The sequence below is a fragment of the Heterocephalus glaber genome, unplaced genomic scaffold (assembly GCF_053883595.1).
Source record: "Heterocephalus glaber isolate CG9 unplaced genomic scaffold, H.glaber_assembly_v1.0 deba00001613, whole genome shotgun sequence".
In the NCBI taxonomy this organism is placed as follows: Eukaryota; Metazoa; Chordata; class Mammalia; order Rodentia; family Bathyergidae; genus Heterocephalus; species Heterocephalus glaber.
In genome coordinates this window covers 6102274-6174362 of record NW_028258384.1, presented here as the reverse complement: position 1 = coordinate 6174362, position 72089 = coordinate 6102274, and the positions used below count along the sequence as shown (strand labels likewise).

General features: G+C 35.3%; 2 protein-coding genes and 2 pseudogenes across 2 annotated transcripts; 2 read left to right on the top strand and 2 right to left on the bottom strand.

Moving 5' to 3' along the window:
- Positions 1 to 4403: 4403 nt before the first annotated feature.
- Positions 4404 to 5421, bottom strand: LOC101710192 (protein cornichon homolog 1 pseudogene; annotated as a pseudogene).
- Positions 5422 to 12846: 7425 nt separating this feature from the next.
- On the top strand, positions 12847 to 13682 carry LOC101711153 (transcription factor BTF3 homolog 4-like). Its single transcript, XM_087196609.1, has 2 exons — positions 12847 to 12919; positions 13024 to 13682. Exons 1-2 carry the CDS (start codon positions 12866 to 12868, stop codon positions 13450 to 13452), a joined length of 483 nt encoding a protein of 160 aa, XP_087052735.1. The 5' UTR covers positions 12847 to 12865; the 3' UTR covers positions 13453 to 13682.
- An 8255-nt stretch (positions 13683 to 21937) lies between these two features.
- LOC101702874 (putative P2Y purinoceptor 10) lies at positions 21938 to 63559 on the bottom strand. Its single transcript, XM_021246506.2, has 2 exons — positions 63421 to 63559; positions 21938 to 23163 (listed from the first exon to the last, which is right to left on the bottom strand). The coding sequence occupies exon 2, from the start codon at positions 23112 to 23114 to the stop codon at positions 22071 to 22073; it is 1044 nt and encodes a 347-aa protein (XP_021102165.1). The 5' UTR covers positions 23115 to 23163; positions 63421 to 63559; the 3' UTR covers positions 21938 to 22070.
- A 3443-nt stretch (positions 63560 to 67002) lies between these two features.
- Positions 67003 to 68387, top strand: LOC101703235 (exosome complex component RRP43 pseudogene; annotated as a pseudogene).
- The last annotated feature ends 3702 nt before the right edge of the window (positions 68388 to 72089 follow it).

Here is a 72089-nt window from a genome sequence, read left to right as displayed (position 1 = left end):
CTTCCCTGTAATTCATGCTTCAAACGACTCCATCCCTATCACTCTGAGAGTATTGCTATATGTTGATGTAGAAATTCCTCACTTGCAAGATAAGAAGGGTGTACTGTCAAAAAAAAAAAACATTAACATTACCCACTAGAATATTTTGCTAAGAAAATCCCTGCCCTTTCTAGTTTGACAAAACCTTTTTTGTTTGGAAAGTCTCCAAAAGGAATAATTACGTTTGTCTTTAAAAGAAGCAATTGCCCTTTTCAGGAGTCAGTTCAAGCTGTCTAGTGGGAGTTGATTGTACATCTTACCCATTTTGACTCCAGGCCTTTCAAAAATACATTTCCCTACCATGAGTGCATAAATATTAATGAATACATTGTCCATCAGAGAGAGGTGTTAATGAGTGATGTTTTCTTATTATCAAATCCAAACAATCATTTTTATTTAAACCATGCCTTTGAGTGTAGTGAGTAATGCAAAGAAATAATGGAACCTTGTGATTCTTCTTTAAAAAAACTTACTGGCTCTGCAATCTCTTTGCACTTTCTCATAAATAAAAAAATAAAACACCTATGCCACAGCACCCTTAACATCCTTCTTATTCAATTTAAAAAGTTGTTGTCTACTAATTGTTCATGAATGGCTTTTCCTTTAAACAAAACTTAGAACATTATCCCTAAGTGAGTGACTAGTGAGGAAGAATAGGTGGTTAGAATTAATAAATCCTGCAACCTGTTTTCAAAGGATGTACATTGGGGATTTACAAAAATATAACAGCCACATTATTTTTTTTATTTGAGACAGTTTTTATTAAAGATACAAAAGCAAAATAAGCAGGCTCTAAGGAATAAAGTAGGCTACTTAAAGGTATTTTCTTTGGACAGTGGTACAGCACCATCAAGCTTAGATTTTAACAAACCAAGAGCACAGGTACTAACTACACTTTATGTTTCTCTTAGTAGTTTTAAGCTTTACCTAATCATCAATCCACTTAAGAAATTTGTCTGCTCCAGAATTCGTAAACATGACAACCAAAGAAATGTAAATATTTAGAAAAAAGCATTGGACAATAAAATTAACATATATGAGAAGCGATTCGCTCTTTTACATATAAAGATGCTCTCGACATCTTCTATCACATGCATTAGTAAAATTAACGTAGAACAAACCCTCGCTCCACTCCCACCTAGCAGTCATCTTAAATGGTAAAACTATTTTCCACAATAACCAGAGCAAGCAGCATTTATTTACTCCTTTCAGACACTTATTCTAGAGCTCTGAATTTTAGTCAAAGTAAAATTGTTATAAGAAAGCCAGTCAACATATTCAGAGACAGAATCACTGTGGAATATGAGCAGAGACCCATCTCCTAAATTGTATCCCTGGTACTGGAGACCTATACCTGCTGGTCTGGCTGCAGACAAATAACTGGGCTGAGCAAAAGAGCTTAAAATTGTTTGAGAATAACATTAGTAATTTCCAAAAAGTGTGAACATGAGTACTTTTATGAACAATATTAGACAATATTATCAATATTTTTCTTCCCCCTCTAAAATGAGCATTGTTTTCGAATATTTTTGTCATCACAATTTCTGACTTACAATTATACAGCGGATTACTGAGAGATGCATGTTTGTGGATGTTAAGTGATATAACTGGATTTTCACCTTTTAGTGCAGATCACTGTGTGGGCTTGATATAGCTTAGTACTGTGATAGATCCACACCTAAAATGCAAGGTCAGCCCAAGGGTAGAAAGATGCCTAGAAGTTGTCAGTTGCTCTGATGCAATAATATTCTCAGAATCCTATGGAGGCAAAGCCTTATATAAAGGAAAGTGTTTTGCCAGGTTCCAAGCATGTACAGCTTTACTTCCTTTCTATCCAAGTATTAGACCTTCAACATACATTGATTCTGGGAGCAAAGAGCTCTGTGTCAACTCTTAGCATGCGTAATGCTCAAGCTGAGAAACAGGGCACAGGGTTTCAGAAAGTCACACGCCACTGATCACCATGTACTGTGCTGCCTTGTGAGCAACCATTATCCAGGAACCTGAACCTGACTAGTTCATGGTTTAATAGGTGAAGATTCACTAATACTTTGCTGATATACAAATATATGTCAAAAGTGGATTATCTGGGCACTTCCTATACTTCCCTTTATGTTAAAACCAAACTTTAAACAAATAAACAGTTTGTCTGCACCTTAAGACCAAACCCCCCTCTACCCTGGAAAGGGGAGTGGGGAGTGTCAGAGCATTGTGACAACCATCAAATATCATCAATAACATTAACATACAGGTATTCAACAGTTTCTATGCCTACATCTATCTCCTCAGAACTAACCAGGCCTAATGCCATAATACAGTATTACTCTACAGAGTAACTGCTAGACAGACTACATTTACTATATAAGATTTAAAATGCTGGAGAATCTGTAGGATCCAACAAAATGTCGTTGGTACAGATACAAGTGGAGTGTGACGTTAGATCCAGTAAGACAGGCACAAAGGAGGGAAATGGTTTGTGAGAGCTGGAGAGCTCAAAGATGAAACGAAGCACATAACATCAAAAGTAACCATAACAAGGAAAGAGCTGCTTACACAAACAGCTGTCGCTGTGCCTTGAGCACCCACATAAGCTGGGAAAGATTAGAAACCCAGGCTAACTACACCTCAGCTGAACCTACAGGGCTAACAGAAGGCAGGCCAGTTCTATCCCCAACAGATTCACACGAGGAACAAATTAAATTCAAAGCAAAGAAAAGAGCCAGTGGAATATGGTCAGATGCAAATATTTTGTTTTGCTTCCTCCTGGTAAGTGGTCTAATTTCATAAAACACTGAAAAGCAAGAGTGGGTAAGCACAGTATGAAAGCATCCAGGTACTCAAATCTGATCTGGATCATTGCCAGGAGCTAACAGCCTACCAGTGAGATGGGTGAACCTGTTGGTGATCACTGGGAACTGAGGAACCAGCTAGGGATTACTTTTAGAAGCATGAGAATGTGGCTTCCAACTGATAAATGTTGAATTAATCCTGGAGAAGATTCTAGAATAGAGGAAAAGGATGTGTACTGACTTAGCACACTAGCACTTGCTAATAGAGCTAGTGTTCATGAAAATACTTTGACAGGATTACTACAGTGATAGTCCCAGGACACCTCTGTGGATGGTAGACTCGGTCAGGTCTCTCAGGACCAAAATTACCTGTGAACAAGGAAGGAAATGGGAGTGGCTGCAGATACAATGAGATGGATTAGAACTGACTGAATGCAAAGCATGATCTTCATGCCTAGCAAGTGCTCAATGAATAATTTACTGCACAACCTGAGGAAAAATCAGTTCCCCCACAGTTTCCCAGACTATAGATGACAAGGTCTTTCAAGCTCCGTGTAATGAAATGGTTTGACTCTTTTCCCTCTTCCAGCTTGACATTCTCTTCTTCAATGCACTCACCCCAATTACCCAATCCCAAAGCAAGAACAGCTCCTCTCCCAAAGGCGGGGAAGTCTGATTTCAAAGCATTTGTTCACTTGTAAAGAATAAAAAACAACTAACCCAACACCTTCTTAGAATAACATTCCCACAAACACATTTTTAAATTCCCTTGATCATTGTGGGGACTTTTATACATTTTTCTTCTTTGATCCTTTGCTGAAGAAACTTCTGAACCACTTACTATTGTCAATGACCTGGACTTCCTCACTGCTAATAATACACAGCATGCTCAGCAAACATGCATGCCATAATGTACCTGCCTCACTAGCATGAGCGAAAACTCAAATTCACAAGTCACTTTGCCTTAAAATCAGCTGTCAAAAAGGAAAACACTTTAAAAAAAAGAAAACAAAATTTAAAACATTTTACATGTCACCATCATTTTTTAACTGGTAAGGGAAATAATGGTGCTATGCCATCAACAGTTACCAATCTCCTTCAATGATAAGAGTATGAATTAAGGTGCTTGACATCTAAAAATCCTTTTTAGATCTGGACACGATAAAACCACAATGTAATAATTCTCTAAAAAGAAAAGCACGTAGTACCATGTCTTTATTGTGGATTAAAGTGTGCGAAATAGCTACATGTAATCTTTAAGACAAGGCAAAATGAGTCTTAATTTCAGAGTTTTATTGTATCACACTAAAGAAACAGCAGGATGGTTGTACAATTTTCTCTCTCATTTAGTTTTGAAAATCTAAAGTACTTGCAAATTTTTAAGAATACCTTTACTACTAGATTTCAACAGTAAGCGTATTATAACCAGATTCTTAGTAAGTAATGTCTTACAAATAAATAAAATAGCTTTAAATGCATTCTTCCCAAGTCAGCATATATTTTTATGTCATACTCATTTATGTTTAAGAATTAAAGCAAGTATATTACTCTGATGGAAACATGAAAAATCTCTCATTCATGCACTATACAGGGATAATATTCAAGTCAAAGGGGGAAAATCCCACTCTTCTTATTTTTGTAAATGTATCCAGATATAATCATCTACATGATAAATGAGGAAACCTATCAAGTTTCCTACGAGTTAGATATACATTTTCACTTCATCAGAAGCACCTGATTATCTATGGCTACTTTATAATAAGATGGCATTTCAATAAACCAAATGAGTCCTACAGGTTCCTATAAACAAAAGCTTCCTATGGACTAGGACAGTCGGTAATTAATGTGCTCTTTCAAAGGAGTTTGGCTGTTCCTTAAGGAGTACAAATTCCACCTGTCAACAGCAGAGATAATCATTTTATATTAATTTATATGTAATTCCACTTAAATTCTCTGTCCAAATATAACATGAAAAGTCTTTCCACAAGCAAAAAATGTGGAAACATTTAAAAATAGTCATTGTTTTAAAGTAACTGATCAGATCCTATGGGTTACTCCCAGAAACAGGACCTTGCTGTATGGAGTTCCTTCCTGTAGTGGCTTCCACATGTGCTTAACTAGACCCTTCTTCTGCGTTCTGTTCTAAGAGCTCACCAGAATATAAACCATGCCATATAGGTAGTAAAAAAAATGCTAGGAGGTAAAAAGCTAGTTTGCACCATCCTTCCTTCTGACAGTACGGTAGGATATCTGCATTAATGATAGTTGTGGGGTCGTAGAGTCCCGGTCTGCTGATCACCAGTCTACTTATGTACCTCTAGATATGGTATGCCAAGAGGAGCATATTGAGACCCAGGGTGAGCCACTCTGCTGCACAAAGAAACATGACACAGAAGAAAGCATGGATGAGGTACTTGGGGAGGACCAGAGGATTCAGGGTATTACACTGGTCTATAGGATTCTTGTAATCAGACTTCAGCTCATCAAATACTACAATGTGCCAGATGGTGAATAAGATGAGCGCGGCGGTGAGCAGCAGCGCCACCATGTAGCAGAAGGGTGTGAAAATGAATGCCATGGCTGGGGCGGAGTGGCGGGCGGGGGCACGGGTGCCAGCGAAGAAAGGCTACTTGGGGCCCGCTGGGTAAAAGCATTCACTTCCACCTAGCCGTGGCCACAACCGCCTCCACGGTGCCAGCCCCCACAGACACATTATTAAGGGCAGATAAGTGTTCTCTAGATCCAGATGTGTCAGAGATGGTCTTGGCATTTATACTGGGGCACATATCCAGTATAAATGAGGACATACTGTAGAAGTAGAATCCTCACAGTATGTGTGACCTCACTTTTTTTTCTTCTTTTCACAAAAGTAATACAAATTAGTAAATTAAATAATTCATTCAATTATTTAATCAGTAAACACTGAGCACCTAATATGTTCCAGGCATACAGCTAGACATGGGAGAAACAGTGGTGAGCAAAGAGATATGGTCCTTACTCACAGGAGATTACAAATAAGTGTGTATGGGGATGGGGAAGAGAAATAAAATAAATTTATATTTGATTGTAATTAAAATCATGCAAGTGATATGTAGGAAGTGTACAGCATTTTTTGAAGTACTAATCTAATTTAGAGGATCAAGGAAAGCCTTTGTGTTTAAGTCACTTCAAAACTGAATATGAGAATGACAATCAACCATGTGAAAATATGCAGGAAATGCATAAGAGGCGAGAGGTAGAAATACTACAAGGGCCTTAAGTTGGAAGCAGGCCTTGGAGATTCAAAGAAGTTCTGAAAAACAGTAGGCTAGGAAGGGAGGGTGATAGGAAATAAGTTCTGGATGCTAAATCATATAGAATCATTAACTGAAATAACCTCTGAAAAGTGAAATACGTCAGGCAGAGTAAGACAAATACCATTTGATATCACTCATATGTGGAATCTAAAAAAATTTGATATCATACAGGTTGAGCATAGAATAGTGGTTACTAGAAACTGGGAGAGTAGAGGAGAGAGGAGTTGGGGAGAGGTTGATCATAATATTAAAGCTAGATTAGAAGAATAAGTTCTGGGGTTCTATGGCATAGGAGTGTGGATATAGTTAACAATAATGAGTTGCATATCTAGAAATAGAAGAGAGGGTTTTGAATGCTCTCACTACAAGGAAATGATAAATGCTTAAGTGGATGGATTTGCTAATTACCCTTGGTTGATTATTACTTAATATATGAAAGTCAAAACATCACAATATACATAATAAGTATGTACAAATGTTATGTGTCAATTAAAAATTAAATTTTTAAAAAAAAAATTTGATCTGTATTATGAGTGTGTAAGAATCCACTAGCTACTTCTAAAGATAAGATTTACATGACCTAATTCATAGTTTTAGAAAAATAAAATATAGGGTCTCCATGAAGAATGGGTTTTAAGGGATAAAGGAATAATGATTCCATAATGGGTATATGGTAAAATAAAAAGGGGGGACTATAAAAATACAGGAAATTTTGTTTTTGTTTTAGGTAACCATTTTTATGATGGTGGTGCATTTTCTTTTCATTACTTATTAAATAAAAATGAGATTATAATGTGCAAATTGATTTGCAACACACCTTTTTCATTAATGTTTTGCAGACATTTCCAATAGAACCTTCTGGAAAGACAAATGGGAAAAGGAACACATTTCCTACTTCTAACTTTCAATGGACTTGGATCTATTCCCTATTTGGTCCTCCCTGGCAAAAATACTATTATCATTGTCTATGTTGGTCCACATGAAGAGAGGATGAATGAGGGGAGTTGGCTGCAGAGACAGTAGAAATAAAATGTGGTCTTTCAGCTTCACCTCTTAGAAATCTCACCCTTCTGTAGCTTTCACTCTCTACCCCAGAGACTTTGTGCCCTGCTGTTCCCCTATCTGACACATACTTGAATCAGTGTTCCTGGAGTTTGCTTAGAAAGTCTGTTATTAATTTTTAGAAATACTTAATGGCTAAACTAGAAAGGAATTCAGAGACAATGAAGTCCAATCTCATTTAAAATAAAAGAAATTGAGGTTGACAAAGGGCTAATGATTTGTGTCACATCCCAGCAAATGAGCAAAAGAATCTAGAATAGAATTTGATTCTCCTAATTCCCAAACCAGTGGTTTTTTTCTATAGTAGTAGCAATCTCTCTCCTATCAGCAAATTTGGCTACTAGCACATGTATAGTAGCAATAGAGTCAAAGCTACAGAGGATACAGACATAGGACATAACCTAGTCATGGAAGAATTAAAACAATTTAAGATCACATCTGGATCAAGATTAGTTTGGGCTCAAGCTTATTTTATAATTATCTCTGCACTTGATCTTAGCCAAAAGGCCAAGAAGCCATATTGTAAGGATCTCTGGTAACGGGTTTCTACTACTTTATTGTGTACCTTCTCAGATAACTTTTCCTTTCTCTTCTCTTCCCTTCCCTTTTCTTTCTTCCTTTCTTCATGCTTTCTCCTCCATGTGCCACCTTTCTATCCATGGTCAAGTCAAATTTTTATTGTATACTGAGTCAAAACAAGATGTGTATATATCTGCAACTTTTCTGGTAGTAGGGTTCAGAGATTTAGAAGAGTGTAAGTTACAATTTCTGTGGAAATGGTTGTCTTACTGAGGCTTCATATATATACATATATATATATATATATGATCAAGATTAAATATGTCCATAAGTCAACATCTGTTATGAGATATTGATAATTCTATTTTTATGCATGGAGCCTACATGTTCTGGGAGCCAACTCATATAAATGATTCTTTTGAATACTTACAGTTTTCTCTCATGACTCTACTCCATTTTGAGCCACTTCTTCTGATAGGTACCAATTTTCATTATTTCTCATTTTTCTCATGTACATTTTAAACCTGAATTTGTAACCCTTATGGGGAGGAGGGCCTCAATAGGAGGCATTTATGCCATACTCTACCACCATTCTCATATCCCAACCTTTAAGTTTATCTACAGATGTATGAAATGCAGTGTTAGAATCATATAAAAAGGATATAATGACAAGCATACTCCTTAGTAATACAAATTACACATGACATAGCTTTCCATCAAGATGTTTTATATATATAATAGGTGCTATATGATATAGTAAGACTTTTCATGTATGTTTTCTCTTCATTTTCATGAAAAACCTTCAAATTTAAAACTTTTAGCTTTAATTCACAGTAGAGAAATGAAATATTTGAAAAATAAAGTAATTTATCCAAAGTCAAATAGGTAATGGAGGAGCTGACATTTAGGGCCATGGCTGCCCAATTTAATCCCTGTAACTTCCTTCAGGACTGCATTATTAATAAAGGGGAAAAATAAATAATACCTTACTGTCAGAACACAAAGTAACAGAGATAAGCTGAAACTGATCTATTTGATGTAATGAAGTTCAATTCACCATTTTGTTTTTCAAAAGCTAAAACTGATCTAATGTGAATGTTGGGGACTGTGCGTTGTTAAAATAGTAATTACTATGCCCTATCTTGCTCGCGTGGAGTATTCTAGCACTAATGAGATTTGAAGTAAGCAATAAAAGTCTGAGACATTAGCCTGATTGTAATGTTAGAATAGAAAAGGAAAAACGAGAAAACCAAGCACAGAGAGTGACTGATTTTCTCAAGGTTGCAAAGGAGAATTGACACCATCTGCTTGCTAATGCTGGTATGGATATATATAATGGTTATCATTCCATGTTACTGCATGGGTGCTTATTTGTTTGTATTTTAATTAATAGGAAATAAATAATTATGAAGCAAATACATTAACTATTTGGAGGCCTACAAAATAAATGTACCCATCAGAAACTATAGATGGTTTACCTAGTGGCCAAGTTCTATGCTAAACTGTACTGTGTCAAATAGGGATAAATATGACTGCCTCTAGGCCTTATCTTTACTCAACTCAGACTTTAGGTATTAAAATAAAAACATCATGTGCATAAAGTTAAATGAATAACAACTACCCACAAGGAAATGTAAACATTATGTACTGCAAACATGTACTAATAAAAATTTAAAAAGAAAGGTAAAAATATAAATACCTGATGAGGTGGCTTATGTGATTAAATGAGTTATTTAATGTAATAAATAACTTGAAAGGTAGCATAAGGTAATGGAAACAGAAGAAGACCAGGAATCAGACAGGATATGTGGGTCTAAATCCATATTCTAGCATGGTATCATTTACTACATGACTCTGTCAGTGCTTTGTTTTTCTCTGCTCTTTCTCCTTAAATAAGGGATTTGACAATGGTGACTTGAAGAAATGCTGTGGGAGAGTAATAGCTTTTGCCATCTCCATCAGGCTCTGCTCTCTAATCTTATAATGCGGACAAAGAGCATTTTCTTGATATGGAAAATGCAGAATCAAGTCAAATCTTCTAAGGAAGTCCCTATTACTTCCTAACACTTTCAAATTAAATTTCTGTCTTTCACCCTTTTATTTTGTAAAGGCAATTTCTAAAAATCTTTCCTAGATTATAAGCCAGGCAAGCTAAGTTTGATAGTTGTGGCCAAATCAATTGGTTTTACAGAAACATAAAGAAAAAAGTTATCTTCGAAAGTAATGGAAATATGAATACATTCATGTCAAGTGGAGCCTAAAATAAGAGATGCTGGGACTAAAAGCAGAAGAGTAGAAGGTATATTCTGGAAAACAGACTTAGAATGTACCTAGATGGAAAAGCCCAAAGGGCACTGAAAAGACACTGAAAAAAATCCAATTCTTTGGAGTAGATATATGAATGGAGGTACGACTGGGTAAAGTAGGCTGGGATTAGACTAAATGCCAGATCAAGAACTCTGCGTTTTCCTGCTGTACTCCTCTGATGCAAAAGGAATTGTGCTGAGGTAGGGAAATAGAAGGTGATGCTAAGCAAAATTTGAAGTTCATATGCAGCAAGTCTATAAGCTGCCACATCAAAGCAGTAACAAATTTTAAGTTCTTCTTTTATGTGCACTTCTGTCCTGGTGCTAAGCTATATGTGGTCCTTTTGTGACTTTATCCCCTCCTCATAATTACTCCTCTATTAACACAGTTTCACAAATATTAAAGCTTAGAATATGATCAGGACAATAACATTCTTGTTGAGCCACAAGTAAGACAAAGCCAATTAAATCCAATGAGAGTGTAACCAGGAAGATACCACAAGCCAAAGGGACAAATGGTCCAGAAGTAATAGTGCGACCTCAGAGGGGCAAACTAGACCTGCTGCTGGAGTGAATGCAAAAACGGTAAGTTTCTGGTAAACAAGAGCAAACAGAAAAATGGTGGTGCTATAAACAACTTGTATGGGATATACATAGATCTGATTTTGTCAATACTTTATTGGATTCATTAGAAATAAAAGAAAGTTTTGGGAACATGATGAAAAAGGAAAAGGTAGTGGATCTTATGAGATATTGTTTTTATTCTTCACCCATGCCTTCATACCCACACTTCCCTACTGAGTAAAGAAGACATAAATTATCTTTGTAGTGAGAATAACCGTAATATCAAAGCAAAAATTAAGCACAATTACAGAATTATTTTCATGGCACAACTTACATTTTATAGAACTACAAAACTCAGAGACTAACATAATATAGTTACATAGTAAACTGAGAGCTAGTCAGACTTTGCCTTACTTGCTTTCAATAAATTCAAATAATCTGCAAAGAAATAATAACTCTAATTGCAGATATTAATTGTAATAATCATTTTTCAGGAGGTTAGCTCCTATTTTTTTCCTAATTATTGTCATGATAAGTAAAGACAGAGGAAATGAGTGCCTAAACCAAATGATACTTCTTGAAGTCAACTCCATAGGGGCTAATATTTTGGCTATCTAATCAGCCACTCCATATTTTTTTTAAAAAACAATAAAAAGGCATTTATTGATCACCCTATTTGCATGATGCTAAGGAAGCTAGCTTAATTATAGTTTCAGCCCCTATTAAGAGACTCTCCAATTTATTTCCAGAATATAGTCTTCCTTAGAGAAATATGCAGACTTTAGTCTAGTGATAGAGACTAACTACCAAAAGCTTTCCTATAAGAAATTAGGTTCAAATTCAGTATGTTGTACACTAAAAGAAATGGTGGATACCTTCAAGGAATTTACTGTATAGGGAAATAAGATTGTTTTACAGCAAAGCACAATTCAAGGCAAATCTTAATAGATTTGTGAGTCTGAGAAGAAGGGTAAAGACATGCATGACAAGAAAACAGTATTCTCAAAGCCAAAAGTGTGCATTGATTTTTAAAAGTTCAGTGATTTTTAAAGAGACTTTGTTCAGTGATTTTAAAAGAGACTTTTGAGTGTTTGCATATTTTGTATTTATGCCTATTTGATTTTACAGTATGTTTAACCAGACCAGGAATTTTAGGAATTATGTTGAATAAAGTAATTTGAACCTTTAGAGGACTGTTAGCATATCTAAGATAGGTAAATAATACTGGTAAGTAACCTATTCCTGCCCTTAGCTCTCCAATTTGCTATAGTAAGATCTTCTAGATTGGTCTTAAATCCATTCCTTCACAATGAACTGGAGACTTTGCTTTTCCTTTACATAATATATTCACAGAGGACAATTACTATGCCCTATTGGATTTTTTTGTTTCAATAAAACTATGGTCAATCTCTGATTTTTAGTTTCTTTAGAACTCTTTGACTGTAATCATAACTCTCTCTTCTCCTTTGAGAAGATCTAAGTAACATATTGTAGGGGTATCGATAAATGGTTCTTTCTGTTTCCCTCCACTAGGCTTTGCCAGTTTTTTTCTTGAATGTGAGCACCACTAGAAGACTTCATATTTCTATGGTTTTAATAGGTTGCTTAAAATCTTTAATAGGCTCCTCATTTTTACGAGTTGTTGAGGAGGACACTTCTAACTCCCTTCCCCAATTTCTTTCTTAAAACTACCTCTGCCTATGTCCTTGTGTTTAAATCATAGTTTAAAAGTAATTCCTATTTACATCTTATTACATTTTAACAAGAGTCATGTGAAGCATAAATGCTAGACATCATCACCACATTGCAGATGAGACATCAGCTTAAGTGATGAAGTGTCTTGGTTAGTATTATACAGATAAGAAATTGTTGAAATGAAATTATTAGAACACAATTCTAATTAGTAACAATCAGTCACAGCTGTAGACCAAGCCATACCTTCTTAAAATTTCTTCTCACCAGTGTTTTGGGGAATAAGGAGTAGAGAGACTGGATTGGTTATTTTCTAGCCCCAGAAATGCTTGATCAAGTTGAGTGCACATAGCCCCTCCATTAAAAATAAGAGTGAATTGGAGATTTCAGGAGAATTCCAGTAACTTCAAAAAAGTTAGTAAGTCAGTTTGTTTTTGTACTTCTCCACACTTAATGAACAATATTCATTAGATGTGGGCCTCGCACCCGCCGCCGCCACTGCCGCCGCCGTCTTGCTCTGTCTCGGCCGAGGTAGCCAACTTGCTCTTGCCACGTGCTGGTGTTGGAGGACCCTCCCTGCTTCACATTTACCAACAGCATGAATCAAGAAAAGTTAGCCAAACTTCAGGCTCAGGTCCGGATAGGGGGCAAGGCAGAGAGCAACTATTGAAGAATTTTACGAAGGAAATGAGAGCCATTTTAGAACAGTAACTGCTGACAGTGTGGAAAATAGAATGAAAGGGAAGTTTACCAAAGAGACAAGGTACAGCTTGCAGAAAGAAGAAGGTGGTACACAGAACAGCTACAGCTGATGACAAAAAGCTTCAGAGTTCTCTGAAAAAGCTGGCAGTAAATAATATGGTTGGTATTGAAGAGGTGAACATGATTAAAGATGATGGGAAAGTTATTCATTTCAACAATCCCAAAGTCCAGGCTTCCCTCTCTGCTAACACCTTTGCAATTACTGGTCATGCAGAAGCCAAACCAATCACAGAAATGCTTCCTGGAATATTAAGTCAGCTTGGTGCTGACAGCTTAACAAGTCTTAGAAAATTAGCTGAACAGTTCCCACGACAAGTGTTGGATAGCAAAGCACCAAAACCAGAGGACATTGATGAAGAAGATCATGATGTTCCGGATCTTGTAGAAAATTTTGATGAAGCGTCAAAGAATGAAGCTAACTAAAATCTTTTCTGGTGTTTGGAAGATGGCATGGACTAGATTTAACAAATCAGCTATGTGGTTCCAAAGTGTTACCGACACAGAGAACATCATCTGTTACTAGTTCAGTAATATAAATATTTTGTATATTAATAATGCTGTTTGTTCAGCATTTTTCGGTCATTTGATTTTGCATTTTGCACTTCCTACCAGGATCTATTCTTTTGGTCAAAATATGAAGTATTGGTACAGTTTGAGGGTGTTTGGGGTTTTGATTCTTGGATTTTTGTTGGGGGGGTAATTTTGGTGTATGTATGTATATGTATGTATGTGGGTGTGTGTATACACAATGGAGAACAAATTGAAATACAGTTCTATTTATCCTCTTCCTTCCTCCAGTAGAAATTAAAAAAAATTCATTATTCATGATAACAATAGGCCAATTTCCAAAAATGGATTAATGTTTCTCAAATTCAACTTCAAATGCATAAGGCAATTTTTACAAAGTTGGAGTAAGGAAAAAGCTGTGGCCAGAATGTGCACATGTTTTCTTAAGAGCATTATGCTAAATAGAAAATAAATGCACTAAAAGCATTAAAATAGCTTTGAATATATTGTTTCTTGATGAAACAAGTGATTACTTTGCATATTTATTCATACACATGGCAATATTTACATTCTAAAAAGTTCTCGGTGTCAGAAACAGCTAATCATAACTCAGCGAACCAGAGCTCAAATATTTAACAACCTCACCTATTGAAACACAGAAGACAGATCCAGGAAGGAAGTAAAATAGCTTTGAATTGCCAAAAGAGATTTCATAATGTCCATAAACTAAAACCTGTACACTTTGTTCCACAGGAGATTTTCCCTTCTCAACACTATTAAAATAACGTGCTATTAAAACAAAATAAAATAAACAAACAGGTTTTACTCATTTTTGTGAAGTTAAAATTCTGTTCTAACTAACTTGATTAATGTGTTTCTGAAGACACAATAGTAGAAAAAAGTAATGAAAATGATAGGGAGTGCTTATGAAGGACCAAGAAGGGAGAGATGACAGCTTAAAAACTTAGAAAGGCATCAGTACTAATGAAAGTATTACGACATAATAAAAATATTAAATATTCATGAGTCCATTTTAGTATAGGTACAAAAAATGCTACTATTTCCAAAGGTCCAAGAGAAATTATGTGTTGAGTACAATAACTGATTTTGTACTAATGATCCTCAGTGATCCTGAAGAGTAAAATATTAGTCTTTCTTAAGTAACGACAGTAATAACACTACAAGCAACAAAAATTTAAAAGTGATTTAGAAAATAGAAGAGCTGAGGAACATGATGGGAATCACAACATGAGAAACAAATGAAATCCATAAAACAGATGCAAATAGATATTTAGGAGATTAAAAACTCCATTGAAAGTCTATGGAGCAGAATGAGCCAATGCGAGGATAGAATTTCAGATACAGAAGATAGGATTGCAATTAGTGAGCTGGAAAAGAAAAATTTCTTTAAAATAGTATGGGACCATGAGAAATCAATCCAGCAGCTGTTACACGATGCAAAGAATAACATAAGACTGATTGGAGTCAATGAAGAAACAGGAGAGAGTGCAAATAACTTAAAAACTGTTCACAGAAGCAATGGCAGAAGATTTCCTAAATAGGGGAAAAGAACTTGACATACAGATAAGTGAGGCATATAGGACTCCAAATAGCCATGATAAAAAATATATATATACACCTGGGCATATAATAGTTAAAATTCCAGAAACCCAACAGAAGAACAAAATTCTACAAGTAGTTAGAGAAAAGAAACAAATCACAAATAAAGAAAAGCCCATTAGAATCACAGCAGATTTCTCAATACAAACACATAAGGCAAGAAGAGGGTGGAGTGACATATATCAAGCCCTAAAGGAAAAGAACTTCCAACCCAGATTGATGTACCCTGGAAAGCCATCTTTCAAAATTGATGGAGAAATAAGATACTTTCACAACAAAGAGCACCTTAGGAACTTCATGAGCACCAAACCAGCACTCCAAAAAATTTTAGACAATATCCTAGGAAAAGAATATGAGGATCACAACCCCAGGAAGCCCAGCAGAATGAATCCATCAGACACGACAAGAAAATAAAAGCAAAGAGGGAGAATCCAACAAAAAGAAAAACTCATGACAAGGATAAGTCAATACATATCAGTTATAACCATCAATGTTAATGGTCTCAATTCTCCAATCAAAAGAAATAGACTGGCAGAATGGGTCAAGAAGCAAGATCCAACAATATGCTGCATACAAGAAACACACTTAATTCAAAAAGAAATTCATAGACTGAAATAAAAAGGGTGGAAAACAATACTCCATATGACAGGAATGAAAACAAATGCAGGAGTAGCTATCCTCTTTGCAGATCAAGTGGATTTCAAACCAACACTCATTAAGAGGGACAAAGAAGGACACTACATCCTTGTAAAGGGAACAATACAACAGGAAGAGATGACAATTAATAATGTATATGCACCAAACACTAGTGTGCCCAACTATCTAAAACAAATACTAATGAACATGAAAAATCATATAAGCACTAATACAATAGTAGTGAGGGACTCAGTACCTCACTGTCACAAATAGAAAAACTAGTCAAAAAATAAACAATGAAATACTGGAACTCAATCAAACTCTTGAACATATAAACTTAACATGTTTACATAGTGTTCCACCCCACAAAATCAGAATACACATTCTTTTCATCTGAACATGGGTCATTCTCTAAAATAAACCAAATAATCAACCATAGAACAAGATTACATAAGTGCAAAGGAATTGAAGTTATCCCCTGTATATTATTAGACTATAGTGTGATAAATTGGAGATCAATAGCAAAAGAAACCTAAAGAATTTCATAAACACATGAAAATTGAACAACACATTTCTGAATAATCAATGGGTCACAGAGGAAATTAAAGACGAAATCAGTCCATTCCTACAATTAAAGGACCATGACAATAAAACATATCAGAATCTATGCAACACAATGAAAGCACTCTTATTGAGGAAATTCATAGCAGTGAATATTCACATAAGGAAAACATAGCAAGCTCAATTGCACAGCCTGATGCTGAACCTCAAGCTTCTAGAAAAAGAAGAGCAGAGCAAACCCAAAACTCATAAAAGGGAGGACATTATAAAGATCAGGGCAGAAATTAATGCAATGGAGACTAAGTAAACAATACAAAAAAATCAATGAAACCAAGAGTTGGTTCTTCAAAAGAATCAACAAAATTGATAAACCTTTAGCCAACCTTATCAGAAAAAGGAAAGAAAAGGCCCAAATCCAAGCAATTAGGAATGAAAAGGGTGAAATTACAACAGACCCACCAGAAATCCAGAGGATCATCAATACCTACTATGAGAACCTATACACCAATAAGATGGAAAACACAGAAGAAATGGATGGATTCCTAGATATGTATGAAATACCAATGTTGAATGAAGATGACCTAAAACTTCTAAACAACACAATATCAATCAATGAAATTGAAAACATAATTAAAAACTTACCAACTAAGAAAAGCCCAGGTCCTGATGGCTTCACTGCTGAATTCTACAAGACATTTAGAGAGGAACTACTACCACTACTGTTTGAACTCTTCAATGAAAGTGAAAGGGAAGGAATACTCCCAAATTTATTCCTGGAAGCAAGCATCACCTTGATCCCCAAAGCAGAGAAAGACCCAAATGAAAAAGAGAACAATAGGCCAATCTCACTAATGAACATAGATGCAAAAATTCTTACTAAGATACTGGCAAAGAGAATGTAGAAGATCATCAAGAAGATCATACACCCTGACCAAGTGGGATTCATCCCAGGGATGCAGGGATGGTTCAACATATGCAAATCAATAAACAATATACTATATCAATACAGCCAAGGACAAAAACCATATGATCTTCTCAATAGATGCATAAAAAGCATTTGATAAATTTCAATGCACATTTATGATAAAAACCCTACAAAAAATTGGAATAGACATTCTCTACATCAATCTGATAAAAGTGATCTATGAAACTCCAACAGCCAATATCATACCAAATGGTCAAAAATTGAAATCCTTCACACTAAAATCAGGAACAAGACAAGGATGTCCACTATCACCACTCCTGTACAATCCACTTTTGGAAACGTTAGCCACAGCAATTAGACAAGAGAAAGAAATAAAAGGGGGCCGGGGATTTAGCCCAGTGGCTCCGGCGCCTGCCTCACAAGCTGAGGACCCGAGTTCAATCCTTGGTACCAAAAAAAAAAAAAAAAAAAAGAAAGAAAAGGAATAAAGATAGGAAATGAAGAATTCAAATTGTCATTATTTACAGATGACATGATAATCTATATAGAAGACCCTAAGAACACCATCAAAAGTCTTCTAGACTTAGTAACCAAAATAAATAAAGTAGCTGGTTCAAAGGTCAACACAAAAAAATCAATAGCTTTCCTCTACACAAACAACAGACTCACTGAGACAGAAATAGGGCAATCAAATACTTTCACAAAATCATCCAAAAAATTGAAATACCTAGGAATTTACCTAACAAAAGAAATCAAAGGCCTCTACTCTGAAAACTATAGCACTCTGAAAAAAGAGATTAGCAATGATATTAGAAAATAGAAAGACATCCTTTACTCCTGAGTAGGAAAAATCAACATAGTGAAAATGACCATACTTCCAAAACTGCTATATAGATTCAATGCAATCCCAATTGAAATCCCAGCAGCATACTTCATAGACCTGGAGAAACAATCCAAAAATTCATTTGGCACCAGAAGAGACCTAGGGATAGCAAAAGCAATTCTAGGCAATAAAGACAAGGTAGGGGGTATCACAATTTCCAACTTGAAACTATACTACAAAGCTATTGTGATTAAAAACAACATGGTACTGGCAATGAAAGAGACCTGAGGACCAGTGGAACAGATTACAAGATGCAGAAACAACTCCAGACACACTTCAACCACCTCATCTTCAACAAAGGAGCCCAACACTCTCATTGGAGGAAAGATAGCCTCTTTAATAAATGGTGCTGCAAACACTGGGTTTCAACTTGTCAGAGATTAAAACTAGACCTATATCTCTCACCACACACTAAACTAAAATTGAAATGGATTAAAGATCTAAATATTAAAACAGAAACTCTGAACTGGCTGGGTAGAACTCTTGAAGACATTGATGTAGGAAAATATTTTATGTAAAAAACCTCAGTTGCCCGTGAAAGAGCACAATCAACAAGTGGGATCTCTTCTTACTAACAAGCTTCTGCACAGGAAGAGAAACCACCAACAGTGTGAAGAGACAACTCCCAATGTTGGAATAAATTTTCACCAGCTGTCCCTCAGACAAAGGTCTACTATCTAGAATATACAGAGAACAGAAAAACTCAGACCTCCCAAATTGAAAGACCCAATGCAAAAATGGGCATCTGAAATGAACAGACATTTCTCAAAGAAGTAGATATAGCAAATAAACATATCAAAAAATGTTCTACATCACTGGTCATTGGAGAGACGCAAATGAAAACAACACTGAGATCCCACCTCATCCCAGAAAGGATGGCTGCCATCATGAAATCAACCAATAACAAATGCTAGCAGGGCTGTGGGGAAAGAGGTACACTACTCCACTGCTGGTGGGAGTGTAGACTGGTGCAACCACTGTGGAAATCAGTATGGAGATACCTCAAAGAACTAGGATTGGAACTCCCACTTGACCCAGCTATTACCCTGCTGGATATCTTCCCCAAAGAATTAAAAGAATCATACCACAGTGATATATGTGCACCCATGTCCATAACGGTACAGTTTGTAAAAGCTAACACTTGGAAATGGCCCAAATGGCCATCAACTGGAGACTGGATAAAGGAAGTGGGAGGGAAAGGGGAAAGAGTGGGTTTTTTTTTTATAAAATGGAGCATTACTCAGCCATAAAGAATGAGAAACTAGAGAAATTTATAGCTAAATGGATGCACATTGAGGTGATACTCTTTTTTTATTTATATATTAATTGATACATTTTAGGTATACAATACATTTACATTTATCATTGTGTGTTTGTACCTGAACATGATGTATCTTAGTTCTTTTTTTTTCCCCATTACCTGTGTGCCCTTCACCCCCACCACCTTTCCCTATTTACATAGACTTTGTTTCCATTATTTTTTCTTTCACATAATTTTTCCTTTCCTTTCTTCCCTTTCCTCTTCCTCTCCCGACACCCCTCCACCTTTGGACCTTTTCCTATTTCAAATTATCAGTTATTCATTTTAATAATTTTTATCCTTATTTACACTTTCAGTTTCTCACACTACAGATACTATTTGGTATTTACACATGTATGTCCTATTTATTTCACTTAAGATTATGGCCTCAATATGCATCCATTTAGCTATAAATGACTCTAGTTTCTCATTCTTTATGACTGAGTAGTACTCCATTTTATTAAAAAACCACATCTTCTTTATCCAGTTTCCAGTTGACGGGCACTTGGGCTGTTTCCAAACCTTAGCTATTACAAACTGTGCCGCTATAAACATAGGTGCACATATATCTCTGTGGTATGACTCTTTTAATTCTTTGGGGAAGATACCCAGTAGGAGAATAGCTGGGTCAAATGGGACCTCTAGTTCTAGTTCTTTGAGGTGTCTCCATACGGATTTCCACAGTGCTTGCACCAGTCTGCTCTCCCACCAACAATGGAGAAGGGTTCCTTTCTCTCCACAGCCCCGCCAGCATTTGTTATTGATTGATTTCTTGATAGCAGCCATTCTTTGTGGGGTGAGGTGGAATCTCAGTGTTGTTTTCATCTGCATCTCTTGAATGACCAGTGATGTTGAACATTTTTTCATGTATTTATTTGCTGTTTTTACTTCTTTGTCTGAGAGGTGATATTCTTAAGTGAAATAAATAGGTCACGTGTGTAAATACTGAAAAGTTTCTCTAGTGTGAGAAACTGAAAGTGTAAATAAGGACTAAAAGGTATAATAGATAATGTGAAATAGGAAGAAAAGGTGCAAGGGGGAAGGGGAATTGAGAAGGGTAGGAGAAAAGAAAGAAAGGAATGGAATTAATATGAGAAAAAGAAAAAATGGAAACAAAGTCTTTTTAGATAGGGAGGGGTGGAGGGGTTGAAGGGAGGGCAGGGGAATGGGGAAAACATAAGAACCAAGATATATTATGTGAAGTTGCAAATTTCCAATGATGAATGTCATTATATTATATACCTTAAATGTACCAATAAAATTAAATTTAAAAGGTAGTAAAAAAATAATAAGTGCTTTAATGCTCAGGAAACATTCTCTGAAAATGTCTCATATTTATCTCATCTTGTTTAGCCCTTTTATGTGCAGACAATAAAATTAAACTCTAGAGAGAAATAATTTTCCCAAGGTCACATAGCTTACCAGTGACAGTTCTGAAACTAGGATCCTGATTTTCTGAATCTGACTTAGAGCTCCTTTCATATAGCATGCTACTTTGGTTAACACAAATTGCTTAAGGGGTTAAGAAAAAATTATATTTTAGAAATATTCATACATAACATGATCTTTTAAATGTTTGGGTATTTAAAGAGCTAAATGATCATTTCTGCAGAATATCAGTACAGGTTTTGAAAATACAGACCTCTAGAAGATTTTTAGATAACCTAGATTTTGCCTTGTCCTTCTCCCCACCTCATGGTGAATATTATCTGCTTTTGTTTTGATAAGCAAGCTGTATTACAAAAAATTCACACAAATAAAACTCTGTGTATTTACAGTCATACAAAGACAACAAAACAACTATAATTTCATAAAACAACTGATTTTAAGATGCCATTTTAATAAAACCCAATATACGAAAATTCAAATTTTCCAGTGGGGAGAATTTGTGTTACAAAATGAATTTACCATGAAGATTTTTAAAGTAAATTTTTCATTCTGCACTTATGGTAGGATTATATACTGCTGAAAATTGAGGTCGTACTAGACTTTAGAAACTGGCGAGCTATATGCATGTACATGATTAACGCATCAATATAAACATACCAAGCAAAGTTGTGACTCTGGTTGTATATGAAGCAATCAATTTAGGCAATGACACAGTTGATTTTAATAAACAAATATAACATAATATATCCTAAATTAATACAAGTATATAAAAACACATGTCACATCAAAAATAAGCCCTGAAACTCAAAAGCCTTTCATTTTTAATCTCTGTTGCTCAAGTAGTGTATATTTTCTAAATAAAGTTAAAGTCATATAGTTCTGATGTATATTTTTCAATGTTTGAAATTCATGACTGTTTTCGCTTTACTTTTTATTTCTTTCAAGAGAAGGTGAAAACATTAGACCAAATTACTGAGGAACAGGGTGCAATTCAGTCCATTGTTCAACACTTTATGTAAAAAAATACCTTCTCACATAATCCATTGAACAATATGTTTCCATTTAGACAAGTTGATATAGTCATAATTTTTTCAGAAGAATCATTTTGAAGATGTAGGAAAAGAAGCCATGTTTCTTTAAGATGACATTATTTTTAGAAAAAATCTTCAAAATGACATAGGCCAACTATTAAAAGAATAAAAGCTATTCTAATTGTTTGATTACATTGTCTTGAAATCATCCAAACATTCGAGAGAGATAGTTTGAAGGTCCTCTTTTCTTTGCTGAATTTCCAGAGCACCATCCTTACATCTCACACATGACTGAATAACCAAGTTGCCATGTTGGGAAAATTGATTACGAAATTCTGAGGTCATAAAATAATACACAATTGGGTCAAGACAGCAATTCAGATTTGCAAGACACAGTGAAATGATGTGGAAACATAGAGTGCTCTTAATAAAGGAACAATTTGAGAACACCTGTTGCTTCACCATCATAAAGAATGGGAAGTTGAGATGGTAAGGGGTAAAACATAAAATGAACACCACTGCACACGTCAGGACCATCCTCAAAGCCTTTTTCCTTTCTTTAGTATTCTGAAGGGGCACTTGAACTTCTTGTAAAGATTTTCTTGTTTTCCATGTGCAACAGGTAATAATTACAACTGGCAATATAAACCCTCCAAGTTCCGCTGCAGTTACCATGCCGATCGAGGAAGCTATGCTAACATTGTGAAGCCCTAAATCAGCAAAGCAGGATTCACTGTTGTTAGCTAAGCCAGTACTTCTCAGGATGGGAAGTGGCAAACAGGCAGTACCCACGATGACCCAGATGGCAGCACTGATGCCTACATCATACCTACGCTTCCAGTTTCTGGCTCTGAATGGCTTGAAAAGAAAGAAGCACCTCTGAAGGCTGATGCACGTCAGGAAGCAAATGCTGGCATACATGTTGAGATATTTCAGGTAAAAGCACAATAGGCAAAGGGTTCTCTGGAAAGGCCAGTGGTGATTGACATAATAGTAAATCCGAAGGGGTAAGGACAGCACATGAGCAAGGTCAGCTACAGACAGGTTGATCATGAAAATGATGGCTTTGTTTTTCTTGCCAATGAAGCGGCATAGAACCCACAAGGCTGCACTGTTGGCTAGAAGACCAGGGATGAATATGATGATGTAGGTGGTTGCATAGAGGGAGTATTGAAATGGCATTTGAAGCTCAGTGCACTTTGCTCTTGTACTGTTTGTACTGTTACTTCTCATTTTGAGGATTTATGTTCCTTCCTTAGGAAAAGCATTAGAGTGATGATTTCTGCAGAAAATAGAGTAAAAATGAAGTCAAAAGCATGTCAGTTCATGTTTGAATGTACAAGTATGTTTGTTTTCAACATAGAAGTATTCAGGTTATGAACTTTTATAAATTTAAAAGGATTTATCTCTGTCTACTGAAAATATCTCAATCTGCAAAGGAATAGCAGTAGGGAGGAAAGTACTTTATGGAATCAAAAAATTGGTATTTTAGTAATAAACCCAGTCAAGTTTTCACCTTAAGAGGAAGTAATTAAATTTTTAGAGCTAACCAATAGTCAAGACCTCTTTGCTAAATAGCTCCCAGGTACACATTCTAACACTCTTTTGAGGTTGAACATTTCAGTTATATAGTTGCCTCCGTCTGTATGCTCCAAGAGTAAGATTTAGCTGAGTTCACTATCATCAACCCGAGTAGAAAGAAAGTGTAATCCATTTTCATCTGCTACTTTGTAAAGGATTAGATGACTGCTGATGTAAATCCATGAACTTTCATAAATGAGACATGAGATTAAGAGCTGGCAGGTCACCAGGATGATGGAGGAAAGGGACTTGGGAAAGATAATGTAACTCGGATAACTTTTGTCCCTCTTCTTCAGGGCAAATTTCATCTTGCTTTACAGAAGCTCCTGTAACTACAGCTTTTTTTTTTGTATAGTAACAGTATTATGGTAGCTTTAGATAATCACATTTATTATGACTATTCTTGTAACAATTTTAGGCAACTACCAGAATATGTGAAGGATCAGAGGGTATCTGGTAATAGATAAAGCAAAAAAGGGAGTATAATTCAGCTTTCACAGAAACACTAGTGAAAAGTTTTCAAGGTGAATGTTTGCACTCTTCCTGACGGCAATTTTAGAAAGTTCTTCCTCTAGTGAGTGAAAATCTGTTCCTTTCACTTCAAAGTAGTTATGCCTATCAAAGCCAGATAAAGTATACTCCCAGTTACACATGAAAGCTTTTCAAATACCTGAAGCTAGCAATTATGTCCTCTCTCAAATTTTCTTTACCCAAGTTAAACTCATTGCTAATATGAAAATGTGCCTGTCCTTGGTTTTGTTTTATTACAGTATATTATTGCTTTTGTCCAAAATATGCTACAGTGAAGTTTATTTTATCCTTAAAAATGAAAGTTTGGCTAACAACTGTTTGATAATTTTTAGGAAATGTGATTTATACATCTGACTGAAGAAACAAAACAACAAATGGGATTTTAATATTACTTGGTAATTTTTACTGCTTGTAAATGGAGTTAGTTTGCTACATGTTTCATAGAATTAAAGGAGACATGGGATAATCTTAACATTAATTACCTAGTACCCAAGTGAAAAATAAATGTATATTTTGCAACAATTTTAAAATGTGAACATACAATGAAACCTAGGGTCTAAAATAATGTCTACTCAACCTTAACCAATTGAAATCATAAAAATACAGTTAACGTATACATAGCTCACACAGTGCCTTATTTAATGCCTTTGCACTGACTATGCAGAGCTCTCAAATGAACAATATTTATTCAACTGACAGTTTGCAGCAGTTAAACAACCAGGTCATTCAGGTTAATAGCAACTTTGAATGATTTTCTTTCACTGAGTTGACTGTATTGTTGAATTGGTCAGTTAGTCTGGAAAAGTATAAATAGAGCCAACATTATTATTTGTTATTTTTTATCCATAGTACTAATTCATGTAATTGATACTATATTCTATATTTTCAGCTTAAATTTTTAAAAAAGAAAACATGTAAACTTCAACCAGAACTAGTCTTCACATAAAATTAAAGGTAATATGAGGTGTAACAAAAACTATGGCTTTTACCTTAAAACGATATGTTATAGTAAAGGATACATTGCTATTAATTCTCTTCAAAATACTGCCCCTTGATTCAAACATACTTATCACATCATTCTTGCCATTTTCTGAAAAAATTCTGGGAGTCCTCTTTTGTATCTTTAGTTGAGCTGTCATGGCTTCCTGGATGTCCTGAATCAATTCAAAATATTTACCTTTCATGTACATTTTGACTTTGGGAAAGAGCCAGAAGTAACATGGTGCCATATCCAGTGAATAAAGAAATGAAGTATATAAGGACACCTTAATGATTTTACAAGCTTGTCTTTTTGTTGGATGACAACAGCACTAACCATAATTTGATCACACCTTGTACAGACACTCATGAAAGATGACTTTCATAACTGCTTCCAAAAATGGCAAGAGTTATGAGAAAAGTGTGTCCCAAGTGAGAGAGAATATTTTGAGAGGGATTAACAGCAATGTGTCTTTTTCAGTAATAATTATTTTAATTTAAACACATACCATATTTTTCAATCACCACTTGTATACATGATCACTTTTAGTTTAGTTATAAAAGCAATTAGCATTCACTAAATGCTTACTTTTGGCCAGGTGCTATGGTAAATATTTTATATATAGTCTCTCCAAAAATCTCTTTCTGCAATCCTATGAAATAAAAAAATATTATTGTTATTTCACAGATGGGGAAACTGAGGTCCCCAAGAAAGGCAAAGTTTATTTCCTTCATGAAACCTTTTCTATTTTATCCAAACTACAAGTCACTTCTTTGGTCTCAAAGTAAACATAGTTTTAATTGTTAACTTTAGTGAGAGTGCACTTAACATATCCAGTAGAATGCAGTTACTTGCCTTTTTGTGGGGTCTAGTTTGTTGGTCTAAATAGCAATCTTTCACATATCAAAGATTCATTCTCTTAATTCTTGTTTTCTTCCTAAATAAAACGTCTAGCTAAGTGTCTCGAATATATAAATAGCCCACTAAGAGTTTGTTAGGTTATTCACTGTATACTAAATGAACGAATCTGGGAGAGCAAAAAGGTCATACTAAAAACAAAAAAAAGAAACGTGTGGATGTGAATAAATGCCTGGGGAATTTAAATAGAGCTGTGATGTTTCACTTGACCACCAGGTGTCACAATTATACCAATTATACCAATGTTCAATTATCTTTTAATATTTAACAGAATTTGTTCTAAAAGTCTCATTATGCAAGAAATTAAGGGAGAGACTTACCAATAAGCACCCTGTGAAATTTCAGAATCAGAATCCTTTAAAGAGTATTTTAGAGAGTTTGCTTTCATTTAATTTTTTGCAAATTCCCATTTCCTCATAAAGTTCTCTAAAGACACCTTGACTTCTAGATGCATAATAAATTCTTTGTTTTTGTTTTTGTTTTGTTTTTGGTACCAGAGATCGAACTCGGGTCCTTGCGCCTGCGCAGCAGGCTGCAAAACCACTGAGCTAAATCCCTAGCCCTATACTAAATTCTTGGAAATTAGCTTTGTAAAGGTCGTCAAGATCATCCAACTCAGCTACTTTTCCTATGAAGAATCCAAGGCCAGAAAAAACAGTTTCTAAATATATGGGGAAATTTTGTCACAAAGGTTGAATCAAGATCCTTGTCTATTGTTAAAGAGCAATTTCTATTTTTCCAGATATTTCTAAGAGGAAAATCATATTTTTCTAATTGTCTAATAAAAATAATAGTAATAATAATAATAATACAAATTTTCAGAAATGAACCATTGCCAGAGTTTAGACCACTAATCTTAACAGTGAATTCTTACAAATATTCTTGGATAAATACCTCTTTAAAAATATTTCTGGTCTCCATTTATAAGATTGTTTAAGAAGTCTGCTTAAAACATTAAATTATGCTATTTTTCAACATTCATTACTTCTTCACATAATGAATATAGATTCATATTAGAAAACAGAGCTAAGTAAAAACAAGTTTATTTACACAAAATGTATATTGCATTCTGATATTCTCATGTACTATGGTTTTATACATACATGCATATACATAAAATCAGAATTTCTATTGCTAACATTTTGATACATAACTTTCCAGACTTACATTTTTCTCTATATATTGATATGCTAATGAATGCATATATAAATATTTTAATCAAATTTGACTTGTATACATATAGTACCTTTTTATTCATTTAGTATTATTTATCATGAATAATACTCCATTTTAATCCCATCTAAGTAATCATTTTAATGGATACATAAAATTCTATCTAATAATTTTAATGGATACTTAAAATACTATCAGAATTATATTCATAATTTAACTAGTGGACTTTGAATTAGAGGCCTATTTTTTACTTTTAGAAACCATAATGAAAGCATTGTTAAACATTCTTAAACACACATTTTGGACATTTGAATTACTTTTTCCTTAGAATGAGTTGTTCAAAGTGGAATTACTAGGCTCTTTATATGTAATGTCAGATTATTATCCAGGAAAGGACCCTATATGCCTAAATTAATAACCTTCCCCATAGCATTGCAATATCAAAACGATTGGTATTCCAAAGAAGTCTGTTTTAGAGAATTGTAACTCTCGACTTTTTAATGGTAAATAACAAATCATGTATATTTATTATGTACAAATAAAGTTTCAATACATCGAAACTTTGTAGACTTTTAAAATAAATGATTAAATCTAATTAATATATAAATATCACTTCATATATTTATATTTTTGTGACAAGAACATTTAAAGTATACTCTTAGCCTTAGAGATAATCTGTCTTCCCCAAAGAGGTCACTGTAATTCATTGCAAGGAATCCCAAAGAGACATGTATGTCTAAAGTCTCTTTGGGAAATCAAAAGGTTGATAGGGAGGTAAGAATGGCAGCCCTATTGCCCCTTAATATCCTAGTTTTATTCTCAGTTCCTGAGGAACCATTTTGGTCTTTTCTCAAGGGCTTTAGTGACAAGCTATAAAAATGCTACATGGAAAATGGTTACTAGAATTTTCACCAGACTAAGAAGAAAGCTATTCCTGAGATCCTCTGGAAGACTTGAGGCTCCTCTTCAGAAAGCAAGACTCCAGTACTGCTCTAGGTGGTATTTTTATCTTCACTTCAGTCAGTGAGACACGACATCCCAAGGCAGTTGGAGAACACATAGTCCACAGGGGGTCAGGCCTACAGCCCCTTGTGGCAGGAATTAGATATATGAAGGTGAAGACCTCCACTCCCTCAGAACTCCATGAAGAATTATGGGGATATGTGTCTCTGAGACAGGAGACAGGAGATTAAGGCATGGCAAACCTGGCTGGGGAAGGAGGCATTACCTATTAATTACAAAATCCCAGGACACATATGCAGAACATTCCACAAAGCCCTGCATGTGGACTTCTTGCACGAACTTGAGCAGGTTATCAATAGAGTGGCCTAGACCTGATGTCAGCCTAAGGAGCAAGTGATACAAAAAGACAGTCCACATTGAGTTTTGCCACTGTATTCTCTCTTGCATAGTGGCCCACCCTTATGCTGTAGGGTGTACCAATTTTCCTAGTTTTATTTTGGCCCAAACTTTCTCTGCAAAGCCTGTTTCTTTTTCTAGTTTTAAGAAAACTCTGCTACTGTTAAAAAATACAAAAAATGCAGTCTTCTCAACTCTCCAGTGTGTTATAGATTTTTATTAAATATATCGCCATATCATAAAATAGATCTTAAGAACTTACAATTCATTTTTAATGCCTAGCTCAAGAATAATGGTCCCTATTTGTCACAAATCAGCCCAAATAGAGTTTACTTTGCTCACCTTAACAGAGTGATTCTCAAATTTAAGTATGCCTAAAAATCATAAAGAGAACTCTCACCCAATATCTGATTCAGTAGATCAGGGTTGCAGCCCTAAAATTTGCATTTTGAATAAGTTCCCATGTAATCTAAGGACCACTCATTGAAAATCACTGTAATAACACACTTTTTATGACAGCAAGGATTGTGTTTTATCTAAAAAATCTGTGTAATATTTCTTTATTAACATTATGTATCCTTTACTCTTAAATATTATATTTTCTTTTCCACTAAAAACATGAGAAAGTTTCCAAGCAAGTATTTTCCTAACTTTTAACACTCAGTGTGTACTATAATCTGGACTGTTTGTCCAGATCCAATTATTTCTCCTGTCTTGGCTATAAATGACAAAAATGCTAGTAAAATAAAAACAATGACTAAGTGTTGCACTCTGTTTAAAAATTGATTCTCAGAGACACATAAACAAATCTCAAAAACAGACTTCTGGATCACTGAAAGCAACCATAAAGGGAAATGAGATGAACAATCTGATACTCAACCACCAGGTCTCCCAGAATGGGCAACAAAAGAGGATCTGGAAAAAATGAAATCAGAAATAATTTCTCAGATAACTGCACAGATTGTGCCCATAGTGCAGGACATAATTAATAAATCTGGAGAGGATACAGATAAAAAAAAAATAGAGGAGATGAGGAACACGATGGAATCACAACATAGGAAACAAATGGAATCCATAAAACAGATGCAAACAGATTTCCAGGAGATTAAAAACTCCATTGAAAGTCTATGGAGCAGAATGAGCCAATGTGAAGACAGAATTTCAGATACAGAAGATAAGATTGCAATTAATGACCAGGAAAAGAAAAATTGCTTCAAAATTATAAGGGAACATGAGAAATCAATCCAGTATCTGCCAGATGATGCAAAGAAGAATAACATAAGACTGATTGGAGTCAATGAAGAAACAAGAGAGAGTGCAGAGGATATAACAAAACTCTTCACAGAAGTAATGGCAAAAAACTTCCCAAGCAGGGGAAAAGACCTTGACATACAGATAAGTGAGGTATATAGGATTCCAAATAGCCTTGATTAAAAAAAATCTACATATAGGCATATAATTGTTAAGATTCCAGAAACTCAACAGAAGAACAAAGTTCTACAAGCACTTAGAAAAAAGAAACAAATCACATACAAAGGAAAGCCCATGATAATCACAGCAGGCTTCTCAATGCAAACCCTCAAGATAAGAAGAGCTTGGAGTGACATATTTCAATCCCTAAAGAAAACAGGTTTCAACCCAGATTGATGTACCCTGAAAAATCATCTTTCAAAATTGATGGAGAAATAAGATACTTTCATCACAAAGAGCACCTTAGGAACTTCATGAATACCAAACCAGCACTGCAAAAAATTTTAGACAATATCCTAGGAAAAGACAACAAGAACCACAACCCCAGGAAGCCCACCAGAATGAATAAATCAGGCATGACAAGAAATTGAACACAGAGGTCCTGAGTCGCACAGAACATGCCGAATCAGCCCGCTACAGACAGACAGGTCTGTGCACGCCCTACCGAGGTCCCGAGTCACGCGGAAAACGCCGAATCACTCCGCTGCAGACAGGCAACCACCTGGTTCCACACTACAAAGACGCAGAGGACACCAGACCACCAGACAAAGGTACTGAGTCCTGTTGCTCCCAGCCCAGAGGGAGGGACTTCTGAGCCACCATCCCACTGCTCTTGGTCCAGAGGAAGGGGTTTCCCAGCCACCATCCCTCCCACTGCTCCCAGCCCAGAGGAAAGGGCTCTTAGGCAACCTTCTGTCCCACTGCTCCTGGCCCAGAGGAAGGGGCTTCCCAGCCACCATCCCTGCCGCTGTTCCCAGGCCACAGGAAAGGGCTTTTGGATCACCATCGCTACTGCTGCTCCCAGCTCCTGTCCCACCTCTCCCAGCTCAGAGGAGGTAATCCGTGCAGGTGCTAACAGCCCTCCGCCCCAGTCGAAATGAGAAAACACATAAATAAGTCTCAAAACTAGACTTCCAGATCACCTACAGCACTCCCAAAGGGAAATGAGATGGAACACTTTGATACTCAACCACCTGGACCCACTGAACTGGCAACAAAAGGGGATCTGGAAAAAATGAAATCAGAAATAATTTCTCACATAACAGGAGAAATTGTGCCCCTAGTGCAAGACATGATTAATAAATCTAGAGAGGAACTCAGGAACATGATGGAATATCAACATAGGAAACAAATGGAATCCATAAAACAGATGAAAATAGATTTCCAGGACATGAAAAACTCCACTGAAAGTCTACACAGCAGAATGAGCCAATGTGAGGACAGAATTTTAGATATAGAAGATAAGTTTGCAATTAGAGACCAGGAAAAGAAAATTTGTTTCGAAATTGTAAGGGACCATGAGAAATCAATCCAGCAGCTGCTAGACGATGCAAAGAAGAATAACATAAGACTGATCGGAATCAATGAAGAAACAGGAGAGAGTGCAGATGACATAAAAAAATGTTCACAGAAGCGATGGCAGAAAACTTCCCAAGCAGGTGAAAAGAACTTGAGATACAGATAAGTGAGACATGTTGGACTCCAAATAGCCTTGGTCAAAAAAATCTACACATAGGCATATGAGTTAAGATTCTAGAAATTCAACAGAAGAACAAAATTCTACAAGCAGTTAGAGAAAAGAAACAAATCACATACAAAGGAAAGCCCATCAGAATCACAGAAGACTTCTCAACACAAACCATCAAGGCAAGAAGAGCTTGGAGTGACATATTCCAAGCCCTAAAAGAAAACAGCCTCCAACCCAGATTGATGCACCCTGCAAAATTATCTTTCAAAATTGATGGAGAAATAAGATACTTTCATGACAAAGAGCACCTTAGGAACTTCATGAATACCAAACCAGCACTGCAAAAAATTTTAGACAATATCCTAGGAGAAGACAATGAATATCACAACCCCAAGAAGCCCAGCAGAATGAATGTGTTGGGTGCACCAAGGAGTTAAATGCAAAGGTGGAGAATCCGACGAACAGAAAAAGTCATGACAATGATAACTCAATGCATGTCAGTTATAATCATCAATGTTAATGGTCACAATTCACCAATCAAAAGAAATAGCCTGGTAGAATGGTTCAAGGGGCAAGATCCAGCAATATGCTGCATACAAGAAACACATTTAATTAAAAAAGAAACTCATAGTCAGAAAGTTAAAGGGTGGAAAACAACACTCCATGTGACAGGTACCCGCCCCCCCCAAAAAAGCAGGAGTAGCTGTCTACTTTGCAGATCATGTGGATTTCAAATGAAAATCTGAAACACTCTGGTCCCAAGAATTTCAGATAAACGCTACTCAATTTGTATGTACAAATCAATTTTGAACATGTGTTTTCTTTCCTCTCAGGTAAAAACTTAAGAAAAGGACCATTGGTTCTTAACAGTAATACAAGAAATTTCTATATAGTTTTCCAAAATAGTTTTATCATTTTACATTCACATTAGCAGTATTAGAAAGTTCTAACTGGTTCATGCCTAAGCTGACATTTGTTCTTTTAAAACTTTTGACTTAATCTCCCTAATGAGTATATAATATGATCTTGTTACTGTACTGATGAGTATTTTTCTGATTCTAGTGTTGTGCCCCATTCCTTTTGCTGTACTGGCTAGTTGTAAGTGCTCTTTATATATTCTCGTCATAGGCTATATGCATTATAAATATGGTCTGCGTAAGGACTACTTTTCATTTTCTTAGTGATGTCATTTAAAGTTCTAAATTTTGATGAAATCTCATTTATCATTTTTTTCTTTTATATATCATGGTTTTTATATCCTAGGAAATTCTTGCCTACCCTAAATTGTTAAACATTTTATCTTATGATTTCTTCTTAAAGTTTTATATTTTAACCATTCATATTTAGATTCATAGATCCTTTCAAGTTATTTTTATGTATGGAAATAAAGGGTTGAGGTTATGTTTTTTATATGGATACCAGGTGTTCTGGTGCCATTTTCTGAAAACACTATCTTTTCCCCTGCTCCTGAATTGAGATTATGTCTTATAAAATGTTAATGTTAAATAATCTTTCAAAACTCAGTGAACCATATATGTATGGTTCTATTTCTAGATTCTCTGTTTTATTCCAATGATCTATATGTCTTTCCTTACACCAACACTGACTTGATTATTGTAGCTTTAGAGGAAGTCTTAAAATTAGGTACTAAATGTCTTCCAATACTGTTTTTATTTCTTTTTCTTTTTACTTTTCTAGGCCCTTTGTACCCCTACATAACTTTTAAATTTCAATATCCAATTCTTCATTTATAGCAAGTATACATAGACCTGAATTTTTATATGTATACCTTCTGTTTTCTAATCCTGCTAAATTCAAATACAAGTTCTAAAGACTCCTAGAGATTTCTTAGTATTTTTTCTGTAGATGATCATTTCATCTATATATAAAGATTTTACTTCTACCTTGCCAATCCTATCCTAATTGTGTCATTTTATTGCCAGACTATTTTGGTTTGGGCCTATATTTCAAAGTTTAATGGATAGATGAATAATAGGCATATCTGCCCTTGTTCCCAACCTTAGGGAGAAAGCATTGTATCCTCTCCATTCATATAAGGCATTTTTGCTGGAAGTATGGGGTACATGTCTTTGATCTGTTGACAAGGTTCTAGTCTACTTCTAGTCTCCTGATAGCTTTTACCGTGAACAGCTGTAGAACACTGCCATGTCTATAATAAAACCACTTTCTACATACTGCCATATCTTCTAATAGTTTGTTTTATTAAACAAATTTCTATCTATGTTTATACTTTTTTCTCCTATTATCTTTATCCAGTTTTTGTATTATCACAGTGTTGCTTTCCTAAAATGAGGGGAGAAGTGTTCCTTCTTTTTTCTGCTTTAAATGTTTGATATAATTTATCTGTTAAAAAGTATATGAGTCTGTTTTGCCATATAGGTATGTTTTCAAGCTAGTAATATATTTTCTTTAATAGGTGCTATTCAAATTTTATATTTCCTCCAGAGTTAGTTTGATTAATTTGTCTTCCAAGGCTCTTCTTAGGAGTTGTCAAATTTATTTCAAAAAAGATTTTTGTGATATGCTTTCTATATCCTTTTAAATTCTGTAAAATATGTGGTAATGTCTCCCGGATCTTGGCATTATAATTTTAAAAATGTATAATTGATATTGTGTAAATAGGAAGTAAAGGTCTAAAGGAACAGGGGAAGTGGGAAGGGCAGGGGAAAGGAAAGAAGGGAAAAGAAAAGATATGAGAAAAGGAAAAAAATGGAAACAAAGTCTTTGTAAATAGGGAAGCATGGAGGGGGTGAAGGGAGGGCATGTGAAGGGGAAAAATATAAGAATGAAGATACTCATGTAATGGTACAAGATCCCAATGAGGTATGTAACTGTATTTTATACATAAAATGTACCAATAAACTTAATGGGAAAAAAAGAGTGTAACCTCACGGTGCATCCATTTACCTAGAAATGTCTCAAGTTTATCCTTCTTTATGGAAGAGTAGTACACCATGTATAAAAAAATCCTTATTCATTCATCCACTGATGGGCATTTGGACTGTCTCCAAGATTTAGCTATTGCAAATTGTGCTACTCCAAACATGCATGTGTATATGTCTCTGTGGTATGTTGCTTTTAATTTTTTTAGGAAGATAAGAAAAAGAGGAGTAGCTGGGTCAAGTGGAATCTCTAGTTTTAATTATTTGATGAATCTGCCCACTGATTTCCACAGTGGTTGCACCAGTTTACACTCCAGCCAACAGTGGAGAAGGGTTCCTTTCTCCCTACAGCCCCACCAGCATTTGTTATTGGATTATTTCTTGGTAATAGCTATTTTTTTTCTGGAGTGAGATAGAATCTCAGTGTTGTTTGAGGTGATACTCTTAAGTGAAATAAATAGGGCACACATGTGTAAATACCGAATAGTTTCTCTGGTGTGAGAAACTGAAAGTGCAAATAAGGACTAAGTGTGTAATAGGTCATGTGAAATAGGAAGAAAAGGGGCAAAGGGGAAGGAAGTGGGAGGGCTAGGGGAAAGGATAGAAGGGAATGGGATTAATATGAGAAAATGGAAAAATAGGAACAAAATCTTTGTAAATAGGGAGGACTGGAGGGGTTGAAGGGAGGGGTTGAAGGGAGGGCTGGGCAAGGGTGAAAAATAAGAACCAAGAGAGATTATGTAAAGGTGCAAATTTCCAGTGATGAATGTCATTATATTGTATACCTAAAATGTACCAATGATTAGAATGAATAATCGATAATGTAAAATAGGAAGAAAAGGTGCAAAGGGGAGGGGTAGTGGGAGGGGCAGGGGAAAGGAAAGAAGGGAAAGGAAAAATGATGAGAAATGGAAAAAATGGAAATAAAGTCTTTGTAAATAGGGAAGGGTGGAGGGCGTGAAGGGAGGGCTAGGAATGGGGAAAAAATAAGAACCAAGATGCATCATGTAAAGGTACAATTCCCAATGAGAAATGTAATTGTGTTGTATACCTACAATGTACCAATAAAAGAATTTAATACAAAAAAAAGAAAAAGAATCTCAGTGTTGTTTTAATTTGCAAGTCTTGAATAACCAGTGATGTTGAACTTTTTTTCATGTAATTATTTACTGTTTGTTCTTCTTCACCTGAGAAGTGTCTAGTCATTTCAGATGCCCAATTTTGAGTTGGGACTTTAAATTTGAGGGTTTGGGCTGGGGATTTAGCTTAGTGGTTCTGCCACCTGGCTCGGAAGCACAAGGTCCCAAGTTCGATCCCTGATACCAAAAAAAAAAAAATTTTGAGGGTTTGATTTTTTGAGTTCTTCATGTATTCTTTATTTTACTCCTTTGTCTGAGGAATAGCTGGCTAAAATTTTTTCCCACTTTGTGGGTTGTTTCTTCATTCTTTTGGTGGTTTCCATTGCTGTGAAAATGCTCTTAAATAAGATGATACCAGTTGTTGATTCTTTGTAATACTTCCTTTGAGATCTGGGTTTCGTTCATAAAGTTGTTGCCTATACCTATGTCCTCAAGTGTTCTCCTATTCTATCCTCCAGTAGATTTACTGTTTCTCTTTTAATTTATTTGGGGGGATACTAGGGATCGAACTCGGGACCTTGAGCTTGCGAGGCAGCTGCCAGAACCACTAAGCTAAATCCCTGGCCTCTCTTTTAATATTTAGAGATTTGATCTATTTCTATTTTACTTTGGTACACTGTGAGAGACATATGTTTAGTTTTAATCTTTGGCAATTGGAGAGCCAGCACCATTTTTCCAGCACCATTTATTAAAGAAGTTATCTTTCTTCCAGTGGAGGTATTTGGCCCCTTTGTCAAAGATAAGGTGGCTGAGTGTGTTTGGAGTTGTTTCTACATCTTTAATCTGTTCTATTGATCCCCAGGTCTTTTTTTTTTTTTACCAATATCATGCTGATTTTTTTATCATAGTACCTTTGTAGAATAATTTCAAGTCAGGGATTGTTATGCCATCTGCCTTGCCTTTGTTGCCCAGAATTGTTTTTGCTGTTGTAGATCTCTTCTAGTTCTATTCTTCTTCTTCTTATTATTATTATTATTATTATTATTATTATTATTATTATTATTATTTGGTACTGGGGATCAAACTCGGGACCTTGCTCTTGTGAGGTAGGTATCAGTACCACTGAGCTTAAATCCCTGACCCTAAACAACATGCCATTATTATATTCTTTCTTTTTTTTCTGGTTCCAAATAAATTTTAGAATTGTTTTCTCTAATTCTGTGAAGTGTGCTATTGGTATTTTGATGAGGATTGCATTAAATCTTTATAACAATTTTGAAAGTATGGCCATTTTTACTACATTGGTTCATCCGACCCAAGAAAAGAAGATATCTTTCCATTTTCTGAGGTCCCGATAAAATTAATTAAATAAAATGTATTTTTCAAAAAAGAACTCATTGGATACAAGTAAAGTAGTCCTTACAAGGAAATGTATAAATTGACATATATTTAAAAAGAACAAATATCTCCAGCCAAGGATTTAGCTCAGTGGTTCTGCCACCTGCCTTGCAAGTGCAAGGTCTCGAGTTCAATGCCTGGTACAAAAAAAAAAGATCTCAAACCAATGACTTTATCATCTACCTTATTAAACTACAAATAGAAAAGCAAATTAACTGCATACCACGCAAAAAGAAATAATAAAGATTCAAGCATAAATAAATTAAATATAGAATAGAAAAAAACAATAGAGAAAAAACAAAGAACAAAATTTCTTCCTTGAAAAGATAAACAAAATTAAAAGTAACCTTTACTATGCAACCAAAAGATGAAGAGAAAACACAAATTACAAAAATCAGGATTGAAAGGACAATTAATGACCTAACAAAATAAAAGGATTATAATGGAATATTATGAGAAACAGTATGCCAAAATTTAGATGGATAAATTAATATCATAATGGAAACTAATGAATCTTAATTTTTAAAAAACCTTAAAAAGTGAATGGACATATAACGAATGAAAATATAAAAGTAGTGACCAAAACAAAAATAACCATGAAGGGAAATCTAAGCCTAGATGGTTTCACTAATAAATTATATTAAACTTTTATCCAAAACATTGAAATCGAATATTTCTCATCAAATATCTGTAGAATATAAAATTCTGGATGATCATGTATTTATTTTTTAGAACTAAAATATTGAAAAATATAAAATTAATAGTGTGATAGGATTGGCTGATTACTCCTGTGTTAGTGGCAATAAAGTGAGCCTGTATCTTCAGATTTTCCATTCAAGCTTCATGTAATGCCCTGCTAACTTCTTCATTTTTCCTGAAAGAAATAATTATCTTCTACATCCATAGGACCAACAGATTTAGTTAAACTGAAAACAACTCCATTCATCAATTGATAAATTACACAGCACTTTAAACTGTCAAATTTTCAGGATTATTCTATTAAAGTGAGGTATTGATTATGATTGAACAGATAAAAAATACTTAAATGAAAACCTACAAACAGGTCCAAATAAAGCTGCAGAATTGAACACTAAATTTTTACACCTACTTTTCAGTAAAATCAGCTTTCTTAAACACTCCTAAGTATTTTACTGCCCCCTTCTGTAATAATTTACCTTAAGATAGCTGCCTCTGATTCTACCAAAGACCTATCTCATACCTCCCCTTCTATTAGACCCAAAATTAGATACTAGTATACCTAAATGGTTGAGATAAAAAATGTGACTCATGGCAATTTATGATACACATCAGAGGAACTGCATGATTTTTCCAATATACACTGACAAAGTTCTGAGAACCATGTGGAGGGATGGATCTTATGCATGTGGAATAATGATTAAAGGAATGTAAAGTTGGATCAAGCTGAATTTATTGATAAGCATCCATTAAGCAGAGATTCTCGATTCAAAGTTTTAGCTTCAGAAGTTAGAAATGGCACTAATAATGAAATAGATGGTTGGTTGGTTGGTTGGTTGGTCGGTCAGTTGGCTACTTGGTTGGTTAGTATGTATTCTAAGGTAGCCTACACTAAATTAATTTATGCTGTAACTACTTTGGTATAGTGTGCAGGAATGGATACAAAAGCTTAAGGAAATTAGAATGCTAGAATGGATTTATCATTTATCACCTGCTTATCTATCCTGGGAAGACTCAAAGGAGAAACTTCTCAACACACCTGAGAGATATTCATACATGAGGGGAATCAGTATCCTGAAAGTGATCTTCTTCATATGTCAGATATTCATACATGAGGGGAATCAGTATCCTGGAAGTGATCTTCTTCATATGTCAGATATTATAGTGGGATTTGCTGCCATTGAAGGAAGATCTCTATGGGCAGTAGGGATAGTATGATGCCAATATGTGTTAAGTTATTGAACTTAATTACCAAAGGCAAGTTGGGCATGGTTATCATAATGTAGAGTATTGCCAAAACAGTAAACAGAATAGTTTTACTCAAAAAGACTTAGGGTATTGGCTAGCTGATCATGGGAGTATTACAAAAGAAATAAGAAACAGATGGATAGTCATATATATATATATATATATATATATATATACACACACACACACATATACATATGTACATATATACATATACACATGTATCAGTCTAGTGAATATATACATATATACATACATGTATATATGTATATATATCATATATATTCAGTCTAGTGAACAGAAGTCTTAACTTAAACAACCCAAATGGCCATGTCCTGTATTAGTCACTTTCCCACAACTGTGATAAAATATCACACATGCAACTTAAAGCAAGAATGTTTATTTTGGTTCATTTTTTCAATGGGTTCACTCCATGACCAGCTGGGTTTGGAGCAGAAACCACATGATAGAAGGGCCTAGAGGAGGGACGTTGCATATGTCAGGGTGGTCAGGAAGCAGAGAGAGAAAGGAGGAGCTGGGGACAAGAATGAACACTTCCAGGTCAAAACTCTCATGATCTGCCTCTTACTACCAGACTCCATCTCCTAGCACATTCAGCACCCCCATGATCCAATCACCTTTCAAAAGACCGACCTCTGAACATGAGTATTTTGGTGAACGTTTTAGGTGTAAACAAGGGTCTTTTGGTGAACATTTTAGTTGTAAACCATAACATTGTCCCATAATCAATTCCCGGGTTTAAGTTACTTTATTGGCCAATAATGCTTTGAATTAAGGAGAGGCCAGTGTCCCTAAATGGTGACCCTGATACACTGACAAAATTTTATATTGTTAATCTTTCCTCAGCCGTCCTCCAAAGGGACCTTATGCCATTTTTATATGGCCATCAACAGATGACTGGATAAAGAAAATATGGTATTTATATACAATGGAATACTGCTCTGCTACAACAAATGATGAATTTGAGTGAAAATGGGTGTACCTTGAGACAAAAATGTTCAGTGAAATAAGTCAGATACACAAGCTTAAACATCATATGGTTTCTCTTATATGACCAATCCAAAATATAAATGAAGTGCAAAATAATAGATAATAGGAAATAGGAAGATAGATCTTTTGTTAAAGGAAAGGGGACCTAGAGATGGAAGGAGAGGGAGGGAAGAGAGGAAAGGATTTGAAAAAGGAATTAAGATGTGTTATGTAAACGTTCCCACTCTGCACCAGGAATATTATTCTTATGTATTTATTTAAAAGATGTACCAATAAAAACTAAAATTGAAAAGCATGACTAAAAACTAAGAAAATAGACAATCAGACTATTTAGGAGTTACTGAAAACTGGCTCTGACCTGACACTAATTTCAATAGACTCAAAATGTCACCATGGTCCACTAGTCAAAATAAGAATTTAAGGAAGGTCAAATGACTAACAGAGATACAGCATAAATTGCTTTTACTATGGGTCCAGTAGATCCCCCAAACTATTTTGTGGTTATTTTCTAATTTCTGCAATGTATAGTTGCAATAAATATACTCAGTTACTGAAATAATTCTCACATTTGTTTTCTAAGTAGTAGAGTAAGGCCTATAATTGAAGAAAATGCAAGTAAAAGACATTATGGCTATCTTTACCTATAAAAATATTAAACTAAAAAGTATACCACATTCTTGGATGGATTACAGGTATTATTGCCATAATAAGGTACCTGAAAGACATAGGGATGGTAATTCCACCACACTTTTATTCAATTTGCCTATTCGGCCCATGAAGAGATAGATATTGAAGAATGATAATGGAGTATCATAAATATAACAATGTAGTGACTCTCTTTGTAGATGCTGCTCCAAATATTTTTATTTGCTTATTTTGTTTTTGCTTCAGTTATTAGTGCAGTTCTCCATCTATATGTATCTCTTGATTGGGTAAATGATTGTTTCTTGAAATTTGATAGTAAAAACCACCAAATGCAGTTTGCTTTCATCTAACAAGGATAGTAATAAACCTTCATTGTCCAACCTCAGAGATATATCAACATTCTGGCTCATAATTTAGTACATAAAGATACTGATCACATTTTCACATGTTAGAAATATCACACTGGTCCATTAAACTAATGATATTTATTCTATCTGGTGAGCAGAAAGTGAGAAAAACTTTAAAGCTCTCAGTAAGACATTTACATACCAAAAAGTGGGGGATACATTCCACAAAAACTCTAGAACCTCCCATTCTATTAAATTTCTAATTATCTACTAGTATGTAGAATCTTGAAGTAACCCTTTTAAGGTGGGGGATAAGTTGTTGTATCTGTTCCTTCCTACCACCAAAAATAATAACAACAAACAAACATAACAATCAGTCTTGTTGAGTTTTGTAGGCAATATATTCCATGTTTGGGTCTGCTAATCCAGCCCTCTTGTCATCTAGTGTACCCCCAAGTTCACACGTTAAAATTTACTCATTACTAGAAGGTGCAATTTTGTGGAAATGATGAGGTGGAACCTTCATGATGGGGTTTAGTCAGTTTATAAAAGAGCTCCCAGAAAGCATACTCCCACCATGGGAGTTACTAGAATACACTATGTACCAGAAAAGGGGCCATTGCCGGAAACCATGGTGCCCTACTCATGTACTTCCTAGTCTCCAGAACTGTGAGAAGTAAGCTTCTATTTTTATGTTACCAAGTGTATGGTATTTTGTTGTAGCACCCCCCCCCAAATTAAACCAATCCTATTTACAGATCGATTGAAAAAGCGTCTAGTTTTTAATGGGGTCCAGGACAATGTAGGCTCTGTAACAAGTCAATGCTACTAGGCAAGCTGTTCTGTCACGGGGTATAAGTTCCAGCAGATGATGTTGCCTGAATTTTCAACATATGAATTCAGGAATCCACACTGGTGCTCCATTTTCAAATGGAAGTTATGTATACATGATCAGAATTGAACTGGCCTTGAAAGCACAAGTTATGTTGCCCATGAAAGTGGCTCAAATATTCATGGTCTATACTCATGATGTTATCTTGTCTCACACCCCACATCTATGCCATTTGGGGGATTTCCTGCAAACAATTTACTGAAGAAGTGAAAACTCTCCTCTGGTTTATAGATGGTTCTACATGATATGCAAGCACCAATCAACAATGGATAGATTTTAGCAATACATCCCCTTTCTGGGACATTCCTCAAGACTCGTACCAAAGATAATTCTTTCTGTGCAAGTAGCTCAAACAATGTGCTTGGTTGTCCATTTTGCTCAGGAGAAGTGGCAAAATATATATGAGTTTGTATGTTGCCATTAGTAGATTGGATGGATGGTAAAAGACTCAGAAAATTATCAATTATTCGTTTTAATCATTTTCATCCTTATTTACACTTTCAGAAAATGAATAATTGATAATTTGAAATAGGAAAAGGTCCAAAGGTGGAGGGGTAGTGGGAGGGGAAGGGGAAAGGGAAGAAAGGAAAGGAAAAATTATGAGAAAGAAAAAAAAATGGAAACAAAGTCTACGTAAATAGGGAAGGGTAGTGGGGGTGAAGGGCGTATAGGTAATGGGGAAAAAAATAAGAACTAAGATATATCATGTTCAGGTACAAACACCCAATGATAAATGTAAATGTATTGTATATCTAAAATGTACCAATTAATATATAAATAATAAATAAATAAATAAATAAATAAATAAATAAATAAATAAAGTGCTATTGGAAAAGTGATAACAAACTTGCCTGAGGAAGAAATAACTAGATAGCATACTCTGAATGGATAAAGAATCGGAAAATATGTGCATCTCATGTAAATACTCACCAATATTTTATCTCAGTAGGAGAAGAGTTTAATAATCAAGTGCATGGGATGATGAGTCTTGTGACTATCAGTTTATTTCACAAGCCATACCTCATTGTGCAATGGGCTCATGAACAAAGTAGCCTTGGTGACAGAGATGGAGACTATGAATGAACTTTGTAACGTGGATTGTTAGTCACCAAACCTGACCTGCATATAGTCATTCTAAATGCCCAATCTGCCGGTAGTAGAGATGAATACTGAGTACATGATGTGGCACCAGGGTAATGAGTATGCTACCCAATGGAAAGTTTATTAAACACCCATCATGGATGGGAAGGAATCTTTTTCTTACTAGAGTAGACAGATACTCTGATATAGATTTGAATTCCCTTCATGCACTATATCCACCAAAACTATCATCTGTGGATTTGCAATACACTTTATGTATTATTAAACCCTTCCACACAATATTGCTCTTCATAAAAAGAAATACGTAGATGGCAAAATTTTTTTGTTTTTTATTCATTTTTAAATGAATTTTATTGGTACATTTTGGGTATACAATATAATGACATTCATCATTGGATATTTGCACCTTTACATAATCTCTCTAGGTTCTTATTTTTTCCCCATTCCCCTGCCCTCCCTTCAACCCCTTCATCCCTCCCTATCTACAAAGACTTTGTTTCCATTTTCTCAGTTTCTCATATTAATTCCATTCCCTTCTTTCCTTTGCCCTACCCCCCCACTTCCGCTTCCCCTTTTCACCTTTTCTCCCTATTTCACATTATCTATTATAGCTTTTAGTCCTTATTTACACTTTCAGTTTCTCACACTAGAGAAACTATTCAATATTTACTCATGTGTGTCCTATTTATGTCACTGAAGAGTTTGGCCTAAATGTGCATCCATTTAGCTATAAATATCTCTAATTTCTCCTTCTTTATGGCTGAGTAGTACTCCATTTTATAAAAAACCCACAATTTCTTTATCCAGTCTCCAGTTGATGGGCATTTGGGCTGCTTCCAAGTATTAGCTATTACAAATTGTGCTGCTATGAACATGGGTGTACATATATTATTGTGGTATAATTCTTTTAATTCTTTGGGGAAGATACCCAGCAGGTGAATAGCTCAGTCAAATGGGACTACCAGTCCTAGTTCTTTGAGATATCTCCATACTGACTTCCACAGTGGTTGCACCAGTCTACACTCCCACCAACAGTGGAGCAGTGTTCCTCTTTAACCACAGCACTGCCAGCATTTGTTATTGTTTGATTTCATGATAGCAGCCATTCTTTCTGGGGTGAGGTGGAATGTCAGGAACAATGCTCCATAATTTTAGGGAAAGATGATTTGATTAGCCTAGTTCTCCTGCCTACAGGCCAGCTATGACATTTCAAGACATTACTCTATTTTGGCCTCCAGTCACAACTGAGACCTCAATGATCCCATGATGCTGTGATGCTCCAGAGCAAGACCACACCTGCCGGAGACATCCTAAGAGGAACCAAATCTTCATTTGTATAGTTCCTCATTGATCTAGGAATTCTGCCACTCCCCAGTCATCTGTTACATTTGTTTCTCCCTATGTACTGAAAAAAAGGTGTGGCAAGCTCCTGGGCTTTTGTCTTTGCTGCCCAGAGCAGCACTGATCAGGCACAAAGCTCAGCTTCTTCTCCAAGTCTCATTTTTTCTACCTTTCCTGTATAATAAGTTAATTTGCCTTGTGCTGCCATGACTCTCAGGAGACTAGGACTTACTGCAGAACGTCCCCTTTCCCTGTTGCCTACAGCAGAATAACAACATTGTTTACATTTGCATCTCTCGAATGACCAGCAATGTTGAACACTTTTTCATTTGTTTTTACTATTTCCATTTCTTTGTCTGATAAATGTCTGTTCATTCCAGATGCCCATTTTTGGATTGGGTCTTTATATTTGGGAGATCTAATCTTTTTAAGTTCTTTATAGATTCAAGATAGTAGACCTTTGTCTGAGGAAAAGCAGGTGAAAATTTTTTCTCATATTGTAGGTTGTCTCTTCACACTGTTTGTGGTTTGCCTGGCTGTGCAGAAGCTTTTTAATAGGAAGATATCCCACTTGTTGATTGTTTGTGCAACTTCATGGGCAACTGAAGTTTTGTTCATAAAATCTTTTTGTACACCAATACTCAGTTCAGCATTACTGTTTTAATATTTAGATCTTTAATCCATTTTGATTTTAGTTTAGTGCATGGTGAGAAATATGTCTAGTTTTAATCTTTGGGAAGTTGAAACCCAATTTTTCCAGAACCATTTATTAAAGAGGCTATCTTTTCTCCAGTGAGGGTGTTTGGCTCCTTTTGTTGAAGATGAGGAGGTTGAGCATGTCTGAAGTTGTTTCTGCATCTTCTAATCTGTTCCACTGGTCCTCAGGTCTATTTCTTTGCCAGTACCACGCTGTTTTTATCAGAGTCAGTCTGTAGTATAGTTTCTGGTGGAGGGTTGTGATTCCCCCTGCAGTGTCTCAGTGGCCTAGAATGGATCTTGCTATTCTAGGTCTCTTCTTGTTCCAAATGAATTTTTGGATTGTTTCCTCAAGGTCTGTGAAGTATTCTGCTGGAATTTCAATTGGGATTGTATTGAATCTATATAGTAGTTTTGGAAGTATGGTCATTTACACTATTTTGATTCTTCCTTCCCAGGAGCAAGGGATGTCTTTCCATTTTCTGATGTCATGTTCAATCTCTCTTTTCAGAGTGCTATAGTTTTCAGAGAAGAGGTCTTTGTTTCCTTTATTCGTAGTTATTTCTGGGTTTTGGATGCTACTGTGAAAGGAATTGTTTACCCTATTTCTCTCCAGCAAGTCTGTTGTTCATGTAGAGGAAAGCTATTGATTTTTGTGTGTTGACCTTGTGTCCAGCTACTTGACTGAATTTGGTTATTAAGTGTAGAAGTCTTCTGGTGGAGTTCTTGGGGTCTTATATATAACATATCATGCTATCTGCAAATAATGATAACTTGACTTCTTCATTTGCTATTTCATTTCCTTTTATATCTTTCTCTTGTCTAGTTGCTGTGGCTAATGTTTCCAAAAGTGAATTGAAAAGGAGTGGTGATAGTGGACATCCTTGTCTTGTTCCCGATTTTAGTGTGAAGGATTTCAGTTTTTGACCATTTAGTATGATATTGGCTATTGGTTTTTCATAGATGGCTTTTATCAGATTGAGGTAGAAACCTTGTATTCCAATTTTGTGCAGGGTTTTTATCATAAATGGATGTTGGATTTGGTCAAATGCTTTTTCTGCATCTATTGAGAAGATCATATGTTTTGTGTCCTTGCCTCTACTGATACAGTATATTAAGTTTATTGATTTGCACATGTTGAACCATCTCTGCATCCCTGGGATGAATCCCACTTGGTCAGAGTCTATGATCTTCTTGATGATCATCTCCATTCTATCTGCCAGTATCTTATTAAGGATTTTTGTATCTATGTTCATTAGTGAGATTGGCCTATTGTTCTCCTTTTCGGTTGGGTCTTTCTCTGCTTTGGGGATCAAGGTGATGCTTGCTTCCAGGAATGAATTTGGGAGTATTATGCCCTTTCAAATTTCAATGAAGATTTTAAACAGTAGTGGCAGTAATTCCTCTCTAAATGTCTTCTAGAATTCAGCAGTGAAGTCATCAGTACCCAGGCTTTCCTTGGTTGGTAAGTTTTAAATTACATTTTCAATTTCATTGATTGATATTGGGTTGTTTAGAATTTTTAGGTCTTCTTCATTCAACTTTGGTAATTCACATGTATCTAGGAATCTGTCCATTTCTTCTGTGTTTTCCATCTCATTGGTGTATAGGTTCTTGAAGTAGGTATTGATGAACCTCTGGATTTCTGCTGAGTCTGTTGTAATTTCATCCTTTGCATTTCTAATTGGATGGATTTGGGCCTTTTCTTCACTTTTTCTGATAAGGTTGGCTAAGAGTTTGTCAATTTTGTTGATTCTTTTGAAGAACCAAGTGTTGGCTTCATGTATTTTTTTGTATCATTCTCTTAGTCTCCATATTATTGATTTCTGCTCTGATCTTTATAATGTCCTCCCTTGTATGAGCTTCAGGTTTCTCCTGCTCTTCTTTTTCTAGAAGCTTGAGTTTCAGCATCCAGTTATTTAATTGGGCTCACTCTGTTTTCCTCATATGAGCATTCACTGCTATTAATTTCCCTCATAAGACTGCTTTTATTTTGTCCCACAGATTCTGATATGTTGTACTGTCATTGTCATTTAATTGTAGGAACTGTCTGATTTCTTCTTTAATTTCCTCTGTGACTCATTGGTTGGTCAGAAGTGTGTTGGTCAATTTCCACGTGTTTATGAAATTCTTGCAGTTTCTTTTGCTATTGATCTCCAATTTCATCACACTATGATCTGATAATATACACAGTATACCTTCAGTTCTTTTGCACTCACTTAAACATGTTCTATGAGCGAGTATTTGGTCTATTTTGGTGAATGACCTGTGTGCAGCTGAAAAGAATGTGTATTCTAGGGCCAGGGATTTAGTTCAGTGGTTTTGCCGCCTGCTACACAAGCGCAAGGACACGAATTCGATCCCCGGTACCAAAAAAAAAAAAAAAAAAAAAAAGCAATCGGGCCGGAGATTTAGCTCAGTGGTTTTGCCGCCTGCTGAGCAAGCACAAGGACCCAAGTTCGATACCCGGTACCAAAAAAAAAAAAAAAAGGAATGTGTATTCTGATTTTGTGCTATGGAACACTATGTAAACATCTGTTAAGTTCATTTGTTCAAGAGTTTGATTGAGTTCTAGTATTTCATTGCTTATTTTTTGTCTCAATGATCTATCTATTTGTGACAGTGGGGTATTGAGTTCCCCCACTACTATTATATTAGTGCTTATTTGATTTTTCATGTCTGTTAGTATTTTTTATATAGTTGGGTGCACGAGTGTTTGGTGCATATATATTTATGATTGTCATTTCTTCCTCTTGGATTGTTCCCTTTACAAGGATGTAGTGTCCTTCTTCGTCTCTCTTAATCAGTGTTGGTTTGAAATCTACTTGATCTGCAAAGAGGATAGCTACTCCTGCTTTTTTTTGCATTTCTGTCACATGGAGTTTTGTTTTCCATTCTTTAACCTTCAGTCTATGAGTTTCTTTTTGAATTAAGTATGTTTTTGTATGGTGCATATTTTTGGATATTGCTTCTTGACCCATTCTGCCAGTCTATTTCTTTTGATTGGTGAATTGAGATCATTAACTTTGATGGTTATAACTAATACGTTTTGATTTATCATGGTCATGACTTTTTCTTTTTTTGGATTCTCCCCCTTTGGTTTAATTTCTTGTCATGCCTGATGTATTCATTCTGCTGGGCTTCCTGGGTTTGTGGTACTTGTCTTTTCCTAGGATATTGTCTAAAATTTTTGGAGTGCTGGTTTGGTGTTCATGAAGTTCCTAAGGTCCTCTTTGTCATGAAAGTATCTTATTTCTCCATCAATTTTGAAACATGGTTTTGCAAGGTACATCAATCTGGGTTGGAGGTTCTTTTTATTTAGGGCTTGAAATATGTCACTCCACACTCTTCTTGCCTTGTGAGTTTGTATTGAGAAGTCTGCTGTGCTCCTAATGGGCTTTCCTTTGTATGTGATTTATTTCTTTCCCCCAACTGCTTGTAGAATTTTGTTCTTCTGGTGAGTTTCTGGAATTTTAACTATTATATACCTAAGTGTAGATTTTTTTTGATCATGGCTAGTTGGAGTCCTGTATGCCTCATGTATCTGTAAGTCAAGTTCTTTCCCCCTATTTGGGAAGTTTTCTGCCATTACTTCTGTGAACAGTTTTTAGTGTTATCTGCACTCTCTCCTGTTTCTTCATTGACTCCAGTCTGTCTTATGTTATTCTTCTTTGCATGGTTTAGCAGCTGCTGGATTGATTTCTCATAGTCCCTTACTATTTTAAAGAGATTTTTCTTTTCCTGGTCAGTAATTGCAGTCTTATCTTCTATATCTGAAATTCTGTCCTCACATTGGTTCATTCTGCTGCATAAACTTTCAATGGAATTTTTAATCTTCTGGAAATCTGTTTGCATCTGTTTTATGGATTCCATTTGTGTCCTATGTTGTGATTCCATTATGTTCCTCAGCTCCTGTATTTTTTTTATCTGTGTCCTCTCTAGATTTATTAATCATGTCTTGCACTATGGGCACAATCTGTGCTGTTATCTGAGAAATTATTCTGATTTCATTTTTTCCAGATCCACTTTTCTTGCCAGTTCAGGGATTCCAGGTTGTTGAGTATCAGATTGTTCTATCTAGTTTCCCTTTGCAGTTGCTTTAGGAGATCTGGAAGTCTGGTTTTGAGATTTGTTTACAAGTCTTCTCATTTCAATGGGAGGCATGTGTGGTGCTCATGCCCATGCAGCTCACCTATGTGGCACAGGGGGTGGAGGTCCAGGAGCCCAGAAGGCTTCCCTCCTCCTGGGGCCTGGTGGCAGCTCTGGTCCTTGGCACTGGGTGCAGTGGTGCAGCAGCTCAGAAGGCTCACCTCCTCCTCAGCCCTGGGTGTGGCTCTTGATGGCAAAATTAAATGTAGCAATGAGCCTATGATTATAGAATTCACTTTTCTCCTGTTCACTATTACCCCAAAGTAGCTAGTTAGATGGCCTTTATAGTGCAATGACATTTGTAAGAGTTGGTTACAGTAATCATCTAAGTGGCAATATCTTGCAAGCCTGGAGCTGTCTTTCCAGGTGACTATAAATCACCTTTAAATCAGTGTTTCTTGGGCCAGGGCTTTAGCTTAGTGGTTTCACCACCTTCTGCACAAGTGAAAGGACCTGAATTTGATCCCCGGTACCAAAAAAAAAAATCAGTGTTTCTTTAAATTGGTACTCTTGTTTCTCCCACAGACCAGTGGTGGAGAGGTGTAAATGCTTATAAAATCACTTGTTATGGCCCCTAGCACTTAATTAGAAAAATTTTTGCCTCAAAACTCTGTGCCTTTAGGCTTTGCTGGTCTAGAATTCTTAGTTCCAAATGGAGGAATAATTGCACCAGGGGTACAATAGGTATTCCACTGCAATGGAAGTTGAGACTAACACCCAACTACCTGGAAGTCCTTATTCCTCTGGGGAAAAAAAGAACAGAATAAAACTTACTGTACTGACTGGGTTGATTGATTCTAATTACAAAAGAAAAATTGGTTGCTATTAGAAAATGGAGGTTGGGAGAATGTGGGTAAGGAAGAGTATGTGGGGATAGAGAACATTATATCTGGATTATAAGAAAACCCTTAAATACTCTCTTAGTACTACCATGTTTTATGAGTAAAGTCAGTGGAAATCTACAACAATCAAATTAAAGTAAAATGCTTAGTGGCCTAGAATATTCAAGAATAAAATTATGGGTTATCTCAATAGGAAAATAAAACAAGGTAAGGTGGAGCACTTAGTAAGGAAAAGAAAAATGTGAAATTGAATAGTGGATTGAGAGAGTTAAAAATACCAACTATGAGGATGTTTTCAAGATTGTATAACAGGAGATTACAACCCTTATCCTTACACAAAAACCACTTATTACAAAAACAGTGATTTGCAACTATCCAAAGAAGAAAATAGCTTGGCAATTAAGAAACTGCAACAACCCAGGATAGTAAAAAATTGCAAGGAATTTCCTTTCTCCAGAGTAGCAAAGGAGAGGAGGAGAACCACAGTAGTGCTCACAGCCAGAGTTCTCTTATATCTTTCACCACAGAGGACCCACAGTGTCTTTATAAACTGAGGACCCCAACTACTAAAACAGTCTTGAGGAAATGAACACATGTCCCAGGCCTATGTTTAAGTCTTTAATTCAAATTCTGTTGACTTTTAATATGGTATGAAGATAGTGTTCAACTTCATTAACCATGTGGATATGCAGTTTTCCCAATACTATTTATTGAAATAGAATTTCCTTTTTCCATTATGTGTTCCTTATACTTTTATCAAAGATCCATTGATCACAGATGTGTGGATTTATTTCTGGGTTCTCAATTCTGTTCCATTCATCTGTGTTTATGTCACTACCATACTGCTTTGATTATAATAGTTTTATAGTAGATTTTGAGATCAGGTAATGTGATACTTCCAAGCTTGAATTTTTTGTTCAAGATTGATTTGGCTATTAGTGTCTTTTGTGGTTCAGTACGAGTTGTAGGATTGGATTTTCTTTTCTTTTTTTTTGCTATTTCTATGGAAAATATCATTAGAATTTTGATAGAGATTACACTATGTTTGTAGATTGCTTTGGGTGGTATGAACAATTCAGCAAATATTATTTATTCCAATTGAATAAGTGGTATTATTCCATTTATTTGTGTTCTCTGTCATATTTATGAATATTTTATGATTTTCAATAAATGCATATTTCACCTCCTTGGCTAAATTTATGACTAAGTATTTTGATGTTATTGTAAATGAAATTGTCTTCTTAATTCATTTTTTGCGTAGTATTTTGTGACAAAAATCACTGCTTATTATTTATATATTGACTTTCTATCCAGCAACTTTAGTGAATTCATTTCGTACTTCTAAAATGTTTTGTTTCTTTGTATTTGTTTTTGGTGTAGAGCCCTTAGTATTTTCTACACAGATAAAATGTTATCTGAAATCAAGATTGTTTTAACTTTTTCCTTCCTCATTTAGATGCCATTTCTTTCTTTTTTGTATAATTGGTAGGCCTAGGATTTAAAATATTTTGTGGAATTGTAGAGTTCAGAGTGGATATCATTGTCTTGTTCCTCATCTTTGAGGAAAAGCTCTCAAATCTTCACTGTGTGTGTGTGTGTGTGTGTGTGCAATGCCCAAAGAAGTCATTTTAGTAAGATTTGTGGCCTTGGGTTAGGCAATCATATGTTACATTACCTTTACAAGTGCATGAAAAATAAAAGAATAGACAAAAATAGATAAATATGACTTTATCAAAACTAAAAATAACAATCTTTGTACTTCAAAAGCCACCATCAATGCAGTGAAAAGTATCCATTTTATGAAAGAACATGCACACATATTATATGTTTGATAAAGGACTTGTGTCCAGAATGTTATTTGAAACATTTACTATTCAACAATAAAAGACAACCAAATTTTTAAATGAGCCGAAGATATAAGCAGGCATTTCTCCAAATAAAATGCATAATATGGTTTATTAAGTATATAAATGTGTGGTGTTTTATTATTAAATAAAATGCAAATCAAACACATAATCTGGCACTTTATGCCTGCTAGAATGAATAAAATTAAAAGACAGACTGCAAGAAATTTACACAGCATTTGTAGCAATTTGAACAATTATTTATTGCTGACTGGATTGTAAACTGATGCAGCTGCTTTGGAAAAGTAGTTTACAATTCTTCAAAATGTGACACATATATTTGCCATATCATCCAGTAGTTGTACTTTTATGTTTATATCTAAGAGAAATGTAATCATAATTTCTAAATTTATACAGGAATATTAATAGAAGCACCACTCATAGTAGTAAAAAAGTTGAAATAAAGCATATGTCCATTAACTGAAGGATAGATAAAATAATGTGATATGTCCATGTGATGGAATATTATTTAGCAATGAAAAGGGAATGAATAATACTATGACTGAGTATTGTACACTCACAAGTTTTTTGTTAATTCTTTTATTGGTACATTTTAGGTATACAACACAATTACATTTCTCATTGGTAACTTGTACCTTTACATGATGCATCTTGGTTCTTATTTTTTCCCCATTCCTAGCCCTCGATTCACCCCCTCCACCCTTCCCTATTTACAAAGACTTTATTTCCATTTCTCATCAGTTTTCCTTTCCCCTCTTTCCTTTCCCATGCCCCTCCCACTACACCTAACCCTTTGGACCTTTTCTTCCTATTTTGCATTATCGATTATTCATTCTAATCATTGGTACATTTTAGGTATACAATATAATGACATTCATCAATGGAAATTTGCACCTTTACATAATCTCTCTTAGTTCTTATTTTTCACCCTTGCCCAGCCCTCCCTTCCACCCCTCCAGTCCTCCCTATTTACAAAGACTTTGTTCCTATTTTTCCATTTTCTCATATTAATCCCATTCCCTTCTATCCTTTCCCCTAGCCCTCGCACTTCATTCCCCTTGCCCCTTTTCTTCCTATTTCACATTACCTATTATACATTTACTCCTTATTCACACTTTCAGTTTCTCACACCAGAGAAACTATTCAGTATTTATACATGTGTGTCCTATTTATTTCATTTAAGAGTATCACCTCAATGTGCATCCACTTAGTTATAAATGACTCTAATTTCTCATTTTTTATGGCTGAGTAGTACTCCAATTTATAAAAAAAACCCCACATTTTCTTTATCCAGTCTCCAGTTGATGGGCATTTGGGCTGTTTCCAAGTTTTAGCGATCATAAACTGTGCTGCTATGAACATGGGTGCACATATATCACTGTGGTATGCTTCTTTTAATTCTTTGGGGAAGATCCCCAGCAGTGGAATAGCAGAGTCAAATGGGACTTTCAGTCCTAGTTCTTTGAGGTATCTCCATGCTGATATAAAAAAATCAATGAAGCCAAGAGTTGGTTCTTCAAAAGAATCAACAAACTTGACAAACCCTTAGCCAGTCTTATCAGAAAAAGGAAAGAAAAGGCCCAAATCCATGCAATTAGGAATGAAAAGGGTGAAATTACAAGAGACCCAGCAGAAATCCAGAAGACCAGCAATAGAATTCAAAATAGAATACCTATTTTGAGAAACTATCCATCAATAAGATTGAAAACACAGAAAAATAGACAGATTCCTAGATATATATAAATTATGAAAATTGAACAAAGAAGACCTAAAAATTCAAACAACCCAGTATCAATAAATGAAATTGAAAAAATAATTAAATCTTACCAAGAAAACACGGGTCCTGATGGCTTCACTGCTGAATTGTACAAGGCATTTAGAGAGGAACTGCTGCGATTACTGTTTACACTATTCAATGAAATTGAAAGGGAGGCAATACTCCCAAATTCATTCCTGGAAGCAAGCATCACCTTGATCCCCAAAGCAGAGAAAGACCCAACTGAAAAGGAGAACAATAGGCCAATCTCACTAATAAACATAGATACAAAAATCCTTAATAAGATACTGGCAAATAGAATGCAGAAGATCATCAAGAAGATCATACACCCTGATCAAGTGGGATTCATCCCAGGGATGCAGGGATAGTTCAACATACACAAATCAATCAATGTAATACACTATATCAATAGAGCCAAGGACAAAAAACATATGACCTTCTCAATAGATGCAGAAAAAGCATTTGACCAAATCCAACATCCATTTATGATAAAAACCCTGCACAAAATTGGAATACAAGGTTTCTACCTCAATCTGATAAAAGCCATCTATGAAAAACCAATAGCCAATATCATACTAAATGGTCAAAAACTGAAATCCTTCACACTAAAATCAGGAACAAGACAAGGATGTCCACTATCACCACTCCTTTTCAATTCATTTTGGAAACATTAGCCACAGCAACTAGACAAGAGAAAGATATAAAAGGAAATGAAATAGCAAATGAAGAAGTGATACTGGATTGTTTCCAGATAGCATGATATGTTATATATAAGACCCCAAGAACTCCACCAGAAGTCTTCTACACTTAATAACCAAATTCAGTCAAGTAGCTGGATACAAGGTCAACACACAAAAATCAATAGCTTTCCTCTACACGAACAACAGACTTGCTGAAGAGAAATAGGGCAAAAAATTCCTTTCACAATAGCATCCAAAAAACAGAAATTACTAATCAAGGAAACAAAGACCTCTTCTCTGAAAACTATAGCACTCTGAAAAGAGAGACTGAACATGATATCAGAAAATGGAAAGACATCCCTGGCTCCTGGGAAGGAAGAATCAAAATAGTGAAAATGGCCATACTTCCAAAACTACTATATAGATTCAATGCAATTAAAATTAAGATCCCAGCTCCATACTTCACAGACCTTGAGAAAACAATCCAAAAATTCATTTGGAACAAGAAGAGACCCAACATAACAAAAGCAATTCTAGGTAACACAGACATGGCAGGGGCTATCACAATCTCCAACCTGCAACTATACTACAAAGCTACTGTGATAAAAAGAGCATGGTACTGGCAAAGAAATAGACCTAAGGACCAGTGGAACAGATTAGAAGATGCAGAAACAACCCCAGACACACTCCCCCATCTCATCTTTGATAAAGGAGTCAAACACCCTCACTGGAGAAAAGATAGCCTCTTTAATAAATGGTGCTGGAAAAATTGGGTTTCCACTTGCCAAAGATTAAAACTAGACCTATATCTCTTGCCATGCACTAAACTAAAATCAAAATGGATTAAAGATCTAAATATTAAAATAGAAACTCTGAACCGGCTGGAACAGAGGTTAGGTAGAACTCTTGAAGACATCAGTGTAGGAAAAGATTTTATGAACAAAACCTCAGCTGCCCATGAGCTAGCACAAACAATCAACAAGTGGGATCTCTTCCTATTAAAAATCTTCTGCACAGCAAGAGAAACCACCAGCAGTGTGAAGAGACAACCCACAATGTGGGAAAAAATCTTCACCTGCTTTTCCTCAGACAAAGGTCTACTATCTTCAATCTATAAAGAACTTAAAAAGATCAGACCTCTCAAATTTAAAGACCCAATCCAAAAATGGGCATCTGAAATGAACAGACATTTCTCAGAGAAAGAAGTAGAAATAGCAAAGAAATACATGAAAAAATGTTCAACATCACTGGTCATTTGAGAGATGCAAATGAAAACAATGCTGAGATTTCACCTCACTCCAGAAAGAATGGCTGCTATCATGAAATCAACCAATAACAAATGTTGGTGGGGCTGTGGGGAAAGAGGAACCATGCTCCACAGCTGGTGGGAGTGTAGACTGGTGCAACCACTCTGGAAATCAGCATGGAGATACCTCAAAGAACCATGACTGGAAGTCCTATTTGATCCTGCTATTCCCCTGCTGGGGATCTTCCCCAAAGAATTAAAAGAATCATACCACAGTGATATATGTGCACCCATGTTCATAGCAGCACAGTTTGTGATAGCTAAAACTTGGAAACAGCCCAAATGCCCATCAACTGGAGACTGGATAAAGAAAATGTGGGGTTTTTTTATAAACTGGAGTACTACTCAGCCATAAAAAATGAGAAATTAGAGATATTTATAGCTAAATGAATGCATATTGAGGCGATACTCTTAAGTGAAATAAATAGGACACACATGTATAAATACCAAATAGTTTCTCTAGTGTGAGGAACTGAAAGTGTAAATAAGGCCTAAAATGTATAATAGGTAATGTGAAATAGGAAGAAAAGGGGCAAAGGGGAAGGAAGTGGGAGGAGTAGGGGAAAGGAAAGAAGGGAATGGGATTAATATGAGAAAATGGAAAAATAGGAACAAAATCTTTGTAAATAGGGAGGAATGGAGGGGTTGGAGGGAGGGCTGGGCAAGGGTGAAAAATAAGAACCAAGAGAGATTACGTAAAGGTGCAAATTTCCATTGATGAATGTCATTATATTGTATACCTAAAATGTACCAATGATTAGAATGAATAATCGATAATGCAAAATAGGAAGAAAAGGTCCAAAGGGTTAGGTGTAGTGGGAGGGGCATGGGAAAGGAAAGAGGGGAAAGGAAAACTGATGAGAAATGGAAATAAAGTCTTTGTAAATAGGGAAGGGTGGAGGGAGTGAAGGGAGGGCTAGGAATGGGGAAAAAATAAGAACCAAGATGCATCTTGTAAAGGTACAAGTTCCTAATGAGAAATGTAAATGTGTTTTATACCTAAAATGTACCAATAAAAGAATTTAAGAAAAAAAATCTTTAATGAAATTGAAAGGGAAGCGGTACTCCCAGCGTCGTTCCTGGAAGCAAGCACTGCCCTGATTCTAAAACCAGAAAAGAAGCCAACAAAAAAAGAGTACAGGCCAATCTCCTTAATGAATGTAGGTGCAAAAATCTTCAATAAGATACTGACAAACAGAATGCAGCAAACCGTCAAAAAGATCATGCATCTTGACAAAGTAATATCATTACAGGGAGGCAGGGATGGTTCAACCTATACAAATCAGTAAATGCTGTATATCACATAAAAAGAAACAAAGACAAAAATCCCATGATCATCTCTCTAGACACAGTAAAAGCATTTGTCAGAATCCAACATCCATTCATAAGAAAAATACTAAAGAAAATAGAGATAGAAGGTCTTTATCTTAATGTGATAAAAAAAATTTACGGCAAACCACCAGCCAACATCGTACTAAATAGAGAGAACCTAAAAGCTTTCCCTCTAAAATCTGGAACAAGGAATACGTCCACTATCATCACTTCTGTTCAATATGTTCTCAAAATATTAGCAAGGGCAATTAGACAAGAGAAAGGAAAGGAATATGGATAGTGTTGTTGGCAGGGTTTGCAAGGAAATAGATTTAATATAGGGCACATAATTTACAGATTATTTTATAGCATTCACCCAAAAAGTCAAATGCAGAGGAGTGCAAGAGATATGTCCACATGTTAGAGACTGAAAGAATCCAGCTGAGATCATGGATCCCACAGTAATGTTCCACACAAGTCCAGCTGAAGCCTTAGAGCCCAAAGCAGTGTCCTCTATGAGTCCAGCCAGAGGCGTAAGGCCAAGGCAGTATCTCATGCAAGTCCGTATCAAGGATCTGCACTGGGAGGTCCCAAAGGCCAGTGGTGGAAGCTACAAAGTCTGCACCAGTTGGGTGACAGATTTGTGCACCAGGCTGAGAGATCTGCACTAGAGCCAGAAAGTGACTCTCAAGGAGAAGACCAGAGCTCCCCTGATGAAAACAGTAAATATTCCTGGTAATGGCAAGGGCCCAAACTCCACTGACTCTGAGCACAGCTGAGTTCATATTAGGAAAACCATCCAAATCAAGCTTCTCCAAGAAAATCAACAGCATATGACCTTCCCCTCCATTTCTCTTTTTATGCCATTGGCAACAATCCTCAGGTGGGTCTTCCATACCCAGAACCACACTGACTCAGTTCAGCTGGGTGTTCCAAGTTGACCATTAGTTAATCCACCATGTATAGGAAAGGAAGAAGTTAAATTATCATTATTTGCAAATGACATAATCCTGTACATAGATGACCACAAAATCTCCAGGAAAAGAGTCTTAGAACTAATAACCAAATTCAGTAGCATAGCACGATACAAAGTCAACACTCAAAAATCAGTGGTGTTCATGTACAGTGATAACAAACTCACTGAGCTAGAAGCTGGAGAAATAATACCTTTTAAAATAGAATCAAGAAAAATGAAATATTTGCAAATTCACCTAGCAAAGGAAGGGAAAGACTTCTACAAGGAAAACTATAGTACTCTAAAAAGGAAATTGAAGAGGATATCAGAAAATGAAGAGTTATCCCCTATCCTGTATAGGCAGAATCAATATAGTCAAAATCACCATACACTCAAAACTGTTATATAGAGTTCATACAATTTCAATAAAAATAACAACAGCATTCCTTTCAGAACTGGAGAAAGCTATTGCAAAATTTATATGGAATTGAAAGAGACCTAGAACAGTAAAAGTAATTGTGGGCAACAAGGTCAAGACAGAGGACTTCATTATCCTGCCCTTCAAGTTATACTACAAAACTACAGTGATTTTAAAAAAAGCATGGTGATGGCAAGGAAAAAAACTAGACTTGTAGAACAATGGAATACAACAGAAGATATAGAAAACAACTCCAGGCACACTCAATTACATTATCTTTGACAAGAGAGTCAATTCCTTTTTTCCTGGAGGAAAGATAACCTATTAAAAATTGGTGCTGGGATAACTGGCTGTCCACATGCTGAAGGTTGAACCTATACCTATATCTCTCATCATGCACTAAACTAACATCAAAATTGATCAGAGATCTAAACTTTAGAAGAGAAACAATCTGCTGGAAGACAAAATACATACAACTATTGAAGACATAGGTGTAGGTAGTCTTTCTGAATGCAACACTGGTTGTACAAGAAACTGTATCAAGAGTCAACAAATTGGATCACATTAAATTAAAAAGCTTCTGCACAGCAAAGGAAACAACCAATGGAGTAAAGATACAACCTGCAGGATGGAAAAATATTTTTGCCAGCTACTCCTCAGACTCCTCTTTATATATCTAGAATACATAAAGAACTCAAAAAAATTGTATCCCCCCAAATTTAAAGACCCATTCAAAAGTAGGCCTCTGAAAGGAATAGACACTTCTCAGATGAAAAAGTACAAATAGTCAATAAATACATGAAAAACTGTTCAACATCCCTGGCCATTTGAGAAAAGCAAATTAAAACAATACAGAGATTCTATCTCTCTCTAGAAAGAATGGATATCATCAAGAAATCAATAAAAAATAAATGCTCATGAGGCTGTGGTGAAAATGGAACACTTCCTCATTGTTGGTGAGAGTGTAAATTGATGAAACTATGATGAAAACCAATAGGGAGATACCTCAAAAAATTAAAAATTGAAATTCCATTTGATCCAGCTATTTGTCTTCCAGATACCATCTCAAAAGTGTTAAAGACCTCATACCACAGTGATGTATGCATGTCCATGTTTATAGCAGCACAATTCATAATAGCTTAATCTTGGAAACAACCTATATGTCCATCAAAACATGAATTCATAAAGAAAAATGGGGTATTTATACACAATGCAGTATTACTCTGCCATAAATAAGGATGAAGTTGAGTCACTTGTAGGAAAATGACTGCACCTTGGGACCATAATGTAAAATGAAGTAAATCAGACATATCAGCTTATATATTGCATGGTTTCTCTTATATGAAATACTCAATGTATAAATAAAGTATGAAATAAAAGACATAGTAGGAAGAGAGAGAAAAAAAGCTATTGGAATCTAGCATGGACAATTTGTCTAAAAGTGTACATTGATTTAGTGTAATTGTCTTATGTGTTTTATATGTTTTTAGCCTATTAGTCTGGTTTTTAATCTGTATATATGATAATCAAGTTTATAAGAACTTATAAGATAAATAAATGAATCTTATGCTGGCAAACTAAAAGGGTGTGGATGGAAGGGGGAAAGGAATTGAGATGTGTTATATACACGTTTTAATTTTCTACAATGAACGTAATCATTATGCACTACAAACTTACTAATCAAAATTAAAAATTTAAAAATAAAGTTTTGTAAGATCTTATCATTAGAGAAATTTGGATGAAGAGTACACAAGGGCTTTCTGCTATGTTTCCAATTTCTTGTGAGTCCAAAAATATTTATACATGTAAATTTTTAAAATGACTTCATGATGAGATTTATTAAAATATAATTAACTGGCCTAATAAGGAACTAACAAAATAGACTTATCTCACATTTTTCATATACAACTCACTTTGGAGGAAATCTGATGTACCAAATCTTAACTACCCACACTATTCATTGTTATCAATTCTGATCCACAATTATGAAACAATTTTCTGTTTTAGCTTTTGTGACATAAATATCACTCTCTGACTTTGGGAAGTTCAAATACAAAACTTTCAGAAGCCTGTATGGAAAAACATGTGGTCATTTTTCAGCCACTGCACTGAATCACCCACTATATACAGCTCTCATGTGAGACGTTAAAGAAGACTTTATCACAGAAATTCAGCTGCATTGTTCCAGTCTAAAGCCAGTGAAGAGAAAATTGTACATTGTTGATAGGAATGTAAATTAAGATAGCCATTTTGGAAAACAATGTGGAGTTTTTTTCAAAAACCTAAAAATAGAAATACCATATGATTCAATAATTTCACTTCTGAGTATATATTAAGAAAATAGAATCAGTATGTTGAAGAGATATCTGACTTCCCATGTTCATTTCAATTTAATCACTATATATATATATATATATATATATATCTCACTATACAACTTTCAAAAGAAAGACAATCCTTTCATTTAAAACAACAGGAGTATAACTGAAAGAAATTATGCTAAATAAAATGAGTCTCATTTGTAGGTGGAATAAAAAGCATTTGCCTTCAAAAAGTAGAAAAACGGTTACTGGAGGCTGGGGAAGGGTTGGGAGAAGGTCAAAGTTTGTCAAGGAGTACAAATTTTCAATCACACCAGAGGAAAAGTTTTAATGATCAAATGCATTGTATAGTGACCATAGTCAATAACATTGTATTGTGTATTTAAAAATTTATAAAATATGTTTTTAATGTTTTTGCTACAAAAGTAGTGAGGTGATAGATATGTTAATTGGATTGATTGAATCTTTCTACAGTTTTTACATAGATCAACACATCTCATTATTTATCACAAATATACCCATTATTATTTGTTTTTTAAAATATATATAAAATATATAACTAAAATAAATGCATCTTTAGAAATTACTAAAGTATGCGACCATTTTTAGTTAAATTTGAGAAGTAAAATTGTATTTCTTCAAACAAAATTAAAAATTTAAAACCTGACCACATGATTGGCATTATTTCCTTTCTGGGGTGTTCATGTGTATGTTCATAGCCTATTGGGTAGGTATGGAATATATATATTACAAGTACATTATAAATAAGCAAGCAGGGTGGGTGAATTTAGCAGATTTCCCTTTACCTTGTCTTTTAATGTTTTCCTTTTTACTCCCTTGCTCTCTTTTCAGTCAGCAAGTACCTTTTGAATAGCCAACCTTCTTTGTTTGACAAAACAGAATAGCTGGCTGACAAATGTAGCTCATAAGCTCATAACTTTTTGTCACTACCAGGAACATTTGCATTTTAAAAAACAAAAATTTAGAAAAGCAGTAAATAACTTCTGGGAATAAATTCCTAATAATATCTTTTCTGGTTAAAAGCAGACACGCAGGGAAGTCTATGAAACATATCATATTCAGGGTGTCTTTTTCCATTCTCAAAATAATATACTTAAGCAGTAGCCAATCTGTAAGTCTAATTCTACAGCTATGCTATCGTTTTATCATCCTTGAAACTATGGACAAGTATTACTTTTCCAATCATGAGCAATAATTTTGACCACATGGAAAAATATTTCATGATCTAGTGACTAACTTCTTTCTCAGACTTCTAGGACATCTACATTCATAGCTGCAGAAGTGAAATATCAGCACAGAATTAGGCAACAGTAATTCTCTCCAAACCTTTACAATTTGAAAATCTAGTCCCTACTAAGTACCAGTTTTGGCATAAAATATGCTGTTAAGGATACATAGAGAATTCATTTTCCCTTTCTTCCACCCTGCGTCAGAAGTTGCCTGAATAACCAACTACCTTCTCAGTAAACTTGTTTGGTGGATGGGGAAGGGGAGCCAATTGGTAAGAAAGAACTCCATCCAGAGTTTTCACGACTGGTAAGGAGGTCTCTTTCTTACAATCTTGTCACAACTTAATTTCTGAGGAAGGTCAGTCCAAGGAGGAATGCTGATCTCAGCTCTTCCGGGGGTTCCCAGAGTTATGCAGCTGCTTAGCTGAACCAGGTTTCATGTATTATCCTAAGTCTCAGTCACTTTGTAACTACTTCAATGCAGGAAAAACCTCACCTATGCTTCTGGTCAGAGAGATTAAACAGAGCTTCTTTCAATATCCAACATTATGATGCCATTTGGCAACCATAATATGCAGCTAGTGCTATTTTGTTAGTAATCCTCACATAGTCGTTGACTGTTAGTTACATTTTATATTTCAAAAAAACTTATTACCTTAACTCCTGGGACAATAAAATCTTTATCTTAATATTTCACAGGAAAAATTCTTTAAGACACATTTTTAAAAATTTAGCATCTTCAACTCTAATCTGGGGAGATTATGTATATAAAAATGTATTGATTTGTTCATATCAGGAAAAATTGGTGGTGACTAGGTCTTACTTATATCTTAATATGACTTATACTTGGTTTACTAGAATTTTATATAACTTTAAATATTGTTGAATAATTTCACATATTTAAAAATCAAACTTCCAGTGTGAAATTGGCAGACTTTTTTTAAAAAAAGCAAGAAGTTATTTGTTTATGTCAAGTAAGGAAAAGGAAAATTTCTTCCAGAAAACAGCAGTAAAATACTTGGAAAACCTTTCTAAAATGTTTCCCATATTCTCAAATTAAAAATATACACAAGAAATGTTCATTGTAAATTGAGAATGAGCTCCATTGAGATTTGACTGCTATGCTAGATTCTAGAGCTTGATAAAAATCCTTTTGTGCTATTTGAAGCCATCATATCCCACAGAGGAATGCCTGCATGGAAAATGTCCCAATCCAAGAAAGTATGTCAAGTTTCATGAAAAGATTTAGGCATTTAAATGTATTTACTCTGTGAGTGCTGCTTGATCCAGTTGAAACAAACCATGAATTTAAAATTTTAAGTTTCTTTTTCTCCATGGCTCACAAGAACAGAAATGTTTTCATCAACCACAATCTTAATTTTGACATAGAATCATTAGGAGCAGTGTTTAATAAAAGGCTGGACTCCTGGGTTTTGCCAATGGCAAATTAAATTGTAGAGACAGGAGCTTTCTATCTAGACAGCCACATTTCCTTTCACAAAGCATGCAGCAGTTTCAGTAAGTATTTTAACCACTTGAACTTATAAATAGATATTACCTCACTGGAGTCTCCATTCTTTATGATACACCCTCACACACAGATATTAGCAGATTCAGGGTTACATTTTCTACGGAAGCAACAGAAATGAGCAAACTCTCATTTTCAATAAACAGAGACTTTTAAGCTCTATTTTTGAATATATGAAAAGAAAGATAAGTACCTTACCCTTTCTACCCAGATATCCTGTGGAGAACTGCAGGCTTGTACAGCTACAAGAGGAAGTAACATAGTTTGTTTAACAAAACAGGAAAAAACCAAAATCATTTACCTCTAATGGGAGGTAGAACTGCTCGTCAGCATCACTCAGTTGTTTAGGAAAGCCATCCCATCAGAGGATACTGTGGGCAAAGAAAATTCAAATTTTGGCTTTAATAAATTCAGAGTTTCCATGATTTATACACTTCCTTAAACAGGAACAGAGAATCTGACTTTAATTTGCCACGTATTACCATAGTCTTCTTGTTCCTGAAAGTTTAAAGTGCGGGTTATGCAAGAACAGAATTTAACTGATGGAATTTTACTTTGTCACATAAAAAAGAGCTGTAATGTATTTTAAATGATAATCATGTTTTTTAAAACTGATATCACTTTATACATTGATTTCTCATTGCTTATCTATCATAATTTGTTCCTTACCATGAGTTCTCCCTGCTTCAGTTTTACAGGGGCTCCACTGCTTGGGGAAATTTGCTCTACTCCCAAGGCTATAAAGTAGTTATTCCATACTTTGCTAAACTTACAGAAGATATTATTCTTCCAGCTATCATTATACTTCATGGATACAATAGCTGCTGTTTCCATCTAAGGACATAAATGTTCATATGCCTTTGCTATGATGTTTGAAAAGAAAATATGTCAAAAATGCTACACACACTCTTGTCTTACACTATTATTATCTTTTTTCTTCCTTTTTTATTTCTTTGTGTATGTATGAGTATGTATGAGGCAAATATGAGTTTCAGGTCTGCTTTTTGAGGTAAATGTTTCCAAGACACATTAATGTACTTAGGTGATATTATTATGTATTGCCATACTCTCTGTTTAAAGTATTAAAGGATGTTTGTAGTAGGACCTTCTTTGAGAATCAGGGAAAATCTTACCGAATCACCAAAAAGGTATGATTTGAAGTCACCAGGAAAATTTTGCTTAACAGTGTCTCCTAAAAAGATGACTAAATGTTACTCCTTGAGACATACTTTTGGGTTAGAATTGCTCATTCCATACACTTATGTTTGAAGATGCTATGTATAAAATCTTAAATTCTGGAAACCACGTTGAAAATGTATTGTTTATATAGCTAGCCTTAGACATGCATGGAAGAAGACTAAAATGTTTTAAAATGGAACACTTGCTCTAAAATTAGTGTTTAAGATTTCAAATATATTTAGCACATTATAATCTTCACATTACTCCACTGAATAGGTTCACTGATAATCATTTAGAAAAATTTTTCCTGAAAATATCAAGTGCAACAAAAACAAAGTTTTGAAACCAAAAATTACTCCCTCAGAATGTTAGCTTTACTATTAAATACAATTAGAGGGTGAGTATCTAAGATTTTTACTAGTTCTCTGGGAACATCTTTCAGGCTGTATTTTTTTTTTTTTTGCTTTGGATGTAAAAGGTTTTTGTATCTGTCTACAGTATAAAAGAAAAAACAAATGATCATTATAGTGTTATAAGCCATGAAGCCTCAAAAATATAGCCCAGAAGTATACTGTTAACAAAGTAGGGGGCACTGCATATAGTAGTGCAGTGGAAAACTGAAAATCTGAAATATTCATAGGAGCTGAAACCCAGGCCAAGCAGTGATCCCAAACAGTGTTCTTTCACCTAGAGGAGGATGTGTAATTTTTAAATTCACAGACAGCAAGTCTTTTAACCAGAGAACATTGTCAGTCTGGAAAAGATACCTGTTGACAATTTTATAAAAGATCCATATTGACTAGGGATAATCCTGATAGAATATATTATTTTTAAATAATCTGAAAATACTATACAGGTGGGTTGGTGAAAGAATAAGTCTGAAGGCAATGAAATCAGTAAGAAGTATTGTAACAGTTAGTCCAAGCAGGAGTTGATAAGGATTTGTGAACTGTCATGAACAGGGTAGGAGCAACTATAAATTGGCATGAGAAAGACTAAATACCAGGAACTGAGAGTTTATTTGAAAAGGACAGAATTAATATTCCATCAAAAGAATGGAAAAATATGAACTGTTTTAGGAAGTAGGTGTGGCAATCACATAATACCCCTGCCTAATAATGAGACTGAGTAGCCTACCATCTTTATATTTTCCCTTCATAAATTTCTAAGATACTCAGAACTAAATTTGATGTTTCAAATTACTTCTTCAATGTTCATATCAAAATCAACTCCTACCCTCCCTCTAAATCAATAGATCTTCATCTTGATTCAATGAATAGGCTTCAGCAGAGTCACAAAACCCTTCACATTTCAATAATACAGAAATACTTTGGTTCACTAACACTTCTGCTCATGTATAATTCAGTTCACCAAAAGAAGTGTTTGGCAAAATTTTGGTTCTGTTTGCATCAGGTGATGAAAACAATAGTGGCCATCTTCCCCTTATGAACATGAATTCAGCCACCATTCTTGCTTTGACATGTGGATGTGGCTTACTCCAGTCAAGATCATAGCCCCAGAAAAACCTGTACACACTTGCTGTGAGGCTGTTTTGGGTACTTTGTTTTGTTTTTTGGGGGGGGTCCTGGGGATTGAACTCAGGACCTTGCACTTGTGGGGCAGGCACCTGAACCACTGAGCTAAATCCCCAGCCCATGTTTTGTGTACTTTTTAGCACATACAGTACTGTACAGTATCATTCCATCCAGTATGGCTCCAAAGAATGTTCAGAGAAAGTATGGTGGTAAAAAGAGAATGCAGAGTGGTAATGGAGGTAATGAGAATGTGCAGAGTGGTAATGAAGATGACAAGAATGTACAGACCAATAATGAAGGGAATAAGAAAGTGCAGAACAAGAATAAGAAGAAAATAACCATTGAATTGATGAAGAAAATTGTAGAAAAGCATGAGCGTGGTATTCATGTCGCTGATCTGGCCTCAGAGTACAAGATGGCAAAGTGGACAATCTCAACTATTTTGAAGAAAAAAGATGCAATCAAAGGAGTTGATTAGCAAAAAGAGTAACATTTTTAACTGAGCAGAGCACACAAATACTGGAAGAGATGTAAAAACTTTTGTTAGTGTAGTTCTATGAGAAACAGCTGGTAGGCGGTAGGATTAGTGAAGCTAAGACCTGTGAAAAACCCAGGGAATTTCACAGTGATTTACTGCAAGAAAACCCTCTAAAAGTGCAACAAGTGATGAATGTAAAGCCAACAGAAGGTAGTTTGATAAATTCTGCAAGAAAGGTGGCCTTTACATTGTGATAAGACTTGGTAAGGCTTCCAGTTTTGACAAGACTCCTGCAGACGCCTACAGGACAGAATTCACGAAGGCAGAAAGATATGCTGCTCAACAGGGATGAAACAAGGTTCTTCTGGAAGATGTCAAACAGAACCTATATCATGCAGGAGGAAAGGGCACTGCCAGAGCACAACACCATGAAGGATATATTGGCTCTTTAGCTGTGGGAAAATGCAACTGCCAATCTGAAGATTAAGCCACCACTGGAGTACCAATCCCAGACCCCCTGTGCATTCAGTGAACAGACTGTGAACAAGGCCAGACTGCCTGTCAGTAGAGGGCCAATACAAAAGCTTGGGTCATAAAGAAATTGTTCATAAAATAACTACACAAGGTTTTCAGACCCACCATTGAGAAATATCTTTCTGACAGCCATCTCACTGAAAGGTTCTTTCTTCTGATGGACAATGCCCCAGTACACCCTCCAGCCTTGGTGAATGATATAGAAATTGTGTATGACTTTGTAAAGGTTAAGTTCCGCTCCCCACAACATGACACTTCTTCTGCAGCCTATGGACCAGTAAGTGATCTGCAATTTCAAGAAACTCTACACAAAGATACTCTTCACCAGGTTTTTAAAGTCACTGAAGAGATGTCCTTGACTCTGAATGTTTTCTGGAAGAAACATTTCAATGTCCTCCACTGCACTAACCTCATTGACAAAGCCTGGGAAGATGTCCCATACTGGACCTTAAATTCAGCTTGAAGGAAAGTGTGGCAAGAATGTGTCACTGAACATGACTTTGAAGGGTCTGATCCATAGGTAGCAGAAGAGATTGTGTTCATGGCCAAGAGTATGAGTCTAGACATTGATGATGAAGACATAAAGGATCTTGTTAAGGACCATAAGGAGGAGCTGATGAAGGAAGAGTTTATTGAACTCCAGAGTGAGCCACAGAAGGAACTTGTTGAGGAGCATTCCACTGAGGAAGAGAAGACAGGGAGGAGGTTAGCAGTGATGTGTTAAAACTCATTAGGAAAAAATGGAATGAGTGTCATTTCCTTGAGAAGCACCACCCCAATGTAACTGTAATGAACGGAGTGTTGAATCTGATAACAATAACCTGGATTCTCATTTCCAGAGGGTTATGCAGCACAAGCTTTGTCTACACCATGTCTGCAACAAAGGCCACTAAAATTTTTAAAGAAATTGAATTGAATCTAACTTCTAGGCATTGAGATTTTGGTCTGGACCTCCTGGAGAGGAGGCCCAGGTGGATAGCCAGTTCATTGCAGATATCATTGAAAATTTGCAGATAATTCAGAAAGAAGACTTATGTATTTCTTCAGGAAAGCTTGCTTGGGTTCTATATTGTGATCTCATCTGCCCTGACTATGATGGGAACATTTTGGATGCCTGCACATTTGCTTTGTTAGCGGCTTTAAAAAAATGTACAGTTGCCTGAAGTCTCTATAAATGAAGAAATTGCTTTAGCAGAAGTTAATTTAAAGAAGAAAAGTTACTTAAATATTAGAACTCACCCAGTTGCAACTTCCTTTGCTGTGTTTGATGACACTTTGCTGATGGTTGACCCCACTGGAGAGGAGGAGCATCTGCCAACAGGAACCTTAACAGTAGTAATGGATAAGGAAGGCAGGCTCTGTTGTCTTCACAAACCAGGTGGAAGTGGACTGACTGGAGCTAAACTTTAGGACTGTGTGAGCCGAGCAGTTACAAGACACAAGGAAGTAAAAAATTAATGGATGAAGTAATTAAGAGCATGAAACCCAAATAAGCAGCCACATTTTCAAAACAGATTTGTAAAAACTGTATTTGTTAGACTGTGCACAAACTGTTTATACTAAATAAAGATCAAACTACACTCTTCTGAAAAGATGTTTCTAATATTTCTTAGGTAACTTCCATATATATATTATGTACAGTAAAACCATTTTTAAAAAGCAATGATTTAAGCAAACCAACCTAGTTCATTAAACTATTAATAGTTCATTGAACTATTTCCCTGTTTTTATTTAAAAATCATAGGGTTGTATTTTTATATAAAGTTTGTACATTTAGCACTGTAAAATATGGACACATTAAAAAACAAGATGAAGTAAAAACAAAAAAATAAAAATTTTTAAATTAAAAATATTTAGATCTTAAAAATATTAGATCTTCTAATCCATCATCATGAAATGTTTTATCTATTTTATGACTTTTTTATCTCTTTCAGCAATGTATTGTCTTCAAGGTACAACTTTTTCATGTCCTTGATTAAGTATATTTCTTCTTTTTCAATTTTAATTTTTTATAACTATATGTTTGAAGTACAGATATTCCTCATTGTTTTAGTTACTTTTCTCATTGCTGAAACAAAATACCTGACACCCAAAGTTAAAGGAAGAAAGGTTCATTTGGCTCACAGTTTGTAGAGGTTTCAGTCCATAGTCAGCTGGCTGTAAGGCAGAGTGGCATTGCAGAGGGGCATTGCAGAGGAAAAATAATCCATGTCAAGCAGGCAAATGAGAGTACATTAGCTATTTCTGTCCCTTCTATTTTATGCTTGCTACCCACCCTCAGGCGGGTGTAGCACTCACACCCTAAATCTTAGCCAAAACTATGCCAAACCAATCAGTGGACTTATTTAGTAATCATATACCCTTGATCACAGTGCCACACACTCTAGATCCAGCCACCTCTGTAAAACTCCCCCATGACTGCATGAGGCTTTCGGTGGGCATCTAGACACAAACTATAACATTCATTTAACAACTTACCTGTTTAATGACTGTTCAGACTTATGACCAAGGTGCACTCTTTGGACTTATGACCCCCTGCTCAGACTTACAACCTGCCACTCAGACTTACGATAAGTTTTTTTTTTTGTACAGTTCAGTACATCTTCTTTATAGAGTCACAATGTCTTTTTTGTACAGTACACCTTGTTTACTCAGTACTGTAGTTCTTGCTGATTGTACTGTATAGTACTGTAGTCTTGTGTTCTACTATACATTACAGTACTGCCTGCAAAAGTTATAAAAATAAAAGCAAAGTCACAGGTTGGAGTTTCCTTCGACCATTTCTTTTTTCTGAATATTATAATGTATATACTGTATACAATTCCTCATTTAGCAACCAATTCATTTAATGACCCAGTCACAGAACTGGAGCTCAGTTGTTAAATGTGGAATATCTGTACATAATGATTACATTCATCATGGGGAGTAGATACATGTACATAACACATTTTAATTTTCTTTTTATCCAAGTCCAGTCCTTTCCCTACCGACTTTCTCCATCTTTTGCTCTCCTTCCCTTTTGCGAAAGACTTATCTTTCTATTTCCTATTACCTACATTTTATTTTGTTCTTTTTTTATTATTATTATTTTTAGACACGGTCTAGCTTTGTTGTTCAGGCTGGCCCTGAACTGTGTAGCCCTAGCTGGCCTCGAGCTCAGGGCGATCCTCCTGCCTCAGCCTCCCGAGTGCTGGGATTACAGTTATTTTGCTCTTTATACTGTGGGTTTCTCATATAAGAGAAACCGTGTGATATTTAAGCTTGTGTGTTTGATTTATTTCATTTAATATTATGGTCTCAAGGGGTGTTCATCTTCCTACAAGTGACTCAAGTTATTTCTTTTTATGGCAGAGTAGTACTCCATTGTGTATAAATACATCATTTTCTTTTTCCATTCATCTAGCGATGAGCATATAGGCCACTTTCAAGAATTAGCTATTATGAATTGTGCTGCTATAAACATGAGTATGCATATATATTACTGTAATGGAATGACTTCAATTTTTTAAGAAAGGTAACTAGAAGTGGAGCAGCTAGGTCAAAATCACCTATTTTTTGTTTTTTAAAGAATTTTTTTGTTTTGTGAAGAATTTTCATACTGATTTTCATAATGGTTGTACTATTTTACATTCTCAAACATAATATAGAAGTATTCCTTTTTTTCCACATCCTCTCTAGCATTTATTATGTTTTTCTTAATTAATGACAAGGATTCTTTCTGGAGTGAGTTGGAATAGCAGTGCTGTTTTAATTTGTATTTCACTAATGTCCAGAGATTTTGAACATTTTTTCATTTATTTATTAGCCATTTATATTTCTTCTTTTGAGAAGTGTCTATTCATTTCAGTTGCCTATTTTCTGATTAGGTCTTATATTTGGGGGGGTCTGATTTTTGAATTCTTTATATTTTTTAGATACTGATCCTCTCTCTGAGGTGTACGTGGCAACAATTTTTTTTCCATCCGAAGTTGTCTCATCACTCTGTTGTTTTCTTTGCTGTGAAGAAGCTTTCAAATTTGGTATAATCTGATTAGTTGACTCTTGATAATATTTCTTGTGCAATTGGTGTTATGTTCAGAAAGCCCTTACCTAGACCTAGGACTTCAAGTGTTTTACCTATTCTATCTTCCAACAGATTAAGTGTTTCTGTTTGAATATTTAGATCTTTGATCCATTTGATGTTAGTTTAGAACATGTTGAGATCTATGTTCTAGCTTCAATTTTCTGCATGTGGAGAGCCTATTTTCCCAACACCATTTATTAAAGAGCTTATCTTTTATGTAGCATATATTTTTGGTGCTTTGGTCAAAAATGAGATGGCTGATGTCCCTGAGGTTATTTCTACATCTGTAGTTCTGTTGCTTTGATCCAGATATCTGTTTTTCTTCCATTTATATGCTGTTTTATCACTGAAGTTTTATAATATAACTTGAAATCTGGGATTGTGTTGCCTTCTTTGCTTCTCAGGAAATTTTTGCTAGTCTGGATTTCTTCTGGTTCCATATGAATTTTAAGAATGTTTCCTCTAGTTTTGTGAGAAATGTTGGTATTTTGATTGGAATTGCAGTAAATCTGTATATCAGTTTCAAGCTTTCCTGATCCCTGATATGCTCAGAGGTGTGAAGATAATAATTTATTTCCAAAGCTTGTGAAACCTCCTGTATCACTTTGGAGACAAAAGAAGGTCCATTATTACTCTAAAGTGACGTAGGAAGTTCAAACCTAGCAATGATCTATTTAAACAGAGCTTTAGTTCTGTTTTGGACATTTTCAGTCTGGGTGATATATGGTTCTATCTATTCAGAAATGATGTTAATAAAAAATTAGAGGTATTTGTGTCTTTGGCATAGGGGCATCTGGGTGAAGTCTAGTCGCCAGTCTTTTCTTTATCTTTGCACTGGGTGCAAAGGTGGAGGCTTAAGTTATCCTCCTAGATTGTTGACTTCTCGAATAATGGATTCTATGCTTTTCCCTCCAAAAGCACTACTGACCAAGATAATCACTGTGTTCTCCCACTAGATGGCATAAATCAAGGATTTTGTTAATAATTTCCCATTTTCAGCCTCAATTAATAAAAAGTGGTGGTCTTGCTTTTTAATCCATAAACCATCCTTTTCTGGTTGGTATGACTGTTTTGTCCATCCTTTTTTGATCTCTGAATAGAAAGGGTTTGTACATAGATTTGGAGTAAGATATATTAAAATGATCTGTGAAGCCCAAAAGTCTTCTAGATTTAATGACCAA

Excerpts from the sequence above, each read along its gene's own strand:
- LOC101711153 (XM_087196609.1), top strand. The coding sequence starts at position 12,866 with ATGAATCAAGAAAAGTTAGCCAAACTTCAGGCTCAGGTCCGGATAGGG. Across the intron at positions 12,920-13,023 it reads AGGTCCGGATAGGGGGCAAG|AGACAAGGTACAGCTTGCAG; the intron begins GCAGAGAGCAAC and ends AGTTTACCAAAG.
- LOC101702874 (XM_021246506.2), bottom strand. The coding sequence starts at position 23,114 with ATGAGAAGTAACAGTACAAACAGTACAAGAGCAAAGTGCACTGAGCTT.